Source organism: Metopolophium dirhodum, chromosome 1, assembly GCF_019925205.1.
Source record: "Metopolophium dirhodum isolate CAU chromosome 1, ASM1992520v1, whole genome shotgun sequence".
Classification (NCBI taxonomy): domain Eukaryota; kingdom Metazoa; phylum Arthropoda; class Insecta; order Hemiptera; family Aphididae; genus Metopolophium; species Metopolophium dirhodum.
In genome coordinates, this window is record NC_083560.1 from 32,585,234 (window position 1) to 32,657,322 (window position 72,089).

The 72,089-nt window shown below is 29.3% G+C and overlaps 3 protein-coding genes across 3 annotated transcripts in view; 1 reads left to right on the top strand and 2 right to left on the bottom strand.

Moving 5' to 3' along the window:
• Positions 1-31,140: 31,140 nt before the first annotated feature.
• LOC132935008 (zinc finger protein OZF-like) lies at positions 31,141-56,997 on the bottom strand. Its single transcript, XM_061001442.1, has 6 exons — positions 56,544-56,997; positions 56,141-56,312; positions 52,156-52,270; positions 50,629-50,711; positions 50,284-50,457; positions 31,141-33,294 (listed from the first exon to the last, which is right to left on the bottom strand). Exons 4-6 carry the CDS (start codon positions 50,673-50,675, stop codon positions 31,974-31,976), a joined length of 1,542 nt encoding a protein of 513 aa, XP_060857425.1. The 5' UTR covers positions 50,676-50,711; positions 52,156-52,270; positions 56,141-56,312; positions 56,544-56,997; the 3' UTR covers positions 31,141-31,973.
• LOC132936940 (uncharacterized) lies at positions 38,500-39,327 on the top strand. Its single transcript, XM_061003755.1, has 2 exons — positions 38,500-38,635; positions 38,740-39,327. Exons 1-2 carry the CDS (start codon positions 38,548-38,550, stop codon positions 39,048-39,050), a joined length of 399 nt encoding a protein of 132 aa, XP_060859738.1. The 5' UTR covers positions 38,500-38,547; the 3' UTR covers positions 39,051-39,327.
• Positions 56,998-68,574: 11,577 nt separating the features above from the next.
• Positions 68,575-72,089, bottom strand: part of LOC132935645 (protein will die slowly-like) — a 4,337-nt gene continuing 822 nt past the window's right edge. The window contains exons 3-8 of the mRNA XM_061002242.1: positions 71,747-71,910; positions 70,092-70,181; positions 69,871-70,010; positions 69,565-69,796; positions 69,410-69,497; positions 68,575-68,701 (exon numbers count right to left, since the gene is read on the bottom strand). Coding sequence (XP_060858225.1) covers positions 68,601-68,701; positions 69,410-69,497; positions 69,565-69,796; positions 69,871-70,010; positions 70,092-70,181; positions 71,747-71,910 — 815 coding nt within the window. The 3' untranslated portion in view covers positions 68,575-68,600. The remainder of the gene's footprint in view (positions 68,702-69,409; positions 69,498-69,564; positions 69,797-69,870; positions 70,011-70,091; positions 70,182-71,746; positions 71,911-72,089) is intronic.

Consider the following 72,089-nt stretch of genomic DNA (forward strand, 5'->3'; position numbering starts at 1 on the left):
ATATTTGTGTGTAGATTAGACCTCTGGGAAGAAGATAGGCTAATTTAAAAAGTGTTAAATTTGTTTTTTTTTTATTCATCGGATTTTAGTACGGTTGCGTTAGGCTTTTGTATTAATTGATCATATTAATCCTCCGAAGGTGGAATTAAGTAAAAATGACAAACTTTGTACAATTTTGATACTTTAGAGTTAAATCATACACTTACGTAAAAACAGCACAAGGTCCGCGATCTACCGCAGGTAGATTGCCTACCTGATAATACACCATACACCAAACACCATACACCGAATATTAAATAACGAATTGAACAAAGTTTGAGTCATATAGAATTGGTACATTTAACGGGCAACGAAGTGCCAGCGGGATCAGCTAGTTAATATATAAAATGATAACATTTATTTTTATGTTCGGGATAAACTCCGAAACTACTGAACCGATTTCGAAAATTTTTATTTTTATTTTTTCGTCATTTTCCTCAGTTATTGATATGTTAATATTATTCGGTAATTTCTATTCTTCCTTTCGTTTACATTTTCTACCCGATTGACTGTTAAATAGTAATCCATGTTTTTAAATTTGACTTATTCATGTATACCATTCATATTTCTTGTTTACTATAAAAAAATATGAAACTTTTTAAAAATCTACAAACTATTAAAAGAGATGACGTGATAGATATTTCTAAAAAATATAATTAACAATGTTTTTAAATACAAAAATACCCTTATATAATGGTTCAGGATAATAGACAGTTGTACAATTCATATGTCACAATATGAATAATTCAGCACCAATTTTCAAAGTTCCGGCTCAACCAATAGGACGGTTTTTGTGAAAAGGGAATCAAGTCACTTTTTGGACATTTTGATATTATACATGAAAATTGAAGGAAATTTTAAGCCGGATCTAGTGGTAACACTGTCATTAACATGTGACCAGTATTTTCATTATGTATTACAGTGCGCGTTTAGTGTCAAGTCAAAAAAAATATTTTTTTTGCGAGAAAGGTCTCAAGTCACATATTTTTTTCTATTTTTCAATGTGTTGATATTTACTGTGGTAAAAACTTTTGGTGTACCTACATTAGTATATCAATTAAAAATTTCGAATAGAATTAAGACGATGTTGCGGATGGCACGAAATAGTAAATTACTTATTTTGAGCAATATTAAGTATACTTTTAATGATTTTATGTTTAATTTTTATTTTATTCAGATGTCAACGTCACATCGGATAGAAAACTTCTAAAACCTGCTGTTTGCAGAAATTTAGGTGATACATTTCTTTTGCAAACAGACAACAATAATATAAATAATTTGAAAAACTATTTAGTAGTGAGTATACTTATTTATTAGACATACTTACATGTTACATAGTAAAAATAGTAATAATGTTATATCATAACATAAGTAGTGAATTTAACACAATATATTTTATAAATTTTATTAAAAACAGTTGAAAACAAATGGTGTTATAGTTAATATTATGTTAAATTAATTATATATTACATAACCATAATAAAAAAAACCCACTAACATAGATTTACCTACTTCATATTTTAATTTAATTGACTGTAATGTAACAAATTAATAAATAATAGAACTATTTCTTTCCTTAGGAATGGGTAAATACATCAGATCCATCGTATAATGGGCTATCAGATGATGATTATCCATCCTATGATAATACAAACGAAAAACATTATTTTGAAGTAATTTCTTGAGCAGTTTATTTATAGTATACCTATTTTAATGTATACGTTATTTTATAGAGTGAATTAACTTTAACAAATCTAGTAATAAAGTAATATTTTTTGTATTTGTGTTTACAGGGTAATGTAACTAGTTGTGCTTATAATAATAGCAAAAAAGAAACTTTTATTACATTAAACAACATCAATTACACACTTGAATTTAGCAATGACACCCAAAATTATAATCAAATTACTGTGGAAAATAATAACTTAAATTATCAAAACAATGTTTTTAACATTATAGAAAACGCAAAACAAGTAAATATATTTTTAGTAAAACATTTTTATTAAAATTAATGTAACATTTTTTTTCAATTACCTATAATAGGTAAATCATGATGACATTTATGGCAAATCAAGTGTTATTTTGGGAACACCTGTATCTTCTGTAGAAAACCCAACGTCATCCATATGATTGGATGCAATTAATTAGATTTGCAGGAAAAAATAAGTTTTTGGTAGTAGAAATGGTGGAAGAAATGTTTTTTGACTTCAACAAATTATTGAAAAAATCTTATCAAATGAAGAAAACCAATGAAAATAAAGAAAAATTTGTTTTTTGAGATGTTAAGTGGATTCGGTACATTAAAAACGAAAAAAGTATAGTATTTTATAAAACTTTCCTTGGTTTAAATGCAAAATTCCACAAATTGAACTTAAACAGGAAAAATGTGACTTCAATGGAAATTAAAAGAGCATCCCAGGTAGCAAAATAACAATATTATAACATTATAATAAAGTTACAAACGTAATAAGTAATATTACACAATAACTATTAATTGAATATAAATACATTACAATAATATAATTGTATTAATATAGTATTATTTTTTGGCAAGTTTTAAATTTTTATAATAACATTTCAAATATACCATTTTTATAACAATATAAAAATAATAATATTTTTGGACTTCAAATATAATGTTTTTATAATAATATAAAAATAATAATATTTTTAGACTTCAAATATAATGTTTTTATAATAATATTCAAGTAGATCCTATTATATCAAATATTTTATAATAATCGCCATAATAAAATCTCCGCTCGTAATATTTTCTTCGTATTTGAATTAGCATAATACCTTTTGATTATTTAATTACTAATTTTACATTAACTGATTACCTTAAAAGGAACTTTAAATAGAAATATTTAGTTTATAATTGTTTATTGAGGTGCCAATATAAACTATATTAATAGTATTGATTAGAAAATATAGTAGATATATACCTAAATATAAATATATTATTATATACCTACATAAACTTATTGATCAGTATAAATATCAGTTTTCCATGTATTTTTGTATGTAATTATGCAATAATTTTGAGTAAATAAATTCAACAAAATTTTAAATTTTTTAACTAATAATTACTTTTATTTTAGGTAGGTATTTCTTATTACCTTTTCATATATTGATTTTTAAACATAATTTATTATTGCCTTTGTTAGATTAAAAATTAATATAAAAAAAATAAAACAGGTATATAAATTATTTTTTTTTTCTGAAAGCTGCTCCGGCTAAATATATTTTTATAGGCGCTTCTATATCCGAATTAGACATGTCTTGAAAATTCTTGATTTTTCTTATAGCATCTAAAAAAATTCAATACAGATTATTATTTTAATAAACTAACTTAGACATCATATTATGCTAACAAAGAAGTAGATATAATTTAACAGGGGGTAACCCACTAACAAAGTAGTTGTATACATATATTGTAGACCTACTTAGAAGTACGTGTTAGTTATATATCCTTTTTTTGTACACTAATAATACTTCTATTTACTTATAATCCTTCTTTGCACTTCTGTGTGTTATATAACAGAAATGCAAAGAAAGATTAGAAGTAATTAGAAGTATAAGTGTAAAAAAAAAGGAGTTGTTTAAAAAACCACATTTGTTTTCCATATAACAAACTTATTGAGTTAAATTTAAGATTTATTAACTGTTAACTTTTAACTCATTGATCTTGTTTTCTCTTATCAATTATTTTTATTATGCTTGTCCACCTTTGGAAATATATAATAAATAACCTCACATAGTAAGTTCTTATTTTTTTTTTTAATATTATTACCAAATATAATAGCACATGAAGCTAATGAAGAAAATATCCTTTTTTTCTTCTGACCAACATAACTAAATATTTGCAAAAACTCATCGTCAAAAACTGTTCTTAACATTTGTCTTATTGTTGATGTTAATGATTTTTTTGCCAATCGTTTGAGACCATTAACCTGGAAGAATAAATTTAATATAACTGATTTATTATTATTATTTTTTTATTTGAAAGCAAATTAAAGGGAAATCATACAACATTTTAAATAAGAAATATTTAAAGTGTTATAATCAAACTTATCCTTTCAAAACTATTTTTAATAGTACTTTAACTTACAACATTTAATCTGAAAGACTTGTTTAATAATTTTTCTTCAAAATTATTTAGTTCATCCTCGTTATGTAGTGGGAGTAACAAACAATAATCATTATCATCATTAATGTTTGAATTTTCATGACTATTACTGGAAATGATACCCATATTTATAATAGTTTCAGTTAAAATGTTGTCTATACGTGTTTGATTATGTCCAATGTTCTCAACATCATATTTAATTTTCATAACTACACTCAATATTTTTTTCAATGTTTCTATGTCAACAAAGATAAACAATGAAATGATTTTTCAAGAAATGTATAAGAATAAAAGAGATTAATGTAATAATTACCACCAGAAATTGATTCACTTTGAGTAGCATTAAAAGTTGGTTTGTTTTTATCTATTATACCATGAAATGAAGATGTCCCTGTAGAAATAACAGTTAGGTATTACATAAACTGTAAAATAATGTTCATACAAAATAAATATATTTATATTCATATTAAAATAGTTAAAATACAATTATAGAGTAAAATTATTGAATATATTTTTAGTATAGTTGACATTAATATTCCAAATAATTAAAATATAAGATGAATAATTAATTTATAATAGAATTGTTTGGAATGTAAGTACATTTTGTTTTTCTTACCTGAATCAAGCATCCTGGAACTTTTACTTGTAGGTTGATTTACTTCAATGATTTCAAATTGGTTAGAATCCATCGGAGTGACTTTAAATGGTGATGCAGTTGTATGTACAACAGTTGACTTTTGCATTGTTCCTAATAAAAAATATAAATATAATAATATTATAATATTCTATAGACTATAGAGTATATATTAGGCAAATAATCTAGTATTGTTTACCATTAGTATTAGATGAATCTTTTAAACTAGTTGAAGAGCTAAATATATCTGGTGAATCAGGAATATCATCCTGGCTACTATTCCTTAAACCATAAAAATCATCTGAAAAACCTGAAAAAAAAAATAAAAAATATTATTTTATGCTATGTGACATATTGGTGTATACAGTATTAACTATTATTATTATTAATACATAGTATCAACTATTATTATTATTAATATATAGTATTAATATATAATCATTATTATTTTTAGAACAATACCCTGACTAGAAGAAGTTGTATCAAATAATCTTCTTTTAACTGGCATTTGTGAACTTATCATTTGACAATTGTTTAATGTTTCATAGCCATTAGCAGATTTTGATAAATTACCTATGGAAAAATGTTTATAATTGAAAGTTAAATTTAGTTAGTATTTATACTATACTGGAAAAACAACATTACATTTTGACCTCACATAAGCTAAAATGGGCCAAAATTGATTGGAATTGCTTTTAGAAATAGGCAATCCATCGATGCCAATAACAAGATTTATTTCTTTTGAAGATTGATCAATTTTATTAAAAGTTGAAAAGTATCTATTAATTCCATTTTTGATTCCAAAATGGTAATATTTACCAGGATCAACGATTCGCATTTTACATAACTCTACTGGTTTTGTTTGTAAAATAGTTCTAGCATCTTTGGGCAAAGTAGAAAAACATTTATGTTTTCTTAAAATTAATAGGAGACTATTTAAAGCAGTATGTGGAATTTTGTTTTGTATTGACCAATCAGCTAACTCAAAACAAAAAGATTTGTCTGCATCAAAATATATATTATCACCATCAGTTGAAGTATTTAAGTTTAACAGATCGTTAAAATGTTCAGTATTTGAATTATAATTTTGAGTCTTATTGATATTATCCGTTAAACTATCATCTGATACAAAATCATTATTATTTGGGCTATTATTCGTTTCAACTATATTATTTTCTGTAATTTGTGATAAATTACTAGGAGATTTATCAATATTATCTACAGAGTCATCAATAAAAAAAGAATTATCTTGTACAGAATTATAATTCGCTTCTAACTCTTCATTAATTCTTCTTTTTTTTGATCGATAACTTAATGGAAATGATTTTTTCATACTTGAACTAAGTATAAACAAAGAAATGTATAGAGGTTAGGTAGGTATCTGTAATTTATTTATTAATCATTAAATACCTACATAAATAATCTAGTTTCTGAAGGCTATACCTAGGTTAGGTAGAGACTAATTGAAATGCTACTGTATAATATAGGTCGCTTAGAATAACGCATGATCACCTACCTACCTTTATTAAACATAATTTTGTTTGTTCGATGTACCTACCGAACATATTGGAAATCTACATTTTGTGATGCTTAATTGTCAAAACATCAAGGGTTTTTACAATTTACATTCGTGATTTTCTACAATTGTGAATAGCGATCACTGTAGTTTAGATTTCGAGTGCACATCGACGCGACGACACAGCATATTATTATCAAAAATATGTAAGATTTTATAGGTAGGTACCTACTAGGTTGCTGTCGCCTGTCAGTATGCCCCGTGGAATCAGATAAGTATTAGGTATCTCGTGTCTCGTATTATACTTAAAACTTAATTTACATTATACTAATACGTAGATTTACTTACCTATTGTGGCCGAAAATATATAAAGTAATATCACACTTTAGTACTTGACACAGATCGAAGTTTCCACAACAGTCAACAATTAAGAGTTGAGACAAAGTGACACACCGGGCACAGTACACACACAACTACACAAGTTTAAAAGTACCTAATAACAATTTACAATAACCAATACGATCACGATGCGCACTGAGTGAAATGGCCATAGAGTAAAGAGTTGTACGAATCGTGCACTGGAGCTTCGTGGGCCGGCAGGATATGGGTAATACCACAGATTATATGAAAATAATTTTTCATATAATCTGTGGTAATACGTTATTGCAAGCGGGCGGTGTTATAAATATAATGCTGATAACAGTAATAACAATAAACACACAGTTATTTATAGAACGGAGTACGGACTACGGTCTACTAACTGTATACGAATGTCGGAATGCTATATTATATTATACTTATAATTTTGAGTAGGTACACTGTATAGTGTATTAGTGTATTGTACACTAGTAAACCAGTTCACATGCTCACAAGTGCCCAGCTGAGTACTGACCTTTGTATATTGCTGGGCAGCCGGTGTCCGGTGATAAAGGAGTAGTAGGCAATCCACCGAAATGGCACTAATGATTAAATTAATACAATTAAATAATACGCCATAATAACACCATTGCAAATACAAAATTCACTAGTTTAAATAAACTAAAACAATATGAAACCATAATAGGTACACAAATTACAAATACAGATAAATAAAATATGAACTGTTACAATACTGTTACTATCTGCAGGCATGGATTATCACCAAACATACGCGTACCTAACTAGTCGAATAATTCTATAAATCCTAATGTATACATACATTTTTGTATTTATCTCCTGTTGAAGAAAATATGTCAAAATTATAGTACCTATTATAGGTATCTGGTATATAATATGTCCTGTAAATAATTTAAGCAGAAAACGTACGTAACCACCACTATAGATTTAAAAATTACAAAAATATATTCTAAACTCAACTCAATGCTTGCGTCACAATAATATGCTGAATGCATGCGTCGTGGCACATTTACGAGGAGGGGCAGAGTAGGGCTGAGTTTAAACCCCCTCCTCACTCAGAACAATAAAGAATATAATAATAATATATTTATGTTATAGTAATGAATTAATAATAATATAGTATGATTTGACTTTATGACAATATAATATTTTACATTTATTGAAAATAAAACGATACCATATAGTTCTAAAAATAATAATAAATTAGTAATGAATTAATAATAATATAGGATGATTTTGTTGTTACTTTAAAAATAATATTATATGTTTGTTGAAAATAAAACGATACTATATTGTTTTATTAATAATATTAATTTCATAATTTCATAATAATAATATAATATTATTTGTTTGTTACTACTATAATAATATAACACTTGTAACGTAAATAAAACAATAGTATATTATTTTAATTATATTATTTTAGGTGTAATGAATTAATAATATTTTAGTATTATTATCATTACACTTTTGCTACCTGGGATACTATGTTTATATATAGCATATTATGTTATGTATAACTGAAGAAAAAAAAAAGACCTTATGACATTATTGGCATTTATTCCTGAAACATTTCATGATTTTTATAAAAGCCTAAAATCAAACATAGATATTAATGATCCTATAATATCTGATGAAGATAATGAATGATGTAACTTCTGTACAATTTGTTTTTATTTTATGTTATTTTAATATTTTGTTTTATTTTATCAAAGTGATTATTCCTTATACTAAAAGTTACTATTTATTTAATCTTAAAAGTAGTTGTTTATTTTTAAAAGTTTTATATTGTTAAATATTTTATTGGTATTATAATTGATAATAAATTATAACCAAAAGACAATATGATTTTAATAAAACCTAAAATCAGTCAAAAATATAGTACCTACTAGTACTATATTCTTAATTATTATATTACTTATATTAAAGTATATCATATAAACTTTATTAAATAAATAAAATTGTGATCAACCTTTAGATATTCCATTCCATTTTTAATATAATAATATTATGTACATTGTATTATTATTATTAAAATATTTTGTATTGTTTGTAATTAGTTATTTGTTTTATGGAAACTATAATATATTGCAAAACAGTTTATGTGTAATAAACAACTAAATTAAAAAAAATTAAATTATTAATTCTAAATTAATTTTTGTTGACTTGATCCCAATAGCACAAATATTATTGCATAATAACGACTTGATACCTTTTGCACTTAATGGTATCAAGTCGTAAAATATGATTAACGTTTGTGCTATTGGTATCAAGTCAACAAAAATAACTAAAAAATGGTTTTAAAGTATTTTTTTTTATATAATCATACAATTTATCGAAGTTATAAATAATATTAATAGTTTAAACATTTTTTTTATTTAAATGTAGAAGATGAAAAGTTTTTGTTGTCTACTGAACAATTACTATTATTGACTTGATTCCCTTTTCACAAAAACCGTCCAATTATTATTTATTTATTTATTTATTTTATTTATTTATACATTGAACACCAAATACCCACATAAAGTATGACATTCAAAATAAGGTAGGTACTAGGTAGTAGGTACTTGTAAATTAATGAAAAAATAAAATCCTATTTTATCCGGGTTGTCTGGTCACATTTAAATTCAGTTATAAAATTATTATGCTTGGTTAGGTTAGCTGTTGGCAATGACGTTAATGTTACCATAATGCGTTAATATTATAATAATAAACAATCATATTTTACAATTCCATCTTTCAACAGTTGATCAATATCACCTAACAATAAACGGCTTGCTGATTTTGTAAACCTTCAATTCTTGCAGGTGATAAGTAATCGTGACTCGAAGTGTCATTTACAACCATGTTTTCGACCTTTTGAGGGGATTCCACATGGTGATTTTCTGTCTTTGTCTAATACATGCGCAACATGGTATTTTAGACGTGTTTTTTGCCAAACATACCAATTTATCTAATGAAGGTCTAAGAATTCTAAAAACAGATTTGAATTTGTCGTCAAGTCTACTTGAAATCGACTTTCTCATATTTTTGATATTATCCCCAAAATTCCAGAAAACATCATATTAAAAAAGAGTATTTAAACATTTTTGAATTTTAATTTTTGGAGAAGCTTATATCAAAAAATCAAAACTGTGGGAAAGTCGATTGCAAGAAGACTTGATGACAAATTCAAATCTGTTTTTAGAATCCATCTAAAATCCCTATGTCGCGCGTGTGTTAGACAAAAACAGAAAATGACTGTACGAAATCCCCTTAATGACAGGTAATAAATATTGACTAGTATCTTCCGATCTGAAAGGTATAACAATAGGTAAGTAATAAGTATTACAAACTTATTATAATTATGAATTGATATTAAAAAAGTGCTTGGTCACAGTCCACTATTTTCTTACAGTTTACTGTATATGTGACTATTATGAAACTAAAATCCTAAAATAAAATATTATTTAGATAGGAATATAGTAAATGAAAATTTAATAGTAAAAAATGTTTTGAGTATATTGCATATTGTTGTGCAAAGGCGAAATATGTTGTTGGTTTATACAGACATTCAGTACATAATATGTTGTATATTACTTACTTCCAAAGACAAGATAATAATAATATAAATATTGTTAAAACTATTTAGGTACTTAGTATATTTCAATATTAATAGTATTAATAATTAAAACTGTGAATTTAGTTGTAAAGATATTACTCGGATCGAATAATGACAATAGTATAGCCTACATAGGTATTGTCTGTATTGAATGGTTTAGAGAATGGTTGTTGTACGACAACTATTGGGGGCTTATATAGGCGCGTGTAACCGCCGTTTATCCTATAGGTATGCCGTATGCACCGAAACAGGTTGCCAATAAGTACCAGATAATAATAATAACATAGATTGGGCGATTAATTTATATAATACTAGCTGAATAACCCGACGTTACCCGGGAAACATTTTTGATTAATTAACTCATTTTGGGTATAATTCACTGTGCATATGGAAGTAAAATAATTTTAAAGGTATTTTAATTTGTAGCCATCCGCCCATCCCACGAGCGTTGCCCGTGAGACTCACTTATAGTTATGTTAACAGTATATTATCAGGTAGGCTTCTACCTGCGGTAGATTGCGGACACAACGAGGTGGGTGATAAAATAAAACCTATATAACTATATTAAATTTCCGTCAAGTTGGCACCGGCACATTAAATAATGCCTATGCAACTAATACCAAACATTTGCTAGGGATTAGCTAGATTTTGCTAGGCCATTTATGGATTTTGCTAGGGCCCCTGAACTTAGTAAATCCAAACCTAACCTAACCTAACCTAACCTAACGCCGAATTGGAATTTTCTGATTCGTATCAGTATAGGATATTCCTTAATATTATTCTATATTAATAATAAATGGCTATTTTAAGCCTTTCTTTAATATTGTTATTTATTGTTTCTGTGTGAAAATTTAATTCGATGATTTTGTAGTTCTATTCATTTTTATATTGACTGCCGTCTTATGCATTTGAGCAGTGTAATATTGAATTATTTAAATTGAAATCAGTGCAAAGTATCTTAATATTATTTTATTCTTCATATTTATTTTACATTATTATGGCAAACAAGGTAAGTTTTCTTAACTAACAATAATTTATTGTATGCTTTGTCTATAGTATATTAAAGTATACAATTTATTCTGCTTGTCTCGATAACTCTAGATGAGTCTACACTGAGTATTTTTAATGAATATCGTATACGACTCAGAGGTTCCCAAACTGTGCGCCGCGGCGCCCTGGTGAGCCACGGTGTGTTGTCAGGGGAGCCGCGGCTGTGCCTCGCTGCCGACAATGTTATCTGGTCTAAAAATAAACAACGATATTTTACGATGACGAACACGGTCATTTTTATTACCATTATCTTGATTCCTACAATAAGTTATTATTACTATACTAAACAATTATTGTATTTGATAAAGATAAGCGACTGTTCGTGTCTGGTATCTAGCGAAACCACAGCCAAGGAGGTGGGGCCTGTGAGTTTCGCTGGGCGTCGCGGAGTTGACAGACCGCGGCGCTTGCCGAAGGCCGGGGCGTCCACGTCGCCGGCGGATGGATACTGACTTTGAAAAGTTTGCTAACACCGAGCCACCGTCCCATTTACGGTTGATTAAGTGAATCAACCGGTGACACGAGATCCAATCACGGCGTCTCTGACAAACGTCTACCTGGAAGGGCGTGAGCTGAGAATCACAGAAGGCCGTCGCTAGCTCCTATACGCTCAAGGCGACGCGTCGGGTGATTACTTCTCCGAACATCCCTCATGAGTACCTTGACCGATAGATGGTTCGCATTAGCTATATGCAAAGGTGTGTTCCTGGCGGGAGAGATCAAACCGAGTGGATGGGAAGACCCGGTCGCAGATAGGCGGTGATCTGGATTCAGTTAACCGCTCGCAAATGACCCTGCTTTAGAGGGAGGACTCTGACGCTGTGCACCAGAACTAACCTCGACAGCACGGCGCCGCCAAGCAGCAAAACCTTGAACGCACCAGCCCGTCCGGCCGGCAAACGCAGTTTGTCGTCAAAACAAGCACAATTTGCTACCATAAGACTGAAATCACCGATGAGTGGGCGGAGCCAGCACTACATACCTGAACTACGGGCAGGTAACATCTTAGTAACGTTAGGCAGAAGCGAGGGAACGGGTGCTAAGACCAGTCGTCGCCGTAAGAACGGCAAAAGAAACTGCGTTGACGACGGCGACGGCGGGCTCGGATCCCCGTTGCTGCGTGGAAACCGACCGCTACAAACAACACGAGGCCACCAGAACTCTGAAGGCGGCAGAGCGAGGGAAGGTTCAGAGGACCTCTGGTTACACCGGGACTCCGCCGGTCGGGGAGGGGCTAGCGGGCCCCTGGAGCGGTCCGACCTAGGTTGCTGAAAGGGCATCGAGGTAACCCCGTGAAGACTTACTGGCACGTCCACCCGCCTGGCAAGGACGGCCCAACCGGGTCACGACGAGTCAGGCGGGTGGACTGACCAGTACAAGTACACACCTGCTACCGACCGCGATAAGACGAGTCACGTTGAGAAACTGGCTGACTAATCTGGTCCGTGAAAGGGGCAGGCGGGGTACGGTCTTAACGAAGCTAGCCCTAGAGCTTCGAGCTAACTGAACTGTAATCACAAGGGCTCGGGGCAGGTCAAACTTGGTGCTAGCGAAATGACCAAGGACCTCCGAGTTCCCTGGGCCACCTGTACCTTCCAGGGTAGCAACCCGGTGGTTTAGTGCACGCTAAGTCACAAAAGGTCTGAAATGGGTAGGAAGGCGGGGGGGGCGCCCGAACAAGGCTACACCCTCGAGCGCCCTCACGAAATGCTTACTCATGATTGTACTGAATCGTGAGAAGCGAAAAAGAGCCGCGGGATTGAGACCACGGCTGACGATGTTCTGCCTGGGCGCAGGACTGGGTGGATGACGAATGGCCAGAAGGCGTCTTCGCACCCCCGGGTCACCTAAGGACCCCGTCCCGATCTCAACGCCAGTGGAGAGCGCATCTCTAAACCGAGCTTCCCGGGGTAATAGGAAGCACCTGAAGGTGGTCTCAGAGACTTACCGGTGGTGACGGGAAAGGGTCATCAATGAAGGAAAAGAGGACTGGTTAGGCAGTTTTCAGTAGATCAGCTCCTCCAACAGTATACCCCAGAGATGGGCAGCTTGCCAAGCGAGGGTCCTCACGGATCTCAGAGCATCTGCTTACACATATGACTGCCCACCCTTCAAGTACGAAAAAGCTCCGCGCTCAAGGTGCAAGCGATCGGAGCGGACCGAATCGCAGAGCGCGGACTAACGGAAAAACCAATAGCCGTGTTCCAGCCTCCAGGCGTATCAACGCACTGAGGAAGGGCAGTCCTGATAGGCACGTCAAAAGACCTCGACGTGGGTCCCCAAATAAGGACGACCGAGGTGATGGAGGGCGCCTTCCTTCTCCGCACGGGAACAAACTACCCGAGTGGGGGTACCATACCACCTGCGACAAACCAGTGGGCTTGAGCGAGAGGCGCCAGCGTACGACGGGCGAAGCAGACGCGGACCTCTGCCGGCGCGCTGGCGCTTCTAGCACGAACCTGACTGAGAGTTCACGGGCCCAGCCAACTCGTGAACGAACACGTGCAAGATGGAAGTCCGGCTGGGTGACACCCACCGACAAGCACCCAAACCCGAACATTCGGTACGGACACGGCACCCGGCAAAAGAAAACCGTATCACTCAAAAAAGGTCGCACCGCGGCAGCGTAAGAACTGCTCCGATGCCGATGCTAGTGGGAAAAGAGTCGTTGTGAGTACTCTGGATAACGGATCCTTAAATCTCATCCCATGGGCGACGAGGATAGCCCCACTGAAAACCCGACATTGCCAACGCTCGAATGGTATCAGTGCCCGTCGAGCTTTGTGGCCTGCGTCCGGCCGACGCGCGTGGATACCTCGCGTGCTCGCGCTCGCCGGCCGCGCGTTCGCGACTTATGTGGATGGCCTCGCGGGGGCTGTCGGGAGTAGCGCCTTAGTAGAAGGGGAGCTATTTGACTGGGTCGAATCCAGCGCTCGCCGACGTGGATCAACGAAACCCACCGATCTACCTCGTACGAGAGTAGCCGGTGGGGGACCGTCAGTATGGCGCCAGGGCGCCCTGATGTAAACCCGTCGGAGAGACGTGACCGCGTCATCCAAAGGCGTGAAGGAGCCGCCCTCGCGATGAATGGCTAATGGTGTAACAACCCCCGAGGGAATGGTCTTATACTCCCCGTCACACAGTGGTTATCAATGTTCGTGTCTGGTGAAATTCGTTTCTGCGTTAGTACCTATTTATTAACTATACACTCCGGTATCAGTCTCGGTGTGTTATAATATTTTGTTCAAGTTTAAGAATATATATATTTAGTAAGTTCTGTGATTTTCTTTAAGTTGTGACTTTGTTCTGTGTTTAATTATTATGGATCGATTTTTATTAAACAAACGTAAACGTACGAGTACATATGAAGACGAAAAAATTTTACCAACAACCAGTTGCGGTGAAACAGTAAAAAAGCGAAAATGTCGTAAGTATGATGATAGTTATTTGGAAAAATGAATATCCCCTTATATGTGAAAAAGCTCTACGTGTTTTAATTCCGTTTTCTACTTTATATTTATGTGAAGCTGGGTTTTCGGCGGTCGCTGTGATAAAAAGCACATATCAGTCAAAAATCAATGTGGAGAAGGAAATGAGAGTAGTGGTATCAAGTTTGATCCCAAGATTTGAAAAACTATGCAGTGATGTCCAGGCTCATCCATCTCACTAATTCAATTGTTTTCTACAAATAAACTATATCTAATTTACTTTACCTAATAAAATTAAAAATTAAATATTTCAGTGTATAATTATATAAAATAAATATTTCTATGTTATCTATTGAAAATTATACATGTTTGTTATTTTATCTATTTTATTTAAAAAAAGGTCGTACATTTTACTAAGGACGCTATGAGCAAACTTCAATTCTATAAGAGCGTCACGAGTAGGAAAAGTTTGGGAACCTCTGGTATACGTAATATAAATATAATCTGGTTGATTTAGAAGAAGAATATTTATAAGTGGATTTCCTGCAGAACTGATTCCTTGATTATTATACTACAGCACACTGTTATAACAACATATGCATTTTCATTTCATTTAAAACTAGTATAATATATTGCTGGTTAAAGGGCTCTTTGAAACTCCAGACAATTTAATCTTAAAAAAATATTCAGGATTCATTTTGTATGATTTTGCGAGACAGTATTGATCAGACTTACTAGATTTATAATATATTGTGCCTAATAATATCATATAATCAAAGCTGGACACTAACTAGTCAAAAAATTAAAGTTAAGTTAGAAAGTTTGTTTGGGCTGCCGGCTATTAGCTTGCATTTGGCCGGGCAGCTACTTAAATATAGAGAAAATGGTGTTCAACTTGGGACGGGATAGGTGACCACTAAATATAAATACTAGCACGTCGTATATAAATGACAATAATATATTACGCTACAACAAATGTGTATATGTCGGTCGGGAAAACGTCTCTTCCCGAGCACGACTTAAAACAATAATAACAACAATGACGATTATGACAGTAGACATATACATTACCGATCGGCACATACGCTGCGGCGGGGCGGGGTATCGGCAGCAGCGGCTGCGGCTGCAACAGCTGATGCGGCTATACGATGACACGCAGGTGAACGGGGAGCGGCGGCTGTTGGCGGCGGCGACTGCGACACCGGACGATGGCAAGCGGCCGGATTACGTAATTGACCGGATTACGTAAGGCGCAAAGTACGTAATCCCGGCACTGAAAACGTCGTCGAACGCGGAACACACGCAATAATAATTTCGGCAGTGGACGATATACGCGATAATCGCGCGAGCGCGAAATAATAATACACAACGAGGTAGTAGGTACGTAACAATATGCGCGGATACCACAGGCGGCTATCGACAAAACGGCACAAAACGGCACAAAACGGCACAAAAACGGCACACGGCAACTCGCACAGTCTGCTCGCGTAGAGCGTAGGGCAAAGACAAAAAATAAGTCGCCGGAGGCCGGCGTCCGTGGGCTGCGCGTTGCGCTGTCTCGCAGACCGGTTGCTGACTGTCGCGACGAAAACGGCGGCAAGTTCGAACAAAGTTACTTTTTAGTTAGTTTTAATTCATATTAACTTTGTAAATCAACAAGTTGAATTTAATGTGTAAAATAGTCACATCTAACTTGTTAGAGGAAAAACTAACTAATTATTATTATTTTTTTCATTCCAAAATTCCAAAGGTTGTTTCTCAATCATGACATTATGGCTATATGCCTACATAGATTATTGGCTCATATATAATAATGATTATTAGTATTTATAATAATGCATGAACAGAAACCACGGATTTTACACGTAGTCTGTATAATGTTGATATCTAATAGATAAAAATAGTATCTATATGAGTAGCTCAACCAATTAGTATTAATATTCAAACTCTTCTCCTAAACTACCATTAACAACATTTTCTGAAGAAAAAGAAAAATTGTATATTATGTATAATACAAGTATTCCCTCTTGTGCTCACGTCGAGAGAATTTTTAGTGCAAGAGGCCAATTATTCAATTTTATTTAATTATTTAATTATTTCATTTTATTAAACCCACGTCTATGTCTGATGATAATTCTGAAATTTCAATTTTGTTAAATTTAACAAATATTTTGAATAAAATATACTAGAATATAGTCATATAGATTATATTATGTATTAATGTATTATTATTTAATATTAATATTTTAAGTTGTCATACTGTTATATATTTTTTTTATTTTGTTTCGCTCTTTATGTTTTAATAACTGATCAGTGATATACCAATTAATTTCCAATTAATTGAAATTATTACTTACCTAATTAGAATATTTTGATAAAATTACTAGGTGTTTAATTCAATTTTTCAGTTTTAATCAATAATTGAAGTTAGATAACTTATTATTTACATTTCAAAACCCAAAATATAATTTAAAAAAACAGTATTTTTATAAAATTGTTTGTATCTTGAATATTTGGGAAAGATTACTTCACACAAAGTGCGACCCGAACTCACGATCTCATGATTCAAATAAATTAATAAACTTGTAGGAAGGCCTCTTCTTTCTCGGCATGATTATTATTATAAGAAGTAATAATCATTAATTATACAATACTTTATATTTAAGTATAAAATCATAATTAATGTAATTGTTTGAACATAATTAACTGTTTTACATAACATAACATAATATAACATAACTGAGGGTAAGTACAAAAAAAAGGTTAGGTCCTCAGTCAAGACGGCGAGGGATACAAAGCAGTATTACCAATAGTCACCACAGTATGCCTACAAACTATAAACTAACTTAAATAGTGAAGGACTTGAAACCAATTTTAGAAACCGGTATAAACCGTTTAAATCCGAAACTGAAAACAAAATCAAAACCGAAACCGCAAAAAAAATTAGAAACTGGTATTAAATAAAAATTTAAACCAAAATCGAAAAAATCAAAAATCAAAACCGAAACCTAAATGTTTTCAATCGGTTTCAAGCCCTGCCCCCAAGAGAAACAGTGGCCAAAAACATCGTAACTAAATCTAGCAAATTCAGCTGATTAATTTGGTACTAGTGCCGGTGCTGACGCCAAATTTGGAACTTCCCCAATAGGCAGCAGGGGCCCTAGCAAAATCCAAAACCAGCCTAGCAAAACCTAACATTATCTGCTGATTAATTTTACATTATTTATTTTGGAATCGAACAGAGTGCCAGTGCTGACGCCAAATTTGGAAATTAATTTTGAATTTAATAAGTTCAGGGGCCCTAGCAAAATCTAGCAAATCCCTAGCAAATTGTTGGTGTTAGTTGCATAGGCATAGCATAATGTGTCGGTGCCAACTGGACGGACATCTATGTTAGTATTACTTTGTCGTTCAAAAAATGTTTATACAGTGCACCTAAAATAGTATTGAAGTTATAGTTGATCATCCCAAATTTTTACTATTTTTACTATTGTTGCTACCCAGGGATTGAAACCGGTTATTTTGGGGTTCCTATTATCGGTTACCGTTATTATAAACCTATTTGTACTCCCGGTTATCGGTTACCGGTTACCGTGACAATTTTTCAGCTAACATAAAACGTTATTTATTTATTTATTAATTAATTCACGGAATAAAAAATTCCTTATTTAGTACAGTACATAACAATAATTCAGTAAAATAAGATAGCTAACATATACAAGGGGTAATGGCCTAAAAAATACAGCAGAATTACAGGCACAGTAAATATAAACTAAAATAATTAGGACACAAGTAAAATTACATACAACAAATGTACAAAAATAACAGAATATTAAGGTAAACTGAGAAAGGAGGGGTCCTCGTTAGCCAACCGCATCATGCGGTCAATTGGTTTGTTTTTACCGTAATTGGTACAGTGGAGAGGTACAGCAAAAGGAACTCGAGACCTTGTGGCCCGATGAGGAACTTTAAAGTTTACTTGGACGAGCAGTGAAGGGGCGCTTAAGGAACCATCGATTTTTTTAAAAAGGCCAGATTAGCTTTAACGCGCCTATCTGCTAAAGATGTAAGGCCAAGTGCGCGCAATACTGGAGTATAGTCATGAGGAGGATGGACAATTTTTAGCATGTAAGCTGCAGACGACAGAAAGCGCCTTTGTACTCGCTCTAAGTGGCAAGAATCAGTTACCACAAACGGGTCCCAGAGCACAGACGCATACTCTAGCATGCTTCGGACTAAAGAGCAGTAGACAGTTTTGAGAGATCCAGACAGCTTGAACTCATTCATGGTGCGCATTACGAAGCCAAGCGATTTGAGGGCTCGGCAGCAGATGGAGTCAATGTGAGGGCGGAAGTTCAGATCAGCAGTGAAAATAACGTCCAAGTCGCTATTGCTTGCAACTCTATCAATCACTGAACCATTGATAGTGTAAGAATAATCAAATACCAACCGGCGCCTGGTGAAGGACATAGCTTTGCATTTATTAGTATTAAATTGGAGGCCAAGAGTGCTGAACCATAAGCTAATGGAATCTAACTCGTTCTAAAGGGCGAGACAGTCAGCTTCAGATTCGATTTTTCGGAAAAGTTTCAGGTCGTCAGCGAACATAAGGAATCTACACTTAGGAACAGCCTTCGTAATTCCATTTATAAATAACGAAAAAAGCAGGGGAGACAAGTGACCACCTTGAGGAACACCAGATGGAACAGGGACGACAGCAGGTTTTGATCCAAGCACTTTGACCCACTGGACACGATCGGACAGGTATGATTTAAACCAGGACAAAATAGGTTCGCCAAAACCGGACTTATATAGGATGTCAATGAGGATAGCGTGGTCGACAAGGTCAAATGCTTTCACAAAATCAGTGTAAACCACGTCTACTTGGGAGCGATTTTCAAATGTCTCAAGGACAAAATTATTAAACACAATTAGGTTCGAAGTGGAAGAACGTCCGGGTCGGAAACCATATTGTTCGTCGACTAGTACAGAGTCAACCGAGGGCTGAATGGATTGCAGTACTAAGTGTTCGAAAAGCTTGGCAATATGACTTAGAATCGAGATGCGTCGAGTGACGTTAGATTTGTCGCCAGATTTGAACACAGGGGTGAGTGAGCTGATTTTAAGCATTGATGGAAAAATTCCATCATCCATTGAACGCCTGAAGAGTAACCATAAAGGAAAACAGAGGACAGATCTGATGTTATACAAAAAGGTCCCAGATAGACCATCAGGGCCAACGGAGTGTACATTTTTTAGAGCAGCTAACCCGTTCTCGACATCATCGACACTGAAGATGCAGTCAGAAGGTAAAGTATGCTGCGCAAATGGAATAACAGGTAGGCTACTTGCTGGGGAAGGCACATAGACTGAGTTAAAGTAGGATGAGAAAAGACTGGAGATGGATTCAGGACCAGTGGCAGTTAGATCATTGAGGTGAACAGAGTTGGGAATACCATTGCTAGATCTACGCTTACGTACAAAGCCCCAGAATAAACGAGGATTAACTTTAAGCTTGTTTTCGGTGTTATGCAGAAATGTTTTATAGCACTTTTTATAATAATACTTATACTGAGCGCGCAGGTTAGAGAACTTGTTATAGTCAGCAGGGTTACGTGATGCTTTGTATTTAGCGTGCATTTCTTTCTTGGCAAAAACAATGTTTTTTAGATTTTTAGAGAACCAGGATGGAAATTTAGAAGGTTTGAAAACAACTAAAGGTACAAAACTTGTGACACAGTAATGCAATGCATCGTACAATGCACACGTAGCAGAATCAATATCGGTTGTTGCTAATGTTTCTAACCAGTTAAACGATGAAAAGAAGGCACTAATACGAGGATAACAGGCTTTACGAAAATTATAATATTTATGACATCTATCAATAGATGGTAAGTCATCTACAAAAGTAAGCATAAAAACTAAGGCTGGGTGGTAAGGATCACAAGGAACCACTCCAGTAACGGATTTCTCTATATTGATCCGAGAATCATTTGAAAAAACTAGATCAAGGAAATTGCCATTGGAGTTGGGTATGTGATTTAGCTGGAAAAAATTATTATATGCGAAAACGTCAGGAACGCAGTGGATTGCAGGGCCAGAGGAAGAATAAATTAAGCCGAAATCGTCATTAGACCAGGATAGGTCAGGAAGGTTAAAATCACCAGAGAAAATAAATACGGAGCCAGGATTGGCGTCGATAATATATTGAGCAGCAGACATAAAGGATTCATATACCGGGATAGGGCTACTAGGAGGAATGTATACGGAACAAACAATATAAGCAGTATTATTTACATAAAATTTAACGAATAAATATTCAACATTGTTTATGAGTGCAGGTAACAAGTTATGGACCACATCGTTACGAATGGCAACGAGAACTCCTCCTCTACTAAAACTACTGGATTGACTACTTCTATCACACCTAAATACAACATAGTTGTGTAAACCTAATTCCGTGTCTTGGAAGCTATTAGTAAGCCACGTTTCAGTTAAACAAATGAAAATATAATTAAACACAGCAACTTTACATTTAAAAAGACAAAGTTTGGTTCTTAGACCTCTACAGTTTTGATTGTTGCCCATGGGTAGCTTCACTCCTTGGCTGATAAGTTTTTCGGGGTGTTTCACAACACCAGATCTGGAAGTGGGTGAAGCGTACGCCACATTAAGAGGAGGACAGGTAGACGAACATGAAGATATCAGTTTTTTGGAGTGGCGTCTTGAATCATCTCAGGAGCAAGACGACCCCAAAAACGTTTGACCATTACACCATCGGGCCAGAATACAGGATCGAGGACAATATCCAGCTTATCCGCAGGCAGACGAATATGGAACGAAGAGTATGAAAATATCAACATGCTTACGCACAGGCACTGATGACAGCTTGGAAGGTGAGTTCTTTACAGAACCAACAATGAATTTTGATTTTACAGACGAAGATTGACTGGCAGTCAATTGATTTGTGGGTTGAGTAGAACGATTACCCGTAACCGAGTTCGGGTGTACATCAACTGGCAGTTTAAAGAGTTGAGCATTTGATTTGGGAGTTTGGGCATTAGGTGCCGCATTGAGGTGGTTGAGCTTATCACGTAGCTTAGCGTTACTAAGAGCCACTGATTTGAGCTCCACAACCACGGATTGAAGAATATTAGCAATATTAATTGAGTTTCCATGCGAAGGCGATACAGGATCAGAAGAAGAATCTTTTAAAAACTTAGACAAGTCGTCACTTAGCTTCACACCAGCGGGCAGAGTCTGCGCCACTATATAGTCAACGAGCATGCTTTTAGTCCATTTGCTTAACTCGGAAGAAAGAAGATCATTGTTTTGAGTCATTATGTGTTTTCGACTAACTGGTGAAAAACGTGCGGATAAACAAAGGACAAAATAAAGCGCCTTAGCAAAAATAAATAGGCCAAATAATATGCACCCGGCGTAGACAACAAAGATAGGCGGCGACCTTGGCACGTGCCGGATTCGAATTACGAGATAGCCTCCACGGGTCGATGCTGCTTATCGATGTCGATAAGAATTCAACCGTAATTAGGTGATAGTATAAAGTTATAATAAATTATTACCTTTCAATGATGCGCACACGTTAATTAACAAATGATTTAAAGTAAAAAATTTAGAATAAATAGTAATCAGACTGACTCAAAAACGACACCAGTCGAAGCACGCACTTTTCCGGATTTAGTGAACTAAAAAACGCAAAAAACGGGTAACGAGTTTCGAAGGAAACTTAAAACAGGCACAGAGCGTTATTTATATTGTCGACGGCCAGAACAAATTGTGTTATAATAACGTAATATGTTTTAACCGGTTAAGAACCGATCACCGGTATTTATAAATACTGACTACCGTTACGTTATAATAATATTATGTTTAATCTATTTTAGCTACATAAATGATTATACGCTCGTAGCTACTAATGATACAATAAATAATAACTTCTTAAAATTATTCTTAAATCATACTATTATATCTTCGTTTCATTTCCCTAGTCTCAATTCTTGTAATAATTATTCGAATAATTAGTATTCTACATTTCTATTTCCTACCTACCTATAACATAAAATATCGTTGGTTGGAAATGACGGTACTCAATAGTCGATAGTCCCGGTCTCCCTTATCGTATATTGTACTGGGAAATCTAAAAATAGCTTGATTCCTATAACAACACGAATATTGTATGAAGTATACGGGTACAAAGGTGTAGTACAATTCTTTTTAGAAAACCGGTATTCAATCGGTTACCGGTAACCGACATTTTTTGGAAGCGGTTATCACTTAACGGTAACATGTAGTTTTGAATCAAGTACCGGTAATTGGTTACCGCTAACAACAGGACCGGTATAAAACCAGTAACCAATATCCAAGGTTTCAAGACCTGGTGCTACCTATACTTAATTGTCTAAGTCGTGAGGGTGACAAAAACAATTAAATATTCCTTATTTTAATTACCTAAAAATGATTTGCAACGTGCAAATTGGTTGCAATTAATTAATAAAATTAATAACAATATCACAAATAAACTTACATATGAGTTACATTTTAAAGCTGATGATATAATTCGTACATATAACTTTTGGAATAACTTTAATGATATTGAAATGGTAAGAACTAATCCAATATTTAAGTATACATATTATGTTGATATGGTTATACTTTTTTTTTTTAATTAGTACATACTATACAATTATATATTCAGAATTTTCAAAATTGTAAAAAACCTAAATTGTAAAGACCTAATGCTCAGATGCTCTTCCATCGGTTACTAATATTTCTGTGGAAGTTAGTGCAAATATAAAATGTCAGAGAGAACTAATATGGCCACAAAATAATATTGCAAATGCACAATTAAACTCATCTACAATTATTGAAAATGAAGCAAATAAACCTACATATGCATTTTTTAAATAATTTATTAATCTAAATAATAATAATAAGTATGTTAATATTTATATTAATATATTTAACTTTCAGAAAATGGTAAATACTTTTGATGAATTATTAAAATATCAAAATTTTGAATTACCTATTACTTGGAGAAAGGTTGACAACCAAAATGTAATAACACATTTTTTGTTTAAAATATGAAAATGTTACTAACTGTAAGCTATTTATAGAAAAACAAATTGTCATAACATCCGATTCAGAATTGTATTATTATACTTATGACAATGAAGTTAAGATTGATTTTAAAACACTGAAATGTATAAAATTTCCATAAAATATGAAGTTCTTAGAAAGAGCAATAGTTTTATTTTCTGGAAAAATGCATGTATTGGTGGACCTAATGCATTCAATTTTCTAGGTATTAAAATTAAGTTTTTCATTATTATGGTTTCATAACTTGGCACAGTTCTAGAGAAGTCTTGACTATCAGTGTTCTCCAATTTACTGTCTGAATAACAGAAGACATTGTTCTTTAAAATAATAGAAATTATATGAGTATATAATGTAATTTAATTTATAGGAATACAAGTTAAAAACATAAATTTAGGTTCAAATAAAATTTGGAGTCCTCTAAATTGTAAATACCTGACAATTTTAAACAAGAAAAGATGTGTGAATCGTGAAAAACTATTGAATACATTTAGAGTTTATGAATGGAAACATGAAACTCCAAATAAAGAAACAAAAAATAAATACGTAGGACACACACTCACTCCTACTTGACTATCTTCTTTTAAAGATATTCAAGAAACAAAATATAAATTGAAGAAAATACATAACAGGTATCCATATATATGAGATTAAACTATAATAAATTATATTAATTTATAGGTTATTATAATATTATGTATATTATATATTATATTTCATTATTGCAATATTAATCTAAAAAAAGTTGGGTAAGTAGATGTCGCTTTGCTGTACAGTAGGTTACAAGTGGGTCACTGTAATGGATGGTGTTAAATTTTAATTCAATGATATAATATCATTGTATGAGGAAAACGATTCTGAGCGAAAATGGTCAGTCAGCCTATGATATTACTATGTATATTTACAAAAACAATTAGCATCTGTTGAAGCTTGGTTGAATATTATTAAGAACTATTGATTCGAATAATTTGGCTATGTGGGAAATAATAGAGATAGGCCTGTAGTTGGAGACTAGAGATGCATCCCCCGATTTTAGTCGATTTTTAATACCGATTTTTATACGGGATATTTTTTTTGTTCTAATTAAATTTAAAATAGTATTTATATTATATACACAATGATATGAGCAACATTAAAAGGTAACTAGTCCAACACTTTTAACCTATTAGTTTCCATGATTAATTGTAGCAGTATAAGCCCTAGCATGCCATAATTAGATTCGATTGAATTGGCACACCACGGAACAACTCAGAAAATACCACCAATGCACTTTTAGGTAGTAGTAAACGATGTATTCGAGCATTCTGGTATGATATAATGTCTTGTCAATTTCTAACACAAAAAAATATTAAATTAATATAAATTTAAATTAATCAATTAATAAATATGACAGTATTAATATAAAAATGAATGACGTACTATGTTTGACAAGCCAATTTACTTCACATTTCTTATTAGTTGATTTAATTGATACACCAACTTCGAGTGTCCTCTGTTAATTCTATATAGTCAATGAGACAACACAAGCAATTTTTTATAAATGTGGTAAAAAAGTTTTTTTCAGTTTACGTAAAACTGCCAAGACACATACTTTAGCAGATAATACATTAATACAGTTTAACATCAAATATAATAATAACAATAACTTAACTGCATTAACTATTGTTATTATTATAATTATTATATCTAAGAGGATCCATAATAAATTATGACAAAATATTATAACTGTCCTGGAATTTAATTAAGAACAAGATTTCAATTGATTTACAGAATCTTACTTGCCGGATGGTATGATAAATGTTCCATAAAATTAATAGTAGGGTGACATGTTACCAATCAAAATAATTCAAATTTGAAAATTATTTTATATAGTTAATTGAATTGTAAAAAGCGGGTAAGTGAGTAACTTTCTGCCGTACATTAGGTGTCTAGAAAGTCACTGCTGTCATGGATGTGATTAATTTGAATGCAATGATATAAAATAATTTTATTCGAAAAACTATTCTGAGCGAAGACGATCTGTCAGCCTATAATTTTACTAAGTAGGTATATTTTATAATTGTATTCCTTTATTAAAGTAATTTATTTTATTATTAGGATTAATGCCTAATTATCAGTAGGTTAAGTTAATTTTTGTTGAAAAAATGCATTTAAAAATGTTATCATGTGTATAATATATATAAGTAGTATATATTTACCATTCCTGGAACAATCCATTTTATATCAATAAAAGATCACAAAGAAAACAATGTGCAAAAAGACCAGAAAATTGAAACGCATTAATAATTAAAATATTTTTTGAAAAATTGAATTGCAAAATGTTTTAAAAATTATTTAAAATGTATGAATCATTATCAGTTTTTTAATATAATTGTTCTATTAAAATTAAAATCAAAGTAACATATTGAATTGCAAAATGTTTTAAAAATTCTTTGAATACCTTAGTTAAATTCCTTGAAATTTATGAATCATTATCAGTTTTTTGAAATACATTAATAATTGAAATATTTTTCATAAAACTTATTGCATATACCAAAAAATATTTCAAAATGAAATTGCAATATTGCCCAAAAAATATTTCAAAACTGAATGCATTAATAATCAAAAAATATTTTTCACAAAACTAAATGTACTAATAATCCAAAAAAATATTCGACAAATTAATCTGCGATATTCCATATTCCATATTTCATAAAACCAACCAATCATTAATAATTAAAAAATATTTGAGAAATTAAATTGCAATATTAATCTAAAAAAGGTGGGTAAGTTGATGTCACTCTGCTGTACAGTAGGTTACAAGTGGGTCACTGTAATGTATGGTGTTAAATTTGAATTCAATGATATAGTATCATTGTATAAGAAAAACGATTCTGAACGAAAACGGTCAGTCAGCCTATGGTATTACTAATATATTTGATGATATTATTGTGAATAAAGTAATTTATATATTTACTTATTTACGTGGAACCTTGTTTTAAATTTTCAATCCTTAGCTATAAAATTTGAACATTTTATAAATTTTTAACTACAAAATATATATTCAGTTTTAAATTTGATACATTTTGTCAAAATTCGAACTTTAAATGCTTATAAATAAAAATTGTGCGTATGTATTTATAATATTTTTCAACTGCTATTAGAATGATATATCAGGAGCCTTATATTAAATTTTCACGCTTTTTTACCCAGCAAATAAAATTTTATGGGTATGAGACACAGTATATATACCGGGCGCTTTCACTGCATCGTCATCAGTCTTCCATCAACCTTCAACAGTTCAATCACTATTAGAAGGAACGAAAACCTGAAGACCCGACAGCCTACGAGCTAAGACGACTACAGCAGCTACTAACCGACTAACAACAACCAGCTGCGTAACAGCCAGAACGATGATAACCGGCCGCGATTCGATCCTAGCTCGAATCGCCAAGATCGCCACCACATAGTCACGACGACGGCGAGGTCAGTACACGACCCGGCACCAAAAGCCCCACCGTGACACGCTGACGAGCCGCAGAACCACGGTTGACAACTGCACAGCACGCCCTGCTCTGTGCTTGCTCTAGCAGCCGGTGGTGCCGTACACGGTAAAAATCGTCCGTATACACGCCGTCCTAACAGCAACGCCCACCGCGCACAGTACCAAGACCCAGTGATCGCCGCGTTCCACCGGCCTATACAGACGACCAACTCCACCTCCGACGCCGACACATTTATGATACATCCAAATAATTATACAATTTTTACATTAGTCGATTGAAGAAGGCTTTGTACAATTCTGTGATGTTTCTGAAGTGTTTGATAGGACTGTAAATTTGTTATTACAACATCATCATAAATTACTAAAATGTCCTTGTGTAGAACACGAAAGTTAAATGTTTACTTCCACAGTACATTTCTACATTACAATGTGGATGAAGCAATACACTATAAATCTGAACAGAGAAACCAAAAAACTAAGTTCTAAAAAAAAAAAACTGTCAACACTTTTAATTCATTAATTGACCCTACCAATTTTATACTTTTGAATAATAAGTACCATTTTACTAATACAAGTTTTGACTTTTGACTCGTTATTTATTCAGCCGTAATTCCTTAAGAATTATTAACTACCTATATATCATATTAATGTTATATAATTAATAGTTAATATTTTGCCATTGAGGAGGTAAATGTTGTTAATTATTATATTTAATAATGTAAAGGAATAACTTTACATACTAATATAATGTATATGTAGGTAACCGGTTCACGTATTAGTGTATAAGTGTTATTCTACTCGCAGAGGCAGTTCTCCTTGAGTTGTTATGGTCTCTTAGATGTAACCTCATAGTGTAGTAAACCCAAAAGCCATTATATTATTTTAAATAAAATAAGTAAAATAATAAATTATACATAGTATAATTTATGAGTAGAAACGTAGGTATTAATATAATCCTAAATAACAGGAAACATAGAGCAAAGGTGAAAACAACAAGTAGTTTTACCTAGTCACAAAATAGTGCAATTCAAAAATATCAGGGATGTATTAATACCCACAGCTATAATACGATATTAAACAATATCACGTAGAATAAATTATATATTTAGTATAATTTATAATGGGTAATATAGGTAGTAATACGTAGCGAAAACGGTCAGTCAGCCTATGATATTACCAAGTATATTTGATGATATTATTGTGAACAAAGTAATTTATATATAACCTATTTACGTGGAGCCTTGTTTTAAATTTTCAATCCTTAGCCATAAAAGTTAAACATTTTATACATTTTTAACCACAAAATAATTAATAAATTATAAATTTGATAAATGTTGTCAAAATTTGAACTTTAAATGCTTATAAAAAAAAATTGTGCCTATGTATTTTTAATATTTTTAACTACTATTAGAATGATATATCAGGAGCCTTATATTAAATTTTCACGCTTTTTTACCCAGCAAATAAAATTTTATTGATATTTATAGAAAAAAAAACTAAAAAAATTGAAAACTGACAACGTCGGTAAACAGCTTAAAAAGAGTCAAAATATTTTCAAAATTTTATCGTGTATAGAAAATGCTAATATAATTATTCAGTGTAATTTTCAAGTATCTACAGTCATTCGTTTTTTTAATTACAATAAAATAAGTTGTGTGTGTACTATATGTACATCGTTACATGCGAAATGGAGTGAATATCAAATGTTGTAAAAATCTAAATTTCAGACGCTCATAAAAATTTAATTTAAGTTTCTTGTAGACATTTTTTTATTGATAAAGGTAGACAAACTTATGAGTAATCTTATATTACATTTTCAAATCTTAGATTTAAAAAGAAAAATTTTTATGAATTCTCAACTCAAAATAGTTTGCTAATTTTCGTGATTTTTCTGTATTTTGTCCAAATTTGACTTTAAATGCTTATAAATAAAAACTGTGACTAAGGATTTTTAATTTTTTTCATCTGCCTTTGAAACAATAACCTAGGAGCCTTCTATTAAATTTTCAAGCTTCTTTACTCGACAGATAAAATTTTATTGATATTTATAGAAAAAAAAACTAAAAAAATTGAAAACTGACAATGTCCGTAAACAGCTCAAAAAGAGTCAAAATTTCATGTCCCTACGGTCATTTGTTTTAGAGTTACACCAAAAACCAAAATCGATTTTCTCAAAAACAGATTTTGCGTAAAAATTCCTGTTTTTCCTTAATTTTTCTTTTGTTTTTCACGTCGCTTGTGAAAACTACTGGGAAATTTTTATTTTTGACCCCCCAAAGTACCAACTAGATTCACTTTCTTATCAGAAAAGTTACTATTGAATCCAAGCACTTTTACTGTCCTAAAAGGTGATGACAGACACAAAAAAAAAATAAAAATAAAAAAAAAAAAACACACATCATTGTAAAATCAATACATTCATTGCTTCGCTCAGAATCTAAAATAATAGAACCAAATACATTAACATAAGTACAACATATAACGAACCCGCAGTTTTTTGTCTGGTATGCTATCTATCAAAATCAATGGTACCTCGAATGATGAAAAAATTAGTAAAATATATCCAAGTAAATATTATTATTAATCTTACCTGCTGCATTATTTTGTCGTCAAAAACCACCATTATATATTTACTTTTCTCGTCGTTTCTGTAAGCTAAATTTTCATCGTTTCTTTCTTTTGAATAATAGTAGCTATAATATAGACATACGACGCCGTATATGTAGTATATACGCCTATAGTAAGTACGTAATATTATTATTTTAGTCGATCTTATTCAAATATTGAACACATACATTTCATCAATATTCGTTATCGCGAATTATACTACGGTAGAGGACAGAGGTACGTTTATACATAAACGTTTTCAATTGTTTACATTTTAAAATCGATACAAATGATAAGCTTATTTCGACTTTTACTCGCACTGTAACACATGTGCCAGGGTTGCAAAAAAAAACGTTTTTTTTTAATGTGTTTAAAATGTTTTAAACGATGTTCTTTATGTTTTTTAACATTGTTCTAAACGTCTTTTTTATTAAAAATGTTGTTTTTGTTTAAATGGAACATACATTTTGTTTAAACCATAAACAATTTTTTTCAATAGGTAATCCTTGTTTTTACTTTAGGTCCAGGGAGTCAGGGCAGTTAATAAAAAGTAACATCAAAATTCAAAAATGTTTGTTTATTTTAACTGTAAATTATAAATTGTAATACACCAACTCAAAGTACTAAGTACTTTAGTCTCTATAACACTAAAAAGAAATTACAAAGTTTAAAACATGAAAATATTTTAATTTTGTATAAACTAATTATGCATTAATAATAAGGAATCAATAATATTATTAAAATTATTAAACCTATTTTCTATAGTTATCAGTTATAGTTCATGATCTATTGACTATTATTGTGTATATAAGTTTCCCCAAATTACAATATCTAGTCAAATTCTTATCAATTCATAGTTCATACGAATAATTTCAGACGAACACTTACAATTTATATAACTTATATTTAATAAAGAATATAAAATAAAATATTTTGTTTTTTTTTCTTGAATCTAAAGTTTTTAACTTAAACCCAGTCAAGTGCATTTACATTGAAATAAAGTTATACAGTACCTATTTAGTATGTAGAAAACCTGAAGACATAAAATGCACACTGACTAACGATTACCAGTAGTTACACTTAAAGTTAAAACCATTACCAAAATATTATAAGCGCATTTTACATGTCTAAACGCTCTATCATATTATAGTAAAACAAGTATTAATATTTAATATATTTATATAATTATACATGTATTTGTTAATATTTTATTTTTGCTATTCTAGTATTCTATAGTAATTAATGCCTATTATACATCGTGAATTTTGATTGTTTACTATTCATCAAATATTTATTGGAATTGATGAAATGCTTCATATTTTACCTAAGAGCCAAATCTTTGGACAGGTACATTCATATTAAAAAGCGTAATGTTATATATATACAGAAGTTTGGCATTTATACAATAAAATATGATTATAATAATGTAGATTGGAAGGAGTATAGGTATGTCCAAGTATATATTAAGTTAATTTCAGCTAAGAAATAATTTTAATAATAATCATCTACTAATCAACATATATTAACATACTTTTAGATACTAATCTATAAAAACTATAAGATAATTTAAATTCAAGTTAATTACAAGTTAAAAGTTTAGAAGTAATATTTAGTCAACCCATGCATGTTGATTTACAGGCAATAATAAATAATAAATACGTTTATTATTACGTCAATTATTTTGAGTTTATTTAAATATTATTAATATCGAATACATGTTTGAAAATAATATTTATCATTTATTCAAGAATAAATAACTTTTTAAGTAATATTGTATTACCTAGAATAATTAACGCATATCAAAAATGATGTGTAATCACATGTTTTTTTAAGTTTGCTATTTTTTCAAAAATATGGTCACATATAACACATTTATGCAAATATACTCTAGTATGTGATTTTTTATGTCTAATCATATTCAGCTTGTAAGGAAAAGTTTTAACACAGCTCTCACATTCATACCGTTTTTTTTCCGTTACCTATGCATACTTATATGTTTTTTCAAAGTTGTTTTCTTAGAAAAGGCTTCATCACAGATTTCACATTTGTACGGCTTTTCGCTGGTATGTGTCTTTAAATGTCCCATCAAATATGTTTTCCTAGAAAAAGCTTTATCACAGCTATTACATGCAAACGGCTTTTTTCCTGTATGTATTCTTGTATGACTTGTTAAATTTGATCGATCACAAAACCTTTTGCCACAGCTATCACATTTATACGGCTTTTCGTCGGTATGTGTTCTTTTATGAATTTCTAAATGTGTTTTCCGATGAAAAGCTTTCTCACAGGTATCACATTTATACCACTTTTCTCCGTTATGTGTCCGAATATGACTTGTTAAATTTCGTTTGAGAGAAAATACTCTATCACAGCAATCACATTCGTACAGCTTTTCTCCGGTATGTGTTAATTTATGAAATGTTAAATTACTTTTTTGATAAAAAGCTTTATCACAGCTATCACATTCATACCACTTTTCTCCGTTATGTGTCTTAATATGATTTGTTAAATTTTGTTTGAGGGAAAATTTTTTATCACAGGTATCACATACGTACGGCTTTTCTCCGGTATGTGATCTTTTATGTAACATCAAATATGGTTTGTTAGCAAAAGCTTTATCACAGATATCACATACATACGGCTTTTCTCCGGTATGTGTCCTTGAATGAGTTGTTAAACTTGATTTCTTAGAAAAGGCTTTATCACAAAGTTCACATTTATATCGCATTTCACCGGTGTGTGTCCTTGAGTGAACCGTTAAATTTGATTTCTGAGAAAAGGCTTTATCGCAGATTTCACATTTATAAGGCTTTTTGCCGGTATGTGTATTGTTATGTCTCATCAAATGTGGTTTGCTAGAAAAAGCTTTACCACAGGTATCACATACATACGGCTTTTCTCCGGTATGTGTCCTTTTATGAATAGTTAAATTTGATTTCTGAGAAAAGGCTTTATCACAGATTTCACATTTAAATGGCGTGTGACCGGTATGTGTCCTTGAGTGAGTCGTTAAATTTGATTTCTTAGAAAAGGCTTTATCACAAATTTCACATTTATATGGTGTTTGAACGGTATGTTTCCTTAAATGTCTCATTATAAATATTTTGTAAGAAAAAGTTTTACCACAGCTATAACATTCATACCGCTTTTTTCCGTTATGTGTTCTTTTATAGCTTTGGACTGTAGAGCCTATGGATTTGCTTTGGTTGACAATGACTGTACCTCTAAATTCAGCAATTTCAATCACATCTAATTCCTTTTTTATGTAATTTTTGTTATTTTCTTCAGTTTTAATTCTAAAAAAATAAAATAAGATATTTTAAAAATAAAGGAAAATAAATATAACTACATAATATTATGTAGATTTTAATAATAAATTTGAGGTATATCTCATGAACCAAGTTGTTATGTTTTTCAAAATATTATACCTAACTTATACAGGGACACTCCCTTCCCTCAAAATTTTTATGTCCTGTAATATTCATCTCATCATATTTACTTATTATATAAATTTGTATATAGATTGTAAATTTTCTTAAGAAAAAAAAACTTTTACATGGACAAAAACTTATATTTTGATAATATGACGTATATATTTGTTTAAAAATCTATTTAATATGTTCAAATATATTGAATACATTATTTTATAATATAAATAGAATTTTTTTATATATATATCTTAGGGTGGTCCTTATTTATATGGGTCAAATATTTTTGTTTGAAAATTGTACCCCCTTAATTTGTTAAGTTATATAAGTTAGTCATTTGGGAAAAATTTGGAAGATCTCACTCAACCCCTTCTGGTGCCGCATTAGGGTTGAAATATGGAAAAAGAGGGTAGTTGTTTTTTTTTTTTTTTATTTAATTCAGAAGGTATAGTATTTAACGAAAATATGCAAAGAGCTAAATGATAGATTTTAACATTGTCTATAAAAAAGCATATTACGTAAATTCTCGTAAGTCCATTGGTTTTCATGGAAAACTATATAATAAAAACATTCAATGTATTGTAATATACATTTTTCTCGTTTATTTAAAAGCTTATAATATAAATATATATGGATGTATGATAACAGTACAATTTTGATTTAATATGTAATAGTTAATCAGTCGAAGAAATACTGTAAACATTTGTCGGTGGCTATGGAAATAATTATTTTTAGAATTCAACTGTTCTGTTACCCTTGTTACCACTGAATAATATTGCTAAGTCTTATCATATCTTATTTTTTTCGTTGGCACATATTATTATCAAAATATTTACGATACTGTTTTCATAGTTTAATGTACAACACACACCATTTTAGTATTCGATAAGTGGTCTAAGCGTATTGTTTGTCGTTTGTCGTTGAATTTAGAGATTAAGTTGTACTTACAATTGATTAATTGTTTCTGGGACAGGATATGAAATATCTTCAGCTGTGTATGATACTTTACAAAAATGGTCATTACTAGATAAAGTCGAAGCATTCGTATTTGATACTACAGCTTCTAACACAGGGAGGTTGAATGGGGCAGCCATACTATTGGAACAAAGTTTAGAAAGATAAATTATATTTTTGGCGTGCCGACATCACATTTTTGAACTTGTCTTACAAGGTGTATTTTTAGAAGTTAAGTTGTTTACCATGACAGGACCAGATATATTACTTTTTAAAAGATTTCAACACGCGTGGGAAAATATTGATAAAAGCAAATTTTCCACATCGGTTTCTGATTTCTATATTCATAATATTTTAAAAAATGATGCTGACGAAATTATTTTATATGCGACAAAAAAATTACTGAAAATCTTCCTCAAGATGATTACCAAGAGTTTTTAGAACTCGTTATCATATTTTTAGGCGGTGTTCCACCTCGAGGCATTGCTTTTAGGCAGCCTGGCCCATACCATTTAGCCAGATGGATGGCTAAGGCCATATATTCTTTAAAGCTATACATATTTAAAGATCAATTTAAATTAAATAGCAAAGAAAAGGCGTTAAAAAATATTTGTTGTTTTATAGTTAAATGTTACGTTTAGGCTTGGTTTTCGTCACCCAATGCAATTGAAGCTCCAATTAATAATATATTATTTTTAAAAAAAATTAGAAGAATATAAATTGTACAATAAAAGAATTTCAGACGTAGCATTAAAGAAAATAATAAATCATTTGTGGTATTTAAATCCAGAGTGTGTTGCATTTTCGATATTTGACGATCGTGTAGATAACAGTACGAAACTCAAAATGAATGAGAAAATATTGAGTACCTACGATTCAAGCATAAACGATGATGAGGAAGAAATCAAGTTGAAAAAAAAAATAGCACTGGAATTGGAAGACGTTTCACAGTTTATTCAAAAAGATCTTTTAATTGATTTAATAAACTCTAAATCAATTGGAATGTTCAAGAGATTTCAAATTTCCACAGTTTTAACTATTGACCCGGCCAATTGGAATAATCACGAGGACTACAAAATAGGAAAACAAATTATAAACTCACTAAAAGTCGTAAATTGATAAAAGTCAAGCTCGTTGAAGAATATAACAAGAAATTTACAAAAAACGAAGAACAAAAACAACTTGTTTTACAGGTAATATATTTTACTATTTTCAAAATAAATTAAACTTAAAAATGTTATTATATTTATGTTGTAAAAATTACACGAAAATCAAGTAAATAAAACCAAAACGTATATTACAGAATCTTAAGACTTTTTTAGCCGTAATGTTTTTTTATATTATTTAATTCTGTATAATTGTTACTCAATATATTTTGTCCTAACTACACGATAAGTAGTCAAATTAATGTATATTTTTTGGTGTCAAAGTGAATCTAATTCATACTTGTTACTTTTAGGAGATAACAATTGAAAATTCCTTGTAATATCGAAAATACCAACAAAAAAATTCAGTAAAACCAGGATATTTTACGAAAAAAACAGTTTTTAACTAAATCAATTTTGTAATTTTGTAATTATATCCTAATGTTTATATTATTAATAATTTTTTTGCAAGAAAAACTTTCTAAATATTTTAGAGCCATTTATAGGTAATCAAGGTATTAAATTGTCAATAAATAATAATTCGCTGAGTTTTTATAAAGACTTGAAAATTTACTACCAAGTTGCTTACAAGTGGTTATTATTTAAACTTAAAAAGATGTTAAGCGTAAATAAAAATGAACATGATAAAATTATATCAAATTATTTTAAATTGGAAATTCTAAAAATTGTATTTCTATATCTAATAATCAAAAATTTAAGACTGATTCCTCATCAGTTTGTCTACCATTAACAAAAAATAAATGTACAGAAAAGTTGTTTCTCGTGGAAGGATATTTTTATTTGAGTGTCATTTAAAAGGATTAAACCATACTTAATAACTTTCACCGGATATTTACCTATGTGATTATTATAAATATGAATATGTCCACATAATACCTGTGTATTCTAACTCTACATTATGTACGACCAATTACTGACCGATATAGGACTATGGCCAACCAGAGCCCCAAGGCCAAATAGAAAATTTTAATGGGACCTTGATTTATATGATTGGCTACTTTGTACAGAAACAACCAAAAAAAAAATAGTGTCTATACTTAAAATATGAGTTATTCGCTTATAACAGGGCAATTAATGATACAACGTACACACCGTTTTACCTATAACACGGATATAATACAAAATCCATATTTGACCACAATTTTTTAAGTACTTGCATTTTACTGGAATTCGAAAAATTAAATAATATTTAAGACAAACTCCCAAAATTATTAGTGGACAGGTACTTCAAAAAAAAATATTATGACTTAAGAAAGGTACAGGTAAAATTTAAATTAAACAAAAAAGTACTAAATAAAGACGAAAGACGAAAATTAAAATTTGCTTACAGGTTGATCAGTTGTTTTCACATTGCATACATTTTATGTGAAAAAATATTGGCCGGCTTACCAGATGTAATATACAATAAAATATAAATGTATACATTAGGGTGTTCCTTAGCTATAGATGATGGGAAAAAAATATCATAAAATGTTTGGTCTCACCCCCTAATATTGTGCCTATATGTATAAAAATGAACTACAAAAAGTTTTGGTTCGATCAGATAAGGTTAACCCGTGCCGACTTGTGATTTAAGTTTGAACTTGCTACATTTTTCAATATTTACGAAAATTTTTAACATTTTCATAAATATTTCGTTAACCTTTAGAAATATCGATATTTTTAATATTACATATTTTAAAGTAAATTAAATTTGCTATAACTTTTATTTTATTACATTTTTTCATATCTCCAATGGTTCGTGAAGTATTTCGACTTGAGTCCAAAAAAACACAATTTAGGTAGTTTTTCATAATTATGAATTATTGCGCGGGCTAAAATAATTGTTACAAAACTCCCATATGAAATTTTCTATAAAGTTATTTTATGTATTTTTGCCTTCATATTATCGCTGGTAATATAACAATCACAATACAAGTATAATGTTGAGGAATATGTTATAAATCAAACTTCTATACATAGGTGTCGAGAAATATATCGTCGCGAGCGCAGTGAACTAATTAAATTACGATTTAAAGAATCTGCACCTAATTACGTGGTTGTACATTGGGATGGGAAATTATTACCAGACACTAAAATGAGAAATACAACTGTAGAACGACTACCAATTGTGATAACAAGTACGAATATCGAGCAAATTATAAATGTTCCGCAACTTGAGCGGTCGACAGGCAAAGAACAGGCTGCAGCTGTGTGTAATGCATTACAAGAATGGGGATTATGTGATATTGTTCAGGCATTGTGTTTTGATACAACTGCTTCCAATACAGGACGCTTAAATGGAGCATGTATTTTAATTGAACAAAAACTCGGTAAAGACCTATTATATCTTCCTTGTAAGCATTATATTTATGAGCTAATTTTGAGATCTGTTTTTGAAATTAAAATACCAGAAGTTACATCAAGCCCAGCCATTCCATTATTTAAAAATTTTCAAAAAGAATGGTATAAATTAGATATTAACAAATGTAACATCGGAATTGAAGATCAGGCATGTGGCGTGGCTTTAGAAAATGTTAAAGAAGATATTCTGAATTTTGTTAAAAGTAAATTAGAAACTAAACAGCCTCGTGGAGATTATCGTGAATTTTTGGAGTTAATATTTATTTTTATTGGCGGTAATTTGGAAAATAAAATTAAAATGCATCCTCCCGGAGCCATGCATCAAGCCCGGTGGATGGCACGAGCAATTTATTGCTTAAAAATATTTTTGTTTAGAAGCCAATACAATATTTCCGACTTAACAAAAAAAGCAATCGGTGAAATTTGTGTTTTTATTATTAAATTTTACGTCAAAGCTTGGTTTACTTGTCCATTGCCAAATAAGTCCCCAAATCAAGACTTACAATTTATAAAAGATATGAAATTATATGAAGTATTTGATAGAGAAATATCTAGAGTATCAATTCCAAAATTATGCAACCATTTGTGGTATTTAACTGAAGAGGCTGCTGCATTATCTTTCTTTGATGATTCTATACCACTAGAGGTAAAGCGTCAGATGGTAAAAGCCTTAAAAAAAAAAGCGACAAAATATCCGGCCAAACGATTGATAATTAAACCAAACCAAATAGATGATAAATTTATTGGTAAGTAAATAAACATTAAGTTTAAAAAATATATTGAATACGTTTAATAATTCATAAAATAAAAAATAAGCAATTAATTATATTTAATATTATAATTTTTACAGAAAAAAATATTGACGCATTTATAACAGAAGAAAGCTTAAAACTATTTTCCCGATTTAACATTGATGACGGATTCTTAAAACATGATCCGACTTTTTGGGAATCTAGTGAAAGTTACATAAATGGTAAAAAAATTATTAATTCATTAAAAATAGTTAACGATACTGCAGAGAGAGCCGTGAAGTTGATGGAAGAATACAATTCTACACTCACATTAGATGAAGAACAAAAACAATTTATACTAAAATGTGTACAAGAACATCGGAAAATTTATCCAGATTGTAAAAAAAGCACCTTACAACAACAATATTAATTTTCATTATTCTATAGAATTTTTTTTTATGATAAAAATATTTCATTTTTTTAATATATATTATAAAACATTAACATAATTATTAATTATTCTATAACATTGTTTATTATAATTAATCGTTACTATGTTGCTCGTATTTCCAAAGATATCGTGTTTTTTTAGAGTCAAATCAATATAATTCACGAACCATTAGAGATATGAAAAAATGTAATAAAATAAAAGTTATAGCAAATTTAATTTACTTTAAAATATGTAGTATTAAAAATATCAATATTTCTAAAGGTTAATGAAATATTTACAAAAATGTCGAAAATGTTCGTAAATATTGAAAAATGTAGTAAGTTCAAACTTAAATCACAAGTCGGCACGGGTTAACCTTATCTGATCGAACCAAAACTTTTTGTAGTTCGTTTTTATACATATAGGCACAAAATTAGGGGGTGAGACAAAACATATTTTAAAATCAAAAATTAAGGAACACCCTAGTATACATATTAGAAAGGTAAGTAATGTTAGTATAAAATATATAATAGTAGTATAATAAAATTGTACCATTCCTGAATCCGAGGCACTTTGTTTAAACCCTGATTAAAAATTATTTTAGGATTAATCTCTCATAAAAAGAAAATAATGTTTTAGTAAAAACGAGTGATTTTAAAAAAGGAAAATAATATGAAGTGACTCGTTTCGAATATATTGGAAGTATTGTCACGTCACAGAATTTTAGGCTTTTATTAATATTATCATAAATTTCCCCAAGCATACTTTTCCATATATTATCAACGATTAAGCGTACCTGTTCGGTACAACAATCGGCATGAATATTATTAGTATGCTATTGCACGTCTAAAATATAAAGTAAACAACAACGTTACACAACATATGTCCCCCAACCTCAGCTCTACGTAGTATCCGCCGACCTGTCGCCGAGGCTGCCGCCAATCATCGCCGTCGGCGTAACGGTCACGTATTGGCAGGTCATTTCAAAACCATATTAAATATTATTGTACAAAAATCCTAAAATGACCTGTATGAGTTTGAAATGAGTCTGCATTTGAAATGCGGGAGAAACTGCTGAATATTTACAAGCGGAAGTCTGAGGAAAGTATACATTTGCTTCAACAGAAATTTTTCAGTTATTCCAAGAAACCAGCAGATGACATGTCAAAGCATATTTCTGAATTGATCAATTTAGGAAGGAAACTGAGTATGGTGAGTATATAACATGGTTATAACAAACATTTTAATGACGTTACCAAATGAATATAATCATTTTGACAGTGCATGGGATTCTATCCCAGCGGAAAGTAAAAAGTAAATAATTTAACTAGTCGTTTGTTGATCAAAGAATCACGGATACTCCAGATCAAAGTTGGTGAACAAGAGAAATCGAGTGCATTTCCCGCCAAATTTCAAAACATATCTGATGGAAGAAACGGCAGTTATGGTTAAGGTAAAAAAGAATTTACTAATAAAAATAATGTTATATATTATAACTGTGGTAAAATTGGACATTATAAACAAGAATGTAGAAATTACCTACGTAGTATGAACGGTGGCAATACCGGTACTACAGATAAAAATTTAAATGCATTTGTAAGCGAGTCAAGGATAATATTACTTCAACAGATACGTGGGTATTAGACTCAGGAGCATCGGATCATATGAGCGCGAACTTAGAATGGTTTACAACTTATACTAAAAAGACGATACTGCGGCAGGTTTTGATAAAATATCAGTCAAACTACTAAAAAACATTACAACATTTATATCTGCCCCTCTTGCGCATATATATAACATGAGTTTATCAGAAGGTATTTTTCCAACGAAATTTAAACTAGCAATAGTCAAACCACTTTTCTAAAAGGGAAACATAGAAATTATGAGCAACTATAATTGCTATGCTATGCAAAATATTAGAAAAAATTGTGAAATCTAGACTAATGAGTTTCTTGGAAGAACATTGTCTTCTTTCAAAGAATTAATTTGGGTTCAGACCAGGTGTAAGTACTGTAGATGCAATTTATAGCGTTTCAAGGTATATAATATAAAAAGGGTTGGATCATGGTGATAAAACTATAGAGATTTTCCTAGATTTCGCCAAAACATTCAATACTGTTGACCATAAAATACTGTTAAAAAATTACCAATTTTTGGAATAAAAAATCATAGTTATAACTGGCTTTTGAGTTATTTAAAGGACAGGGCGCAAATGGTTATGATAAATAACATTCTAGGAAATGAACTTCAATTTAATTTCAATCATAGGCCACTCACATATCTATTTAACATTAAGAACACATCGTCACAATTAATGTGATGGCGATTACAACTCGGAGAATTCGATTACGAAATTATTTATAGAGCAGGGTCATTGCTTTCAAACACATTTGTCGAGATATTACAAAGTGCTAGGTCAGGACAAATACATCAGAGTTTAATAAGAGCAAAAGATTTACTAGAACATTTTAAAAACATTCAACTTATTCTACCTAGTGGGACCAATATGCCACTCGAGGTGCAATATAGCAATGTTTACGATTTAGTAAAGCTTGCCGATTTGACGGTATATTCTAATAATAATAACATTGTTTTTATTTTAAAGATTCCACTAGTGTATCAACATGTTTTAAGTTTATATAATTTAATACCACTTCCAGTGTGTACAGATAACAAAAAGAAATGTGTTCGCGCCGGCGGTAGCGTCGTAATAGTCCGTCCACACCGACCGATCACACACACACACACACACACACACACACCGCAAGTTTTGTATTTATTATTTTTATGTCAATTGTGTCGTCCGTGAATTATTATGTAATAGATAAATGTAGATAATGAGTTATGTAATGCAGCCGCCGACGGCTCGCTGTGTGGAAGCTTTAACACGGCCGCCGGAATCGAATTTAATGTATATTAAACCTAAGCACGATTTTTTAGCTGTAACAAAATCAAAGGAGCTCTACTCGACTTATGACAATTTTAATCCCACCATTTGTAAACCTGTGCACGAATTTTTGGTATGTCCCGAAACGCACCCTTTACATTCTAGGAGTATGAGACCAGTGTGTGAAATACTCCTAATGCAGGAGCCGCGAGAGGTACCAGAAAATTGTGAGATACGACATATCGAAATGGCAACAATAGTGTTCCACAAATTAAAACAAAAAAACGAGTGGTTATATGTTACAAATAACGATTCATTATTCGTCACCTGCGATGGAGACCAAGAATCAAAGAACCACATATTAGAAGGAGTCGGGATAATTTCATTAAACGAAACATGCCGTGGTTATGCGAACAGAGACGTTCTCATTCCAGGACGCATAGCAGGAAAATCTCAGTATACTGATTTCATTCCAACATCGGTCATCAGAGACGGAGAGGAAGACAACAGCCAGAAGCAGTATGCCAAAATAATGGAGGCACATCATGTAAAAACAAACCAAATGCACGACATGAACGCAATAACTTATACTAAAGAACAAATCACGAACCAACGACAACATGAAGACCGGTACGATCAAATCGAAACAAATATATATATATATATATATATGTCGTAATTGGGGGAGCTTCTATAATGATTATTATAACAATAAACATTATAATCGTCTGGTTCGTCAGACAGGAAACAACAAAAACACCACCACCCAGACCATGGGAGTGTCCTATCATTATGAAAATAAATGGACACAAACCCCAACAGCAGAATCAACAGCGGAGGTCACCAACACAACACCAGAAAAAGTAGAAGTTGTTCCAGAGGAAGTGAGCGTAGTGTCCAACCTAATCTATCCCAAATTAAAATTCAACATGAATTAATGGGTGGAAATTTCTATACTTTATTTTAATTATTTTTTTTTTTTTTTTGAAAGTCAGAGACTTTCATCTTAGAGGGGAGGGATGTAGTAAACCCAAAAGCCATTATATTATTTTAAATAAAATAAGTAAAATAATAAATTATACATAGTATAATTTATGAGTAGAAACGTAGGTATTAATATAATCCTAAATAACAGGAAACATAGAGCAAAGGTGAAAACAACAAGTAGTTTTACCTAGTCACAAAATAGTGCAATTCAAAAATATCAGGGATGTATTAATACCCACAGCTATAATACGATATTAAACAATATCACGTAGAATAAATTATATATTTAGTATAATTTATAAAGGGTAATATAGGTAGTAATATGCAATGTAAAATAGGCCTAAATACAGGAAGCGTGGATCAGAGGTGAAAACAACAAGTTGTTTTACCTAGTCCCATCATAATGCAATTTACTAGGGAAGTAATATTAGAATATAGATATCACGCCACCAATACGTCATTGTTAGAACCCGCATAAATACGGGTAGAGCACCTACTATTACTTAGAAGATAGTCAGCCCTCGTCGTAGGTCTATCAAGCTTACGACAGTGCTTATAGTTATTTTGTAATTAAAACTTGTAATAATAAAGTGTTATGTAATTGTCATATTTAAAAAGTCTAAAAAGTGTTATTAATTATTTACCTATCTTTCTCAACCACGACTCAAGACGACAACGAACGTGCTACGTCGTTTAAATGATTATTGTATTAGTGTTCAACGTGTCCTTCACCGGGTAATTAAACAATTGTATTACATACCTAATAATGTTATCTATAACTAATCTATAAATTATACTTGTGTCAATATTGAATATATATCAACCCTAACTGTCACAATACTTTAATATTATACAACAAAATGTTACTTGTAAGGTTATGGCCAGTATAAACTATGTAAGAACGGTTAGTTTTCCTTGATCACCTACAACCTAAACTCAAAACTGCATAAGACTAAGTCACGGCCCACTATAAGATATATCCATTGTACTTTGTTAGTATTATTGTTTGTAAGTCTTTGGTAATAAAACATAATGAATAATGATAAATGAAACTGAGTCCTTGTTATTCAAATATAAGATTATATTAGCTACCAAACCCTAGTCATAGTAAATATATATTCATAAAATCTAACTACCGTTTCTTATACAGTAAAATAGTTAACTCGTTATTTTAAAGCTCAGGAAGAACAGAACAAGTTCAAGATGTTGAGTTTTATTGTAATTACATTGATTTTATAAAAGCAAAATGCAAACCTATACAGTGAACCTAGTGGTTGAATGCAATTTTCCGCTTCCAATATTAACAATAGGATGACTATCTGTATACAGGGTGATTTTTTATCGTGAACCAGTTAATATCTCGGGAAGTATTAGGAATTTTAAAATAAATTTGTATTTTAAACTTTCTAGGTTTTATTATTTTACACTGTGCTACAATTTTGATAATTCTAACTTCCTTCCTTATTTGATAAAACACTATCAACTTTCGATTTTCAAATGGCAATGCCTATTTTCGATAACAAAAATCTATAAACATACTGAAAAAAATAATTTTAACGTTTACAGAATTTAATTTGAGTAATCCGTTTGCGACTTATTAATGCCTAAATATTCATTAAATTTACTGCTACTGGGCAATTTAACAAACCCAACAGGAAAAACCAGAAGTCAAAGCAAAATTGTATCTCAATTTAACAATAAGTCGTAACGATCATAATCCATAATAACTAATAAGTACAAAGGTCACGCAAATTGGACCTTAATATCTTATCACCACTCCCAGCTGAACACATCTGTGATGTTTACCGAAATGTTTCATAACATGTGATTATTTGTTGATAACCTGATAATTGATAACCTTTGTCACTTCATACTTCATAATTTTTATACGACAGTTAAAACTTAAAATGCTTATAATCTAACACCGTGCTTAAAAGTTAAATTATATTAAAATACGTAATATGTAATTAATTCATTATTTCTATTAAGTTGCTTTTATAAGTCATGGTAGTTAGTGCATTTGAATTTTTGTTAACTTGTTCTTATCATTTGGAAATGTTTGCATTCGTTTTAAACTGACATCAGAAGATGTAATTTCGATAATTTGGTATATTTAACTATTTACACTAGGACTTAAAAGGTACTTTATATCTCATAGAAAAATTATATTTTTTATTCATTACCATTATTTAAAATTTGAGAATGTTATGTATAGTTTAATTATTTAACAATTTGTTAATGCCTTCAATGTTATATTTATTTATGATAGTATAACAATGTACTAACGCATGATACATATCAAAGACTTAATAGTATGTAACTATTATTGTATTTTTGTATTTTTTTCAAAATTTCTTTCATTCATGACTTGTAATCTTTTACTGGAGACGGATTCATATTCTTAAATTGCAAGTCATTGTACATTTTGTACATATCCAATATTTCAAATTTGAAATTAGCATTTTCATCACAATTCAATGTGTAATTTTCAGTTATTTACAAGTATCTAGATTCTAGATACTCTAATATATTTACCATAACTTTACTTTAATTCCTGACACGTGACTCATGACTAATGAATAATAATTTCTAAAGAATTAAAACATTTTTTTTAAATTCTTGAAATATAGACAAGATGAACCTAACCATTTTGAATAAGATATTTTTTAAATTTCATAGTTGTCATTATTCTCAAATATTCTTTAATTTCTCTAAAAGTTGTTGTTTATTTGTACAATTGTACCTATCTAGGATTTCAAATTTCAAATTAACTTTTTCATCAATAATTCAATGTGTATTCATTGTTTATTTAATTTTTATTTAGCCCACTGATTTAAATTATAACTGATATTAGATATGGTCTATTTTCTTCAAACAGTTTACGAAAAAAAGTTTATTATGTATGGTAAATTATTAATAAAAAGCAATTTTTTATCTCTCTAAGTCATTGTTACTAAGATTTCAAATGTGACATTATTTTTTTTATTTAACTATATTCTCCATATTATTCATATTGTGTCATTGTGATGTCTGATGATATATTTTTACTTTAATGTAAAGTGGAACAATTCAGCATATTTCAGCATCTAAATATCTAGATTTGCTAATGTATTTACTTTAATTTCTGATTCATGACTCATGAGTAATAAATTATGAAGAATTAAAACATTTTTAACATTTTTAACATTTAGACACGTTGAACCATTTTGAATTAGACATTTTTAAATTCCATAGTCTTCATTATTCTCAATAAAATTATTCTTCAGTTTATCTAAGTCATTGTTCATTTGTGCCTAAATGGGATTTCAAATTTCAAATGAGCTTTTTCATCACAATTCTATGTGTATTCTTAATTTCCTACATTTTTAAATGTGACATCATTTTTTTTATTAAATCATATTCTCCATATTGATATTGAAATGAAAAGTGGAACAAATCAGAATATTTTAGATACTTATATCTAGATTTGCAATTTTGCTAAATGTATTTAACATTATTTTGACTTATGAGTAATCATTTTATAGAATTCAATAATTTACTTAATAAATATTTACATGTATGGTTTTTTGTTGGTTTGTATCAATAAAATTATAGAATTTATAACTTTTTGTCTTTAAAACTTTAATGCAGTTATATTTTACAAGGTTATTTTACGAGGTTTCATACAAAAGCAACTATTTTGAGGGCTTATGAATGCCTTAGAATTATTTTCTACTGATTTGTTTAAACATTGGTCGCATTTAATAGTGTAATAAATATAGAAACCAATACAATGTAGAGGACGATTGAACTCATTTAAACCTCTGGCAAGGACCAAAATTCTGCAAGTCTAAAATGGCAGTCATAATTATATTGTATTGAGAGCATATAACTTACTTGTTGCAAATAAAAGAATTGCGAGTGTTTTAAACAATTGGTTGGTACCTATATTGATGTAACATTTTAAAGACTTGTAGACTGTTTATAGTTTATTTTACAAGGTTATTTGCACAAAACCAACTATTTTTAACCAATTTAAACATATAAATACTTTAAAATACCTATTTTTTTAAGAAATTTGTTTAAACATTAGTCTAATCTAATAATGTAATAGTAAGCGAAATAGTAAATATACATATAATATTATATGATTGAAACTCTTGTACGAACAATGTTCACTAAGTTTAAATTAGGTATGAAGTATGTTTTTACTAGGCATTTAAAACTGCTGACTTTCATAAACTCTACATTTCTTTAGATACCTACCTATATTGGATATTAACGAATAATGAATTTGCTTTTAAATTTAGTTTACCATACATAATAGCTCAATTATTTTAACATAATAATATTTACTAAATTACAACAATAATGTATCATTTTATTAGTGAATATTAAAACACGTATCAAAATTGTACACATTTCAAATATATTCACATTTATTAATACTAGATTAAGTTTTAAAATGGTCTTTCGGAAATAATGAATTTCCTTTTAAATTTATTTTACTCTGCATAATATCTTGATTCCTCGGTAATTTTAATATACTAATATTTATAAAACGGTTCAACAATTATTTGTCTTTATATCAGTGTTGATCCTTACTTATCAAAATTGTTCACATTTCAAATCTATACATTGATTAATATTAAATTAAAAGTTTTAAAATTGCTCTGAATCCAGATGGAAAATGCTTCTAAAAAATGTTCAATCCCGGTCTAAAACCTAACTTTATTCACCACTAAAAATATATTATAATGATTTTATACTGATGCAATTGACATATTTAAAATACTTGATAATTATGTTTGATGTCATGATTGGGACTTTGATGTTGTTATAATTAAATTGAAAAAATCATATTATAATTTATAAATTTTATAATTATATAAATTTTTATTTTCCATATTATAAGATTTCTACTTATTAGAGCAAAAAAATTTCACAAAAATGTAGTTTAAATTACTTACACAAATGTGATGTATTTTACCAATGTTGTGTAAATATTATCTGACTTCCATGTAATGATAACATGCGCTCCATACCACAGAATATGTTAATCTCTCCTATATACTATCGTTTTTTTTTTTTTTGTACAAAAGCATTGGAGCAATAGGTACAATTATTTATAAAAGGAAAAATTCATAATACATTAATAATTATTAAATACATTTTTCAATAAATTCTGTCAAAATTGCCTTGTTCTACTATTCTAGTGTATACATATTTGCTCATATTTGTATGCGTATGTGTTTGTGTTTAATGCTTTTAAGTCTCTAAGTCTAGCCATAATATTAAATCTTTAATAACTTTTATTAATTTATCTAGGGTAGTGGACATGTTAAGTGTTAATTTTTTTTATTAGTTATGACCTCACCCAAATTCTGCAAAAGTTTGCACTATGGAAATTTGTTCATACTCTAGTAAAATTATTGATAACTAATGTGTTTATTGCCTTTGATAATTTAGTATTGAATTAATGTCCATTATTTGGTCCATTCACAGACAAGATAGTTTTGATATAAAATGCAAATTATACATTATACAAAATGTATATCCCAGGATACCTAATAATTAAAAATGGAAAGTCGGGTAGGCACTATGAACAACAGGGGCTCTGGGCCTATAGCCCCGCAAACAGATTAACAATACAGGACTCACTTCGATGCACAAAATATTGTAATATCAGTCTGATGTATGTTATTTGTCGTGTCACTTTATTTGTGTAATCAAAATAACTAACATATTCTATTTTTTTTTTTAGTATACACAGATTATTTGTAATTATTTATTTTTAATGAAAAGAAAACCTAAAAATGGGAGGGGCATTGAAAAATGAACTAAAAAAAAAACAAAATGTGCTCTAAATCCAGAATCCAAGTACATACTATGTCATATACATATTTAGTATCCGTATATTAAGCTAATAAAGTTGTCGGCAAATTTGAAATCTAATTCCCATATTATACACAAAAATATTGCTGATTTGATAGAAGTATATTTTTAATTAAATTCAAGTTTGTTAACCAAAATACAACATTAAAACACTATCAAAAAATATAATATGCATTGGAATAATTGGTTTAAATTTTAAATTTATATTTTAAATAATACACATAATTTAGTATTTACTTAAAACGTACTCTGTGGTTAAACGTTCAAAGAATAATAATTAATTAATAATTAATATTCGATATATTTTGATAGTGGGAAACTAACATTAACGATTAACCAATAACCACATTTTTTCAGAAACAGTTTACCGGCATTTATTATTGTTTATATACTCGAGGCACGTGATGGTGATGAGACCACATAGCAGGAATCTGTAAACAGTGCTATATTATGTAACTATAATAGTAAATTGTCAAATTATTTTTATAATTTATAGTTGATACAGCCGTGCTGCTGCTGGCTAGTTGTTCACTGACACTCGGTATTCTGGTGGGAGTGATGATAGGACACTTTTTTTTTCTAAATAATAGTATTGTTTATCTATGATATATCTTGTTATTATCGATTATGACCATTATGAGTATTGTTAAATTGAGTGTAAAATAGTAAAACCTAGAAAGTTTAAAAAAAATTATTTTAAAATTCCTAATACTTCCCGAGATATTAACTGGTTCACGATAAAAAATCACCCTGTATTATAAAATCAATGGTAATTTTAATTATGTCAAAGAATTTCAAATGAGTTTGAGAACAATTAGAGATATCAAAATTTGGCGTAATAAGAACCTGTGAGTTCAACCTACTATATTCAACATTACCTCAGGCCTAGTAGAATGATCAATTTTGTAATAGGAGCTGTATACTCTTTTGTTGGCAAGCGAGTATTACAGCACTCCATAGCAGCTAATGCCGTTTAGCTGGTCATCACTTATAAAATATGGAATAGCCTATCTGTTTATTATTAGGTATATCAATGTTACTACTCATTGTCAAGGTTGGTATTAAAGAATTAAAATGTTAAAGTTAAGTTATATAAAAAGTTACTGTTTTTATTAAAAGTAACATCAAATTCGACAAGTTTATTATTAATTCATTATCTGCAGTTAAAATTAGTTATAACCTACCTAATATATTTTATAGTTATATCAAGTATTTTTTACAAATCTATCACCTACTAGACAATCACAGTTTGATGTAGAAAGGGATGTGATTTTTCAAACAATTTAAGAACCAAAAATTAACATAAGTTATTAATCATTTTGGTTAGTGGTACTATTGGAATTCTATAGCTGGATGGTTTTTTTTTCTATTATTTTTCTGCACAGTTAAATTTTAAATGTATTTGTTAATAAATTGTTGATCACTTAAATAAATAGTATTGTTAAATTCCATGATAGGCTATGAAGTAAAATATACAATTCTTACCCTATCTGTAATAATTGATCATTATTATGGTTTGTTTCATCAATAATTTCTTGTTTTGTGACTTTGTTAGATAGATGATCAACATTATTATGGTCTGCTTCATCAATATTTTCCCGTTTAATAACTGTTTTCAATATTTGATCATCACATTTAACGATTGGAATTGTCAAAAAACTGTGTGATAAATACATAAAAGAAATTTCAATTAAATAATTATTCCGATGGTAATTACTGTTCAAATCAGACACAATGTATTAATTGCATAAATTATAGAAAAATAATTTTAAAAAGTAGGTTAAAATTTCATATTTTTGTAATGTTTTACTACCTAGTGTATTTACTTACTTGGCATTTATTCCTAAATCATTAATAGACGTCCTTAACGGTTCCATTCTAAAGATTGTGTAGTTCTTAGTGTTTTTTGATTACTGTGAACATAAGCCATTAAAATTATATACCTTTTTAATAAAACTGGTCATTAGTGTGGGGGGAGGAATTTCCCTTTACGGGAGCAGGACGTATATTTAGTAATACATCTTGTTTGGTATGCAAACATTTTGGCTCCACAATTAAAAACATGGAGTAGTCCTACCAAAACAAATGTGTTAAGACTAAAAAATTTAATTTATTATTGGGCTCTATACTTGCTCTGCTCTTCAACTGCTTTTAACCGCATTTGTATCAACAATTAATTAATAAGATCAAATTCTAATTAATATTTAGTTTAAATAACAAACCATAGATTAATGGGAAATGCAAAAATATATAAACTGATTTTTATAATATAGGTATTAGGGGAATACAAAGAAGTAGATATGTATTGATAAAGTTATAATAGTGTACATAAGCGTTTAACAGTGATGTACCGATGTATTATGTGAAACTGTGTGTAAATGATTTATCGTTTAAATTAAATCTTAGGACATAATAATTTATGATTGGAAACAAATCATATAAAATGATAAGTTGTACAATATATACAGTTAAAAAAAAACCCTATTTGTTCAAAATCTTAAACACTACAAATGTCACTAACCTCGAATTCGGTTCACTAATTTGGTATAGTAAAAAATAGGATTCCTAATTACATTTTTTTTGCCCTACGTATCTTTTCTGTTACTTAGCTATCTTGGCTATTTTATATACATAATATTATATCCCCAGGATACTGGGCCATATCAATTTAATCAGTGTGATTTTTTCACATAGCAAAATTACACTCAGCAGATCACGTTTTAACTGTTAGTTTAGAAATTAGAGTGAATCGACCTATTTTGAAACTTGATGGTAAGAAGATTATCTGTATTCTTATGTTGGTTTTTTAAGATAGTTATAACTCACTTAAAAACTGAATAATAGTAAAAAAACCTATATACGGTCACATAATAGGTCGTTTCACTCTAATGTTTAAACTAATGGAGCTAAAAGTGATGTGCCGAGTGTAAATTTGGTATGTTACGCACTTGTAAGACAGAGACAACACATGGGATGGTGTCATCTTAAATAAAATGGATAATTTTAGCAAACATATGACTATAATATATGTTTCATTGTATACCAATACTCTGTTCGCCAAGAGAACACGCAGCGACCCGACAAAAATCAGTTCATTCTGCGCATCTCCTCGCGTCACCCACCAATAGCTGCCGACTGTGAACTGGTGTCGCTAGAATCGGTGTCGATCAACTATTGTAGTTGCAAATCTTGGAGGGGGAAATAGAGCTTCCGCGAGCAAGCAGCCGTCAGTCTGCATACGCAGAACTGGCGTGTTCTCACGACGAACAGAGTAAACATAGAAAACATTGAGTTTGGTATTCAATTTTGATTCATCTACAATAAACTGTTGATTGAGATACATTTATTATAACTTACAAGGTACTCACTGCTTATTCACACTGTGAACTGAGGTCAAACAATGTCGTTCGTGGAGGCGATAATAGTCAGGCAGTGGTCGCTGTAGGGTTACGTGGGACAATCAAATAAAGAGCTGAAATATGAAATAAATTATATAAAATTAGTAAAGAAAAATCAAAAATAGTGATTGTCAGACAAAAATTAAAATGTACAATAACCTTTTAACTAGTAATACTAAATATTATATCTTATATTATTTATAGGATAGTACACTGTTTATCTAACATTTATTTAACACCAACTAAAAGAATTAGTTATTAATTTTTAAAATTACTATATTATTGACAACATAATTGAAAAATGGACAATGTAAAAGGAAAGTCCAAAAAATTGATTGTCCAGGAAGTATTAATTGATATTACAGTTAATCTCACAACTAATATTACTTGTAAATTGTAATTACTATAATAGTATAAATTTTATCATTCTACCTATTAAAAATAATACCTTAAAAGAACATTAAAATCCAAAATAAGATTATATAGCATACATATTAAAGTATGTAAGTATGTTTAATTATATTAAATAGTATAAATAAGGTATTTTTTTTTTTTAATATTAAATTTTTTTTCCACTGACATTTTGGGACATTTGTGGGTAAATTTTATTTTTAAATAGAAACTTATTATAATAATTTGTATAACTGTATTATACAAACTAGTTAAACTAATCTAATATATTATTATTAAACCTTGATTAGATGAACTTTGTAAATTACTTGATTCGATCAATAACGTTTTGCAATTTAGTAGAGCAAATTAAAAATAATGCATAAATAAATATAGGTATTTCTCCTTCAATCAATTGTTATAATGTGATTAATATTATTTTAAACAAATTATAATGCAGTATTATAACTTTTAAACTATTGATTAAAATGGACAACTAAATCATTCTGCATTAGAATTTTAAATTAAAAATACCAATCATACAATTAAAATTTAACATATTAAAAGTAAATGAAGAAAGCTTGGATTTTTTATCGATCCAAACTAAATATTCTAATGTTATATTTCTTTTACAAAAAATTGCTAAGAAAATGAATATATAATGGTAAATTATAGATGTACCTTATTAACTCCAATTCCACTATGCCGACCAAGATTTAATTTTTTTCACTTATACAATATTTAACAGTTCAATACTTAGGATTAATATGCGCATTTTCAAGTTCAGTTGAATGTATTCAATGTTTTGGTTCAATTTTTTCTTCATGAATCCTAATGGATTTACTTATGCCTAATAAGAATGTAAATTAACTAAAAGGTATTATTTATAATAGGTAGGATCCTAAAGTAAATACGAGTTACACATGAAATACAATTCTAAAATTTTTAATATAATCATCAAGTTTAAATTTAAATAATTATTAGGTATATAAGTATCTATTTTACAATATTACCTACTCGAATAAATACATCAATTTCATTCAAATAATCAGCACAAAATAAATAATTGATTTCATATATTTAATTTATTGAAACCCTATTTTTTCATCATGTGTTTAAAGATTTACTAGTTTCTAATACATTTTAATTTTGTTTATCAACTTCTCCCAAATGTATCGTAAAGATTTCAATTTGTATTTGTATATTGTAATGATATGTTAAGTATACCTTAATATTATTATTTTGTAAAGGTGCCAATAAATACCAACCTGAAATCTATCAAGATGAAAGTATGTATTAAAAAAGTACGTCAGCGGTGGTGGATGTTTGTCCATCGTCCCTTCGGGCCTCGGACACGATAGTGTAATTTTACTGTACTCGATTTGAATGCAATGATAGCATTCGATAAAAAACGATTCTGAGCGTACGAGGGAATCTTTTTTATTTTATTTTATTCGTTTCTATGGTGATAAACATAGCGTTTTAAGAACAGCTTAAGAATGATTTATATAAATAAGTAATTTATATAATTATAATTATAATTTATTATTAAGAAATATCATAAAAATGAAAAAAAAAATATAAAATAAAAGAAAAAGCTCAAATGTTTCGTTACCATGTCTAGGTATGGATAATATAAGTAAACAACCCAAATTTCAAGTTTTTACTAATGTTTTTAACCAAATTACAACAAACAAAATTCCAAAAATTAAAATGTATAAAAAGAGCTCAAAAATTGCTAAAATTCTCTGAACTTTATACAGTAAGGAACAAAATCCAAAATACAACAAAAAATATCTCTTGTCATTTTTCATTTGAAGTAATATTTCTGGTAGAAAACGTCGTCTGTAATTATTTAATATTACAAAATCGTGAAATTGTACGTTTTTTCTCCTTTAATTGCTTTTATTTCGAGTAGCGTTTCGAAAATCGAAAAATAACCTCTCTAAAGTACCAGTTCAAGAATATTACCTTTTAGATAAGATGCTATACTTGATACTTTTGAGCAAGTTTAGAGGGAGAAAAAGTGTTAACAGGATAAAAAAGAAATAAACATAATTGTAAAACCATTACATTCCTCGCTCCGCTCAGAATCTAAAATGTAGAACGAACATAAAAAATGGAAGTCTAACCTGATAGCTATTATTATTTACATTTGTAAATAATATTATTGGTGGTAAAAGGTAAATTACTATCCTCAATAATAAGCAGTTGATTAATACCTACGTACCTATAATGTATTTAATATATACACTATTAATATACAATTTTTAGTGTGGATTTGTAATTATATTAACTACTTAGGTACATTTTAAGTGTTTTGCTTAAAATCCGCATAAAAAGCTGTACATTTTTGCTCCTCTAAAGGGTAGTCATTGTGATCTACTGGTGAACTTAACTAGAGTAATATTTTCAATCAACTAATAAGCCGAGTGTTTACTCCCTATGGATATACAACTGTGAAAATTATCATACCTATCCTAATTGCATAATATATTTTAAGTATTTTCTTCTAAAATGGCTATACCTACTTTACTGTTTATGACTTATTTATATAACAAATTTAATTATTTTGTTATTGTTGAACTTAGGATAAATAGAATGTAGGTATAGATCTTAATCATATTTTCATATTATGGATGGTTGTTAGTCCGCCATAGATTTACCTACATTTAAAACATTTTATTGACTATCAACATATTTAGCAGTTACATTGCAATAGTGAATTAAAATATGTTAATTGAAGTTGTCCTGTATTAAGTAAATAAATAAATAATTGGTAGGTAACATAATATAGGCCAGGAATGGCAAATATGATTTGTTCAACATACCAATTTATAACACAATACAACAAAAAGTTTCAGTCGTTTCACTAATTATATTTTTAAACACAGAGAATTTTTACAAAATATAAAGGTAAAATGAATGATAATAATGTAGATAAAAATTATTTAAAAAATCAACTTTTTTTGATTGTTTGAAACATTTTACTTCATATAACTTGAAAAAAATTTTAATGTCTGCTTAATTTGCGCTTTGCTTTCGAGGATATAAGAATAAATCTGATTTAATGTTAGATGATATAATTTTTTTGATTTTTTAATTGATTCTCATTTGAAAAACAGAAGTTTGTATCACCGCAGGACACTCCTTAAAAATTATAATAAAGATAATAAGAAATATGTTGTTCTGAGAAGTTTACATTAGAGTACATAAGTGTTAATAAGAGATTATGCAGACGACTATGCAAAATGTTGTGTAATCGTTAAATAAAATGTATAATTTAACCAAACATATGACTAAGTACGTTTCATTTTAAACTTAAATAGAAAACATTGGGTTCAGTCTTTAGTATTACATTTTTATTTACCTGTCTACTATAAACAATTCATAAGAGTTTCTCACATCAGCAATATCAAAGAAATTTTTTTTAGATTAAAGTTTAAATTCCTACATAGAAAATATAGAGTTCAGTATTATATTTTGATTCATCAAATCATCTTCTAAAAACTGTTGATATAAGATACATTTATTACAACTTACAACGTACTTACAATGTGAACGGAGGTAAGACGTTATCAAGTGGCGAAGATGGTCCGGAAGGGGTTTTTGTGGGACAGCAAGCGATTGAGTGTAACAAGTCCGGAAACCAACGTAGTCTTGATGTCAAACCTTTTGGTCGCGAACTGAGAGTTTATCGTTGCGGACTCGATGCGTTAAACCGGGCTATTGACAAAGACAATTAGTATGGCCGTTGGTTTTTATTTACTTGTCTACTATCAACAATTTATAAGAGATTCTCACATCAGCAATATCAAAGAAATTTTTATTAGATTATAGTTTGAATTCCTACACAGAAAATATAGAGTTCAGTACTGGAGTTCACTTCTGTTCAGTATCTTCTAAAAACTGTTGATTTGAGATACATTTATTACATACAACTAACAACGTACTTACAATGTGAACGGAGGTAAGACAACGGCGAAAATAGTCCGGCAGCGGTCGATGTAGGGTTTCGTGAGACAGCAAGCGATTGAGTGTAACAAGTCCGGAAACCGACGTAGTCTTGATTTCAAACCTTCTGGTCGCGAAACGAGATTCGGTGCGGGCTCGATGCGTTGGATCGGGCGATTGGCAAAGACAATTAGTATGGCCGTTGGTCGGAAAAGGAAAGTGCGCGCTCTTCAGCCGATAGACGGACCGACGAGTGGAAGTATAACTATTTGGTATTTACTATGCTTCGACTGATGACGTGAATTCGCTAACTAGTATTTACACACACTTATATACTACACTTTATACTAAATAGAAATCTGCGGTATTAACTATTTAGAAGTCTGTTCGTAAGCCACAAGATTTTAGATACATACCATCGTGGTTGTGAGGAGTGCTTTCTCAAAAGTGATGAGTGATATGGCAATTTAAGGTGTACTGCAAGTTTGAGGTTAGGAAAAACATGTTCTAAAACATTTCTGCAAACAACTCCTAACACAACACTCGTCGTATAGGCGAAGGGTACGCATCGACGGAAGTACGTCGCGAGACAGGTGACGACACTAACGCCACGACGACAGTAGGTGACCAGTATTGTTGGACGATAGTAAAGTTGCCACGGTGGCAAACATGATAATATTAATATGACGAGCGTCGTAAGAATTCTTCACATCGTGGAATTCTTATATTATTATTTATGCGTTTCGTAGGCAAAATTGCGCGTCCAGTCAGAATCATTCACATTTGTTATCACTATTTGTAATAATCATATTTTTTATCATCCTTTATAGAATTATAATGTGACATAATAATCATCAACGCAGACTAGTGAGGACTGGTAACGATATGATGGGTTGGTGACGGGGAGCCGGACCGCAATTGCCTCGGTCCCTCTACTCTTCCCCGCACATATTTGTACCCAACTAACATGCATGCTATCTGCTTGGTAAAATATCAACTATTTGTATAATATAAATTTAATTCATATCATCATTACATTTTCTACCAAGCCAAGGTAACGTTAAGACCAGATGTTTACAATGGAAATCAGAGGGACTTCGGACCCGTTAAAAATGTGCTCGTTTCCAGTTCTCTCTATCAGCTATCTTAGTCCTTGTCATCCATCATGCAGACTATTATTTTATTATTAAATAGACCATGACAAATTATCATGACATAGACTTAATATTTATATGTTATAATATTAATGCTGGGTTGCATCAACAATTTATTAAATTTAATGGTTCACTAAAAATGTATTGGACCAATGACGGGTTCTTAATTATATTTTCTTCTTTAGCAGTATATTTATTTTTTACCATTTTAATAAATCTCTCAAAAATCTTGTTTCTAGTGAATTTCAAAAGCGCATTTATGCAGGTATCTAAACGTTTATTTTTCTTACCATGTAAATAATAATATTTCAAGCACTTATGCACTGACATGTTTATGTTAATACCACAGTTTCTTCGGTGACTATACCCACTGTTTGACTCTATTCAAGTAATTACTATTGAAATATTCACCAAATTGAATAGCATCATCGTCATTTACTATTTCAGCTATAAATCCATTTAGAAGTTCAGTAAATATAATTTTATTTGGCTCTTGATGCATCACTCTTAATGATTTATAAACTAAGCTCTTCCTCATATTTTTGACAAGTTATTTTTTCTCGTGCCGGGTACACAAAAGTCAATGCTCCACAAGTAACATTATTTGTTCCCATGTGTTGTAGTATGATAGGTCGTCATCATTCATAAAAATTTGAGTACTAATAATTCCAATTTTACACTCAAGCCGTTGTAAAATATTTTCCACATCGCTACATCAGTTTTTTTCTGAAATACAATATGCACATGGAAATCTGTTTCCAAATTTGTCAAAAACCACAATTGTTGTTAATTGTAGGCCATTGGTACAATGTGTACTATCAATACATATTTTCAAGTTTGAAGAGGGTCCAAAACGTTGAAACATTTGAAGCTGAACATAGTAGATATTACGAATATAAAATATTCTTTATCCGAGTTGTAATGTATAACAGAATTTTCTTCCTCTGGCAATTCTACAATTTTAACAAAATAATTATTTGGCTAATAACTAGTATTTTTATTAAATACATGTTCACCTTTGCAGTTTCACACGGCGTATCCAGGAACTTTTTGTAACCTCAGGTCTTAACTCTTAAATGCTGCATAGACAATTGTAATGTAGACTTGGACATTAATCTGAATTTCGAAGTATAAAGATGTAAGTTTTCACCTTATTTTAATTTAGATTTGTTAATACTGTTTAAAAATGTAAATTATTGTTATTAGAGTACTCACAGAAAAATGTGTGTCTATCCGTATCAGATTGAGCCGCATCAAATTGTGGCATTGATTATATCCATGACTTTCCTGTTGTTCAAGTAATTCCTATTGAATATTGAATGACATGTGTTATTACTAGAGCTGAGGACTCATAGTACTTATATACCTGAAAATATTTATATACTTATACACTAAAAAGCAACAATTATTTACTTAAAATATAGTCTAAATAAAATATATATAATATGAGTTTTGGAACTTTAATATTATACAATTAATATGAAAACAAAAATATAAAAAAATAGTTTGATTATTTACGCTATTAGCAAGTAACATAACCTGTTACACACAATATCAACCAATATGCTGTGTAGTGTTATAATATTTTTAAATATACAATTTTCCAAACGTTTACCATAATATGCTCTTAATTTTTCATAGACCAACATTTTACACTTACAAATTTTCAAAACATGTTCTTACTTATCCAAACTGACTTTATTAGATTGAAAATGTCAAAATTTGTTCATATTTTATTTAACATATTGAAATTTTCATTTATATGCAATAACGAAAAAATATCCAAAAATGATCTACTTGTGCTATGAAACATATTTGTTCATCACTCACATTGTTCTGAGAACTTTCTAGATAAATATGATAAACCTAGATGTCCTCAACCCTATTTATAACCCTAAGAATCATTACTACGGTATTATTATTCTACCACGTTTTGTGTAATCCGTTTGGATAAAACATTACCAAATGGTTGAAAATATTTAACAACTTTATTGTATTATTGAACAATAGTAATATTGTTTTACATAAACAATATTATTTAATTTGGCAAAAAACAAGAATATTCTGAACGCTGTGTAATAGTACCTTCTATAATATATTTTATGGCTATTCTATATTATATAATGTTAACAAAAATTCATTGTCAGTGGTTATTGAAGCATTCCACCAAAAAGAGAAAAGAAAGAGGTGACATTTTATTGCTTTTTGTTGCTAATCAATTTGATAAGTTAATTTGATTTACAAATTTTTGGAAAGTTTCTATTTTAAAGTAGGTAGTATAAAAGATAATACATTGTGCAGTCATTGAACTTGAACTATATAGTGTCACTAAATTTCTCCTTTCATCCATTTTTTTTTATAGTAATCCCAAACAGTGGCGTATATTAGAATTATTTATTTCAATTATTAGCCAAATTCATTTTTAAAGGTTGACTCAAGAGGTTATAATTATGACACATATGTTTTATACTATTATGTGAACCTTAAATTTCACTATTGGCGTCTCCCTCATTAAACGCTCATGAATTTGAAATAGTAAATTTATTACCATAAATTAAAAAAATTAATGATAAAACCACTTAACCACTTAACTTGCTAAACAAAAATCAAATTAAAAAGTAGCTGTGCTTAATATGTAATAAATGTTTGTATGTATACACTGATTTTTGTGTTAATAATTGTCATTATTGTAATATTACTATTTAGACTGTGATAACAGATTAAGAGAAAAATTCCAAGAAAAAAATCAAAACTAGATGAGAAGATAGGACAAGCTCAAGAAGACAATTAAAATTGAGAAGAAAATAGGAAAAATAACTTAGCATAATAACAACACGGAGGATGATTAAGGTATTATAGCAGCTTTTGTGGTAGATAAAAAATATATATGTAGTTAATAATTGTGTTAATGAAATCTGAAGACTAAATTTGTTTAATAATTTTTATTACAGAGTACATGGAAAAATGTTAATTCTTCTATTTAAGTACGAAAGAGCGAAGAAAACCAAAATAATATTCCAAAAAGAGTGTGATATAACATTGGAAAAGCATCAACCTGAAGTGAACCCTCCCCAAAATTTTTAAAAGTAGAACAAGAGATTTGATATTTTGAACGTAAAAATGATAAGTGTCCAATATTCATATTATAAAAAAAATTCCACTTAGGGGGCTTAGTCTCCAAAATTTGTATTTTAATTGAAGTATATAATAATCCTTAATTAATTATCTAATCACTTAATCCAGTACACAATGTTTAATGAAATTATTTTCTAAAGTTTAAACAACGATTCATTAATTGTGTGTTTTCCATAGTAGATATCGGATCCACCCACAAAACAAAATACCGGTTTATATAATAGTAATATAGTATTACAAATTATTAATTACTAATTAGTAAATACAATACATTATTGATAAGTAATAACATTGAAATTTGATTAGAATATAGTTGATAAACGATAGAAGTTTTTTTTTATACATTTGCAGTTTAGAATTGATGGTGAAAGTTCTAATATTTCAATATATAATAATAATATGTACCATACATTTATAATTATATATTATTGACATTATTTAAACCTTAAATATATATAAATATGAATACATTAAGTCGTTAATACATAACATTCAATATTTAATAAATAATAAACACATTGTTTAAGGAAATTTTGTCATTAAAAACTCATAGTGAAACATTGTTGGAGAGATCAAATGCCATTGATATCTAAAATTTAAAAATGGTTGTTTCAGAAGACGATTTTTTTTAATAATAAACAATCATCTTTAAATTTTTTTCCTGATGAATCGTCCTCATCACAATTATTTTTACAAGGTACAAGTATAGATTAGTTAATATATTTTAGGTATGAACTCAGATTATTGCTCTCTTAGTGAATATATAAATGATATATTAATAAAGTACCAAGATGGAAAAATGGTTCTTGATTAATATAACTGTCGTAAATGTTTGGGTATTATTATGAAAAATAAATTGAGCTCTGTTGTAATACAACATGAACTTCAACAACAAACCGATTTCAAAATCAACAAATTACTGTTTACCAATTTAGCTAAAGGAGATGGATTCAGCGAGTCCAACGAGCCCTCGAGTTTCACTTAGAGCTAGTATTTTAGTGTGAAACCGAAATCAAATGGGGGATGAAAAACTGCTGCAATTTAAAATTGCGATTGCTTCGTGTAAAACCACCTTAAAAATACCATAACGCTGGCATGGTCCCACTGACTTCAAGTTATTATCAAAAATTTTTCGATTTTCTATCAAATAAAATAAAAACATGTAAAAAAAACTAAAAACATCTTTATAAAAATCTAAATTTTTTTTTATTTAGATTTGCTTTATTCAATATAAATTGTTTTATTTTTAAATATAGAATTTTTTTCTATTATTTACATGTTTTTATTTTATTTGATAGAAAATCTGTATTCAATAAAAAAGTTTTGATGATAATTCGAAGTCAGTGGGACCATGTGGGCGTTGTGGTATTTTTAGTTATAGTTACCTAGTATATTAAAAACGTGTGTGTTTGTTATAATTTGTATTATTAAATATAGGATGCTTTATTCTACTCAGATGTTTTTTTTTTATTGAAATAGTCTTTTATTCAATAAAAAATTTTTATTCAAAATAGATTTTGTTTATAAATTTAAGATTTTTTTATTCAAATTATATTTTTTATACAATATAGCATTATAATTTATAGTTAACATCACCTATAAAATGTAGAGAATTCACAGGCGGATTTCTCGTTAGGCCATGTAGGTAGCTAGGACAGAGGGCAGAACAATTTGTGGGCTGTAAGCATACAATTTAATGATACATTTTGTAGGCACTAAGTGATTATTAATTTTAATTTTTAATAACATTAAATTATAAAATATAACTTATAAATATTTTTTTACTAAGCTTTAATTATAATAAATATTTTGACACTTTTTAGTGCATAAAAATACGCTCTCTACTTATATTATTACCTATTTTATAACTTGTCTTTAAAATTATAAACTTATAAAGTTATAACACTTTTCATAGCTATAGTTTATAAATTATAATCGTATAAAAATATAATATGGTTTTAAATAATTATGAAACAATCCACAATATTAAGTAGGTACCTATACCTAATTTAATAAGTATTAAATAAAAAACATCAAACGTTTTTTTTTTAGTTTTAAAATATACTACGATGTTGAGGTGGCTCATGAGCTTGTAACTTAAGAGACAAGAATTAAAAGTCTATGTTTAAATTTGTTATAGTATATATTTGTTAAACAATGTCCACGTTATATTTCAATACCTATATATGTTACATATTATTTTCTTTGTTTCATTCGATAAACTATCATTTAAAAATGTTCAGTTGCAAGTTGATGACTGTACACTTTTAGATACAATAAATATAAAAAATATATTTAACGAAATTTTAAGAGCATAAAATATATCATTATTAGGTAACAATTGAGTAACACTTAAGTAATAGAGAAAAGTCAAAATTTTAAATCGAAATAAAAATCCAAGTAAATACCTAGTAACTGAACTCTGGAGTATCAAATGTTTAATTGACAATTGTCACAATAACTGATTGTTATTGACTAATGGAAAGCATTCAACTGTCACCACTTACATGTAAAAACTTCACACCGAACTTAAAGTAAATAATTCAATATATTGAATAGTATATTATTTAATTATTTCAATATATTTTTTGTTTTTAAGAATATATTATAATTAAAGATTTTTCTTGATTTTAAATTGTAAAAATGGTGTTCTATTCTTCTTTCTTCATTGGGTGTTTATTCCAACTTCTAAAAAGACAACGAGAGATGAAAATGACAAAATTCCTTTGAAGAAATTTTTGATTCCATATTTTCAAAATACTCTTGTCATATTAGGATAAACTAGTGCAGAATTGAAGGAATTATTATCTAAAAAAAATACAAAAATTCAACCATGATTATTGATAGTTGGAGAAATAAATGATCCTAAACAAATTATGGTGTACTTTGATGGTATTAAGTATAATATTATACATATCATTGTAAAAGCTATTGAAATCTGTTTTATATTTTTTACATTTTTAATATTGAAGATCTGTTAGAATCTTCAAACTTTTGGTTGTTTATTCAAACGTACTATTTTAAGATAAAAACTATTTATGATAAGCCTTGTATACAAGTTAACCAAACAATTTCCCAACTTAAAGCTTACGAAAAAAAACATTAATTAAATGTATTAGTTTGCGGTTATTGGACAACAATTTGGGGTCATTTTTTATATTATTATTTAAATACAATCAAGTTATTGCAAATTAAGTTAAGTTAACACAGGATCGTTAAAAAAATTATAAAACTTTAAAATAATTTACAAACTTACGAGATTTTTTGTATATAATAATGTACTTCAGAAGTTTCAGAACTGGCCTCGACAATTTTAGATGTCTAAATTGTAATTTTTCAATACATCATAAATAAGATTTTCATAATCCTTCTTTAATTCAAAAAACCCAAAAAAAGATCCTTTTATTTCAAATGATTTTGTTTTGTAGTTTAAAACAGCATAACGCAGTATAACACTCAATTGATCAATTTTTTGTTTTATTACTTGTATAGAATCAACTATAATTGAATAATATTTAGATCTTTTTACTTTGTTCGCTAATATATTTAATACTTCTGAGGAAAATAAATGAGAATTAATTCATATTGAATTTTTCAACCTAGGTATTTTGATTATGACTTTCATTATTCAACAGATTATTTAAAACAGGATAAAAATCTGCCATTAGCCTTACATTCCTGATAAAATTTCCTTCTAAATTATTGATTTTAGATTTACTGTTTTCATTTCCTCGGAGAACAGTATTCCCTGCAGTTAAAAATAAAATAATTTTGACAAATCTTATTCAAACACTTCTCCAAAAACTAGCTTTTTTTATAATTTTATCTTCCATTTGTTTATCTATAGTTTTATTTTTTAACCAACGTACTCGGACTACAGTAGCTTGAATGTGTTGATGAGAAATTTCATGTGTTTCAATTTTTTCTCCAATATGGTGCCAATCATTAGGTAATTCCTATTATCCGATTTATTTTAAAATTTCTATTTTGTTTGACAGCGAAAAGCCAACATACTTCACAATATGCACAATCTAAAACGACTGAATATCATAACCATAGCATGACCAATAGCATATTTTGGGTATACATAGTCCTGTATTTGTAGTTTGTGATAAAACTGTGCTGAAAAACGTCGAAGGATATCATTTCCATCAGGACTGTAGAGAAATGCTATGTTGGTTGGTTTCCATGGTCCATGCAATAAAATACTTCTGTTTAAAATGTCGTTGGTCAGTTGGATAATCATTTGTTAAATCTAAACCTATAAATAAAACAAAATGTACTATACTACTATACACATTTTAAGGTAGGTAATGAATATAAAAATTATTGAACTGTGTAAAATGTATTTAATATCAATTAAAATAGATTTAATTATAATTATTATTAATTTATTCATTATAGTTTATATTTTTAAATTTTAATAATTTTGAAAAGTTAAATTAAACTGGTTTATCAAATATGCGTGACTCAGTATCAACACAAATCTCAGACGATTCCATATCAGTATTTTCATTCGTTATTTTACTAATTTTTAACACACTTTTCAACTAAAATATAAGAATAAAATATCACATGATATTATTTACAGTTGTGTGTAGAATGTAATATTATAACTAGATAAATTTGAAGATGGTACACTTTTTAGTAAATAACCTATGTTTTAAGAAAATCTTAACTTCAGGAATTTCAATAACCGCCCAGTATTTAATAATAGATACTTACCTGCATTATCCAAATTGTTTTTTACTGCAAACATATTTAATGAACCTCTCAACTTCTTAATTTCTTCATCTTTTTTTTATTCTTATTATCCTTTTTGCTGAACGCTAAGATATTTTGACATTGTAAATAATATAAAAATAACTTACAAGTCAATTATTTAAGTATCAACACCAATGAAAAATGAAATTATTGTAATGAAAACTATTTGATGAAAAATAAAATTAAAAGTAGGTACCTAGTAGTAACTTTGTCATTATAAATGTGAAATAATTTATAATACATAGAGCCATATAGATTAGTTAGAAAGATAATTGGTGAATTATTATTTTGTACTTAAATGTAAACAAAATAGATATTTTTATTCTATTTTTATTTTGCGCTTTTGTAGCGCTTACTATAAAAGGATGTTTAGAAGACAAACTGTGAGTACTCAATGTAGCCGACGTCGGTGTATTTTCATTATTAATCTTTTATCACAGAATACATATTTTATGAAATGAAATTGATTTGCCGCCATAGACTTAATCGTCTTATACCACAGACTTTTTATATAGTCTGTGCTTATATTATTACTTAAGCATAACTGCATAAGGTCTATGTTTACCACATTATTACTAATCGATTATTAACTGCTTAATATTTAATACTATGTTACTATAAATATAACAAGAAAATGCAAATGAATAAAAATATGGGCCCTAGTTATAACTTACCTACTCATGAGTACATATTGATACTTTTTGAAGGAGCAATAACATTTTTATCAACATTTATAGAAAAAAATATTTAAAATTTAAATACAATTTCTAAATATTTTTAAAATCTGATTGTGTAAAACAAAAATATAATTTAAGCCATAATGGTACAATATTCTATAAATATAATTACTTCATTGCATCTGTTATTCCAGTGAAAGTACATAATTCAGGAACCAAGTACACCAGCTCGGATTTATCACCTTCAATAATAAAAGATTTGTTTTTTTTTTTTATCAATATTAGCTGACAAAACACTGCTAGAAAATATATTAACAAATTTAAATGTAGGAAAATGATAACTGTAAATTATTAAAACAATTACAATCATATTATCCATTTTAAAATCTTAATTATAGTACTAGTATCAATAGTTACAACTTATTTAAGGTTGTAATACATTATTTACTATATTGTTGTTACAAAAACTCACATGAAGTTGAATACCACTAAAACGGTGAAACCGTATGAGGAATAAAATATATTTACATTTACGAGAAATGTCTTTTTATTAATTTCTTTTTTATCTGAAGAACATGTATAATGACTTTTATGTAACATCATGTTTGGATTTTCTTAATATACTTTGATATCAGTAAAAGTTTAGATTAATAAGGACTAGGTACATGAATTTGACAGTACTTATATTTTATTTGTATAACATGTAAAATTAGTACCTACTATTCTATGTAGTATGCGTTTTTTTCGCTGTGTAAAGATATTGTATAATTTAGAAATGATTAAAAGGAAACGAAGTAGTGTCTTAGTTATGTATCAAAATTAAACAATTTATAAAAACAAACATATTAATGAGGTTGTTAAATAGTGTTGTACACTCGTGGTTGTGGGTTGCCGATTTTCTTTCAAAACTGAAAGTTCTACAATTATTTTTCGATGTGAGTTATATGATCACGAAGAACCATGAATTTACCTCGAAAAATTATTTCAAATTCAGGAAAGAAAAAAGCAGCTGATAAAAGTATTTATAGACCATTACAAATTATTAGGGACGATATTGTCAAAAGCAAAATTTGTATTATTTTTCTTAACAATCGATAAACGCTGGAATTTTTGTATAAATTCAGTTTTTGACATAATTTTTTGTACATTTGTTGTATCTTAAAAATTAATAACTATATAGATACTTGAAATTTTCACCAAAGGTTTATAGTTATCATTTTCCATAAATGGTATAGTTTTTAAAATATTTATTTTTTTGTTGTATATTATAAATGTTGATACAATTTTTCACTCGGTCAAAAAGCTTGACAATTTAATACAACTATACAAGGATTATCAAATGTGATTATTAGGGGAAATTAAAACAAAAGTTGAAAATTATTCTGACTATTCAATAACAACATCAAATACACTCAATCACTACTATACAATTGAGCGAATTTCTCAATTTTTTTATATATTGAAATAAGTTTTTTAAAGATGGAAATATTAGTTAAAATGATAAGAATTTAATTTATTTTAGTAAAGAATTTAATAATATTATACATTTCATAAAAAAAACTAATTTTTGATTTTCAACATATTTTATTCAAGTATTAGAAAATATAATTATAAGTGGTACTCATGAACAAAAAAATACCATTTTGAGTTACATTCATTTTATTTTTAGAATTATGTATTGTAAGTTTCAAATTACTGTAAAAAATCCGGAAAAATACATTACTTGTAAATTAAAAGTTTCTATAAATTATACAAACTGCAATAGGAACATTAATTTAGTAAATTTTAAAATTAAATTAATACTTGTATATATTCTTAATGCATTATATACTTGTGTATTTCATTGACAGTTTTGATTTTTAAAATTATTGATAATGAATAAATAGTTTTTTCATAGAAACTTAAAGTGAAATTAAATTAAAAAACTTAAATTAAAAACATACTACAGTATGAGTCTTATTAAGTCTTTTATAAGTCTTTTATTGAGTCTATTAAAAATTTCATACATTTAGTATTTATAATTCTAGTATGTTACCTATGATAAAGCAGTCATATTTATTATTTTGTACAATACACATTTTCTGAACACCATTTACTATGGTGTAAATTATTTTTTGAAAGTAATACAATTCTATGTTTCTTTTTTTGTAAGCAATATTTGGGTTTTGAGCAAAAAAATAAGACAAAATACTAAAAATAATGATTCAACTAATACTATTACTGTTGATAATTTTACAGTTGAATACAATGAAAATAAGACTATAGTCAAAAGGCAGGAGAATATAACCATTCCCTTTATACAAAATAATATTCAACTTCTAAATTACATTTTAAGTATCACTTTTCCATAGTTTTATTGTCTTGTCATTTTCTAAGGCTGCTGAAGCAATTATATTTGCTGTTGGATGACATGAAATACACAAAACTACGTCTGAAAAAGAATAACAAGTTATATAGTGTTTACTGGTCCTATACTAAATGTTTATTTAACCCTCTCCAACTACAGCAGAAGCTTATATGCCTTTCACCACTTACTAATAAACTGTTCAGCTTACTCTCTCTTTCATAAGACTAAATTAAAAATACCTTTTTCCCTCTCCCGGTCTCTGTCTTACAAGCACATAACATACCAAATTTACACTCAAGACTATACTTATGCTTTGTTGGTTTAAAGATTAGAATGAATGAAACTATTATGAAACTTAATAGTAAGAACTGGAAGTAGGTCAAACTAAATAATATGGTCTCAAACTAAACCTTTTAATAGCACGTCGAACCGAACCAATCATATTGTTTAGTACTGAACTGTAGGTTATGTTATGATTGTATTTGTTTTATCACATGAGACCTAAGAGTCAACATATATGAATCTAAGTAATTTACCATATTAAATAATATTATTTTTCAAAAATGAATATAAATATTTTCTTTGTTAGTTGAACTTCTCTTATAAAGATAGGTTTTTGTGTTTTTAGAAAAGAGAAAATCAAAAATTTTTAAAATTAGTGTTCTAAAGGAACAACAGCCTAGGACTTAAATATAATAATATATCCTGTGGCAAAACTTTAATAGTATCAGGGCAAAAACTATATATTAGCATACAAACAATAAATTCAATATGAATTTAAAATAAGTTTACCTGTATGTGCTTCTAATTTCTGTACAATTTCTCTAGATTGTAAATTCCAAATATATATCATATTATCTTCAGATCCAGAAACTATCCACTACAATTATATAAACAAACAAAATAAGCATATACTAAATAGTTAATAATTAACATGTAACACTTGCCTTTCCACCTGTCACAGAAAAATTTGCGAATATACAAAATTTCTCATTTTTATGGCCAACATAAGTTTTTAGACATTTGCCTTTCGTATAATCCCATAATTTAAGTGTACTATCAAGAGTAGCTGCCAAGATGTACTTTCCATTAGGTGAGAATTTTACAAACGAAAGGGGTGGATTTTCATTGTCGATAAGTGTTTTTAAACATTGACCACTGGCAGTATCCCAAATATGACTAAAATAAAAACAAGCCATAAAAAGTATAAAATGCATATAAATGAACAAAGGAATATTTTTTAAAAAAATTACCATAAACCATCGTAACTACTAGAAACCACAAGGGATCCATCTCTATTAAAATGAACAGCACTAACTGGATCTGAATGGGCAGTAAGTGTTTTCAGACACTTACCACTTTTTACTTCCCAAATTCGTACACTTTCATCAAACTAAAGAAATAAACAAATTATACAAAACAATAGGTGTTTAAAAATAGATTTTTTATTTGTTACTAAATATTTAAAACTTACAGATCCAGAAGCTATCAGATTTGATCGTGGATTAAAATTACAACAAAAAACGTAGTTACTATGGCCTTTAAGTGTCTTGACACATTTTGACTAAAAAAATAAAATAATATTTAAGTGGTTTATTAAATTTAATTAAGACCATTTTAATTTTTTAAGTATAATAACGTAGTTATTCAAAATCTGATTTTTTAAATTATTGAATATCAAATTAAATTTAAGACTATAATTCAAATTCTTGAGAATTTTTGTACTACATAAGGAGTGTCTTGTGGAGATACAACTTCTGTTTTTCGAATGAGAACACCCCTATTCAACTATAAATTATACAGTAGATAAATTTTTTACATATCAAAATCAAAATTTTTACTAGTAGGTTTTGTGTTATTTAATTTTGTGTTCTAAGGATAAAAGGTTCATGGTAATGGGCTTATAAGATATGGGGGCTAATGGGCTATGGTGATTTGAAAATGTATTGTAGTCATTAACATTAATATTAAATTGCCCAAGTATAATAAATACTAGATCCAATTTAACGTCTATCTTATATTTATGTATATATATATATTAAGGACTGTTATCCTTAAAATAAACATTTTATTAAGTAAGAAACTACTGATTCAAATTTTGAATTAGGTACATCATAATTTTCAAAAAAAAGTTCACTAAATAATTTACAGTAAAAAATAGTGTTCTCATTTGAAAAACAGAAGTTTGTATCGCCACAGGACACTCCTTAAATATTACAATAAAATTTAATAATTTGAAAATATGGTCTTTGCGTATATTTAAAAATTCCAAAAATCAGAACTTGAATAAATACATTATTAAAGAAAAACTGGTGGTGAGCGTGCTTGTTGAATGAATAAACAATGAAATTAGTGTTTTTTTTTTTTTTAAAAAAACATTTCATTGCGACACTGAGAAAAAAAGTAATTATTAATCTATCCAAACGTTCTTGGAAAGATATTTGTGTTTAATCATGTAGTTGTTTTATATTTATTTATTTTTTAGTTTAGGCGTATTTAAAATATTAAACAATTAATAATTACACAAACTACTATAATAATATTTGAAGAAAATTGGATAATTTAAATATTTAGATTATTTATTTAGTTGGATACAACGAATAGGTTCTGAACTAAATCTCATAAAAAGAATATATTTTTATTACATTCCAATTATATCACTTACTATAATAGACAGCACATGCATTGTGTTATCTCTCATATCATACCAACTTAAATTTAGAAAATTTGATTTTAGCAGAACCAATATTGGGTTGTTAGCTGTAATATTAGAGTAAATTAACCTATTATTAATCTTAAAGCTAAAAACATTTTCTTTGTTTGTTCATATATTTTTTTACAATACTTGGATAATGATCATTTTTAAAATGTAATATTTTACATAACTTGTCGAAAAATTGATTTATTGAAAAATAATTTTTTATTAGGTCAATTCAATTTAATATCAAAGACAACAGCACAAAATTGGTTCTGCTGAATATAGTGTTATTTGTTATTTTGAGTGTTTGTTAGAAGGATATAACACATACAGATGTGATGTTCTCTTGAAAATAAATAAATAGTGAAACATTTAATACCATTTATATTTAGGTTAATTAATTAGATAATTACTATAAAATAAATTCTTACCGAACTTAATTCCCAAACTTTTAATGTCTTATCATCAGAGGCAGATACTAAAAGACGACTATCTGATGACCAACTAATATCACAGATTCCTAACTTGTGTCCAGCAATAGACTTTTCAAACTTTCCATCATAAGCACCCCAAATTTTAATCAATTTATCAGCAGCTATAAACAATAATTAAAATATTGAATACTAGGTCAAATATTATAACATAACCAAAATTATTCAATATACAAAATACAATTAAAAATGTGTTTAATTGAGTACATTTCAAAAACATTAATCGTAAAACTAAATAAAATTTACATTAATTTAAAAAATACAATAATTTTATTGAAGAGTA

Coding starts and splice junctions, on each gene's coding strand:
- LOC132936940 (XM_061003755.1), top strand. CDS start 38,548: ATGGTAAAAGCCTTAAAAAAAAAAGCGACAAAATATCCGGCCAAACGA. Junction 38,636..38,739: donor AATAGATGATAAATTTATTG/GTAAGTAAATAA, acceptor TAATTTTTACAG/AAAAAAATATTGACGCATTT.
- LOC132935008 (XM_061001442.1), bottom strand. CDS start 50,675: ATGGAACCGTTAAGGACGTCTATTAATGATTTAGGAATAAATGCCAA. Junction 50,458..50,628: donor GATTTAGGAATAAATGCCAA/GTAAGTAAATAC, acceptor TTTATCACACAG/TTTTTTGACAATTCCAATCG. Junction 33,295..50,283: donor GATCAATTATTACAGATAGG/GTAAGAATTGTA, acceptor TTATTTTTTTAG/AATTAAAACTGAAGAAAATA.